We start from the raw sequence: 72,089 nt of genomic DNA, 5'->3' as shown, positions 1-72,089 counted from the left end.
ATGTATTTGCTGAACGGTGAAAGCTCACAGTAATGCACTTTTCTCCCAGCAAATACACTGTTTCTAAGGAAATGGGAACACACTGAGGAGACACTTGTGGGAGCTACTGTGACTAAAACTGAGCTTCCCTACGCACAGGGAAGCAAGAGAAATGCTGATTTCATCAAGCCCAGTTACAAACTCAGAATCTGTATTACTGCGCAAATAGGCATGTCTCTGTAGGCAAAAAACTCATTTCTGACAAAGTTGAACAAATGCATCTCAGAAGTGTGCAACCTGTTCCCTGAGTTAGAAAACGTCGAGAAACGTTCGTTTCTGCTAGCGCTGTGCTTCTACACATGTATTTTCTGAACGGTGAAAGCGCACAGTAATGGACTTTTCTCCCAGCAAATACACTGTTTCTAAAGAAATGGGAACACACTGAGGAGACACTTGTGGGAGCTACTGTGACTAAAACTGAGCTTCCCTACGCACAGGGAAGCAAGAGAAATGCTGATTTCATCAAGCCCAGTTACATACTCAGAATCTGGACTACTGCGCAAATAGGCATGTCTATTTAGGCAAAAAACTCATTTCTGACAAAGTTGCCCAAATGCATCTCAGAAGTGTGCAACTTGTTCCCTGAGTTAGAAAACGTCGAGAAACGGTCGTTTCTGCTAGCGCTGTGCTTCTACACATGTATTTGCTGAACGGTGAAAGCGCACAGAAATGCACTTTTCTCCCAGCAAATACACTGTTTCTAAGGAAATGGGAACACACTGAGGAGACACTTGTGGGAGCTACTGTGACTAAAACTGGGCTTCCCTACGCACAGGGAAGCAAGAGAAATGCTGATTTCATCAAGCCCAGTTACATACTCAGAATCTGTACTACTGCGCAAAAAGGCATGTCTCTGTAGGCAAAAAACTCATTTCTGACAAAGTTGCCCAAATGCATCTCAGAAGTGTGCAACTTGTTAACTGAGTTAGAAAACGTCGAGAAACGTTCGTTTCTTCTAGCGCTGTGCTTCTACACATGTATTTGCTGAACGGTGAAAGCGCACAGTAATGCACTTTTCTCCCAGCAAATACACTGTTTCTAAGGAAATGGGAACACACTGAGGAGACACTTGTGGGAGCTACTGTGACTAAAACTGAGCTTCCCTACGCACAGGGAAGCAAGAGAAATGCTGATTTCATCAAGCCCAGTTACATACTCAGAATCTGTACTACTGCGCAAATAGACATGTCTCTGTAGGCAAAAAACTCATTTCTGACAAAGTTGAAAAAATGCATCTCAGAAGTGTGCAACCTGTTCCCTGAGTTAGAAAACGTCGAGAAACGGTCGTTTCTGCTAGCTCTGTGCTTCTACACATGTATTTGCTGAACGGTGAAAGCGCACAGTAATGCACTTTTCTCCCAGCAAATACACTGTTTCTAAGGAACTGGGAACACACTGAGGAGACACTTGTGGGAGCTACTGTGACTAAAACTGAGCTTCCCTACGCACAGGGAAGCAAGAGAAATGCTGATTTCATCAAGCCCAGTTACATACTCAGAATCTGTACTACTGCGCAAATAGGCATGTCTCTGTAGGCAAAAAACTCATTTCTGACAAAGTTGCCCAAATGCATCTCAGAAGTGTGCAACTTGTTCCCTGAGTTAGAAAACATCGAGAAACGGTCGTTTCTGCTAGCGCTGTGCTTCTACACATGTATTTGCTGAACGGTGAAAGCTCACAGTAATGCACTTTTCTCCCAGCAAATACACTGTTTCTAAGGAAATGGGAACACACTGAGGAGACACTTGTGGGAGCTACTGTGAGTAAAACTGAGCTTCCCTACGCACAGGGAAGCAAGAGAAATGCTGATTCCATCAAGCCCAGTTACATACTCAGAATCTGTACTACTGCGCAAATAGGCATGTCTCTGTAGGCAAAAACCTCATTTCTGACAAAGTTGCCCAAATGCATCTCAGAAGTGTGCAACTTGTTCCCTGAGTTAGAAAACATCGAGAAACGTTCGTTTCTGCTAGCGCTGTGCTTCTACACATGTATTTGCTGAACGGTGAATGCGCACAGTAATGCACTTTTCTCCCAGCAAATACACTGTTTCTAAGGAAATGGGAACACACTGAGGAGACACGTGGGAGCTACTGTGACTAAAACTGAGCTTCTCTACGCACAGGGAAGCAAGAGAAATGCTGATTTCATCAACCCCAGTTACATACTCAGAATCTGTACTACTGCGCAAATAGGCATGTCTCTGTAGGCAAAAAACTCATTTCTGACAAAGTTGACCAAATGCATCTCAGAAGTGTGCAACTTGTTCCCTGAGTTAGAAAACGTCGAGAAACGGTCATATCTGCTAACGCTATGCTTCTACACATGTATTTGCTGAACGGTGAAAGCGCACAGTAATGCACTTTTCTCCCAGCAAATACACTGTTTCTAAGGAAATGGGAACACACTGAGGAGACACTTGTGGGAGCTACTGTGAGTAAAACTGAGCTTCCCTACGCACAGGGAAGCAAGAGAAATGCTGATTCCATCAAGCCCAGTTACATACTCAGAATCTGTACTACTGCGCAAATAGGCATGTCTCTGTAGGCAAAAAACTCATTTCTGACAAAGTTGCCCAAATGCATCTCAGAAGTGTGCAACTTGTTCCCTGAGTAAGAAAACATCGAGAAACGTTCGTTTCTGCTAGCGCTGTGCTTCTACACATGTATTTGCTGAACGGTGAATGCGCACAGTAATGCACTTATCTCCCAGCAAATACACTGTTTCTAAGGAAATGGGAACACACTGAGGAGACACTTGTGGGAGCTACTGTGACTAAAACTGAGCTTCCCTACGCACAGGGAAGCAAGAGAAATGCTGATTTCATCAAGCCCAGTTACATACTCAGAATCTGTACTACTGCGCAAATAGGCATGTCTCTGTAGGCAAAAAACTCATTTCTGACAAAGTTGCCCAAATGCATCTCAGAAGTGTGCAACTTGTTCCCTGAGTTAGAAAACGTCGAGAAACGGTCATATCTGCTAACGCTATGCTTCTACACATGTATTTGCTGAACGGTGAAAGCGCACAGTAATGCACTTTTCATCCAGCAAACACACTGTTTCAAAGGAAATGGGAACACACTGAGGAGACACTTGTGGGAGCTACTGTGACTAAAACTGAGCTTCCCTACGCACAGGGAAGCAAGAGAAATGCTGATTTCATCAAGCCCAGTTACATACTCAGAATCTGTACTACTGCGCAAATAGTCAGGTCTCTGTAGGCAAAAAACTCATTTCTGACAAATTGCTCAAATGCATCTCAGAAGTGTGCAACTTGTTCCCTGAGTTAGAAAACGTTGAGAAACAGTCGTTTCAGCTAGCGCTGTGCTTCTACACATGTATTTGCAGAACGGTGAAAGCGCACAGTAATGCACTTTTCTCCCAGCAAATAAACTGTTTCTAAGGAAATGGGAACACACTGAGGAGACACTTGTGGGAGCTACTGTGACTAAAACTGAGCTTCCCTATGCACAGGGAAGCAAGAGAAATGCTGATTTCATCAAGCCCAGTTACATACTCAGAATCTGTACTACTGCGCAAATAGGCATGTGTCTGGAGAGAAAAAACTCATTTCTGACAACATTGCCCAAAAGCATCTCAGCCGTGTGCAACTTGTTCCCTGAGTTAGAAAACGTCGAGAAACGTTCGTTTCTGCTAGCGCTGTGCTTCTACACATGTATTTGCTGAACGGTGAAAGCGCACAGTAATGCACTTTTCTCCCAGCAAATACACTGTTTCTAAGCAAATGGGAACACACTGAGGAGACACTTGTGGGAGCTACTGTGACTAAAACTGAGCTTCCCTACACACAGGGAAGCAAGAGAAATGCTGATTTCATCAAGCCCAGTTACATACTCAGAATCTGTACTACTGCGCAAATAGGCATGTCTCTTTAGGCAAAAAACTCATTTCTGACAAAGTTGCCCAAATGCATCTCAGAAGTGTGCAACTTGTTGCCTGAGTTAGAAAACGTCGAGAAATGGTCGTTTCTGCTAGCGCTGTGCATCTACACATGTATTTGCTGAACGGTGAAAGCGCACAGTAATGCACATTTCTCCCAGCAAATACACTGTTTCTAAGGAAATGGGAACACACTGAGGAGACACTTGTGGGAGCTACTGTGACTAAAACTGAGCTTCCCTACGCACAGGGAAGCAAGAGAAATGCTGATTTCATCAAGCCCAGTTACATACTCAGAATCTGTACTACTGCGCAAATAGGCATGTCTCTGTACGCAAAAAACTCATTTCTGACAAAGTTGCCCAAATGCATCCCAAAAGTGTGCAACTTGTTCCCTGAGTTAGAAAACGTCGAGAAACGTTCGTTTCTGCTAACGCTGTGCTTCTACACATGTATTTGCTGAACGGTGAAAGCGCACAGTAATGCACTTTTCTCCCAGCAAATACACTGTTTCTAAGGAAATGGGAACACACTGAGGAGACACTTGTGGGAGCTACTGTGACTAAAACTGAGCTTCCCTACGCACAGGGAAGCAAGAGAAATGCTGATTTCATCAAGCCCAGTTACATACTCAGAATCTGTACTACTGCGCAAATAGGCATGTCTCTGTAGGCAAAAAACTCATTTCTGACAAAGTTGCCCAAATGCATCTCGGAAGTGTGCAACTTGTTTCCTGAGTTAGAAAACGTCGAGAAACGTTCGTTTCTGCTAACGCTGTGCTTCTACACATGTATTTGCTGAACGGTGAAAGCGCACAGTAACGCACTTTTCTCCCAGCAAATACACTGTTTCTAAGGAAAAGGGAACACACTGAGGAGACACTTGTGGGAGCTACTGTGACTAAAACTGAGCTTCCCTACGCACAGGGAAGCAAGAGAAATGCTGATTTCATCAAGCCCAGTTACATACTCAGAATCTGTACTACTGCGCAAATAGGCATGTCTCTGTACGCAAAAAACTCATTTCTGACAAAGTTGCCCAAATGCATCCCAAAAGTGTGCAACTTGTTCCCTGAGTTAGAAAACGTCGAGAAACGTTCGTTTCTGCTAACGCTGTGCTTCTACACATGTATTTGCTGAACGGTGAAAGCGCACAGTAATGCACTTTTCTCCCAGCAAATACACTGTTTCTAAGGAAATGGGAACACACTGAGGAGACACTTGTGGGAGCTACTGTGACTAAAACTGAGCTTCCCTACGCACAGGGAAGCAAGAGAAATGCTGATTTCATCAAGCCCAGTTACATACTCAGAATCTGTACTACTGCGCAAATAGGCATGTCTCTGTAGGCAAAAAACTCATTTCTGACAAAGTTGCCCAAATGCATCTCGGAAGTGTGCAACTTGTTTCCTGAGTTAGAAAACGTCGAGAAACGTTCGTTTCTGCTAACGCTGTGCTTCTACACATGTATTTGCTGAACGGTGAAAGCGCACAGTAACGCACTTTTCTCCCAGCAAATACACTGTTTCTAAGGAAAAGGGAACACACTGAGGAGACACTTGTGGGAGCTACTGTGACTAAAACTGAGCTTCCCTACGCACAGGGAAGCAAGAGAAATGCTGATTTCATCAAGCCCAGTTACATACTCAGAATCTGTACTACTGCGCAAATAGGCATGTCTCTTTAGGCAAAAAACTCATTTCTGACAAAGTTGCCCAAATGCACCTCAGAAGTGTGCAACTTGTTCCCTGAGTTAGAAAACGTCGAGAAACGGTCGTTTCTGCTAGCGCTGTGCTTCTACACATGTATTTGCTGAACGGTGAAAGCGCACAGTAATGCACTTTTCTCCCAGCAAATACACTGTTTCTAAGGAACTGGGAACACACTGAGGAGACACTTGTGGGAGCTACTGTGACTAAAACTGAGCTTCGCTATGCACAGGGAAGCAAGAGAAATGCTGATTTCATCAAGCCCAGTTACATACTCAGAATCTGTACTACTGCGCAAATAGGCATGTCTCTGTAGGCAAAAAACTCATTTCTGACAAAGTTGCCCAAATGCATCTCAGAAGTGTGCGTCCTGTTCCCTGAGTTAGAAAACGTCGAGAAACGTTCGTTTCTGCTAGCGCTGTGCTTCTACACATGTATTTGCTGAACGGTTAAAGCGCACAGTAATGCACTTTTCATCCAGCAAATACACTGTTTCTATGGAAGTGGGAACACACTGAGGAGACACTTGTGGGAGCTACTGTGACTAAAACTGAGCTTCCGTACGCACAGGGAAGCAAGAGAAATGCTGATTTCATCAAGCCCAGTTTCATACTCAGAATCTGTACTACTGCGCAAATAGGCATGTCTCTGTAGGCAAAAAACTCATTTCTGACAAAGTTGCCCAAATGCATCTCAGAAGTGTGCAACTTGTTCCCTGAGTTAGAAAACGTCGAGAAACGGTCGTTTCTGCTAGCGCTGTGCTTCTACACATGTATTTGCTGAACGGTTAAAGCGCACAGTAATGCACTTTTCTCCCAGCAAATACACTGTTTCTAAGGAACTGGGAACACACTGAGGAGACACTTGTGGGAGCTACTGTGACTAAAACTGAGCTTCCCTACGCACAGGGAAGCAAGAGAAATGCTGATTTCATCAAGCCCAGTTACATACTCAGAATCTGTACTACTGCGCAAATAGGCATGTCTCTGTAGGCAAAAAACTCATTTCTGACAAAGTTGCCCAAATGCATCTCAGAAGTGTGCAACTTGTTCCCTGAGTTAGAAAACGTCGAGAAACGGTCGTTTCTGCTAGCGCTGTGCTTCTACACATGTATTTGCTGAACGGTGAAAGCGCCCATTAATGCACTTTTCTCCCAGCAAATACACTGTTTCTAAGGAACTGGGAACACACTGAGGAGACACTTGTGGGAGCTACTGTGACTAAAACTGAGCTTCCCTACGCACAGGGAAGCAAGAGAAATGCTGATTTCATCAAGCCCAGTTACATACTCAGAATCTGTACTACTGCGCAAATAGGCATGTCTCTGTAGGCAAAAAACTCATTTCTGACAAAGTTGCCCAAATGCATCTCAGAAGTGTGCAACTTGTTCCCTGAGTTAGAAAACGTCGAGAAACGGTCGTTTCTGCTAGCGCTGTGCTTCTACACATGTATTTGCTGAACGGTGAAAGCGCACAGTAATGCACTTTTCTCCCAGCAAATACACTGTTTCTAAGGAACTGGGAACACACTGAGGAGACACTTGTGGGAGCTACTGTGACTAAAACTGAGCTTCCCTACGCACAGGGAAGCAAGAGAAATGCTGATTTCATCAAGCCCAGTTACATACTCAGAATCTGTACTACTGCGCAAAGAGGCATGTGTCTGGAGAGAAAAAACTCATTTCTGACAACATTGCCCAAATGCATCTAAGACGTGTGCAACTTGTTCCCTGAGTTAGAAAACGTCGAGAAACGGTCGTTTCTGCTAGCGCTGTGCTTCTACACATGTATTTGCTGAACGGTGAAAGCGCACAGTAATGCACTTTTCTCCCAGCAAATACACTGTTTCTAAGCAAATGGGAACACACTGAGGAGACACTTGTGGGAGCTACTGTGACTAAAACTGAGCTTCCCTACGCACAGGGAAGCAAGAGAAATGCTGATTTCATCAAGCCCAGTTACATACTCAGAATCTGTACTACTGCGCAAATAGGCATGTCTCTTTAGGCAAAAAACTCATTTCTGACAAAGTTGCCCAAATGCACCTCAGAAGTGTGCAACTTGTTCCCTGAGTTAGAAAACGTCGAGAAACGGTCGTTTCTGCTAGCGCTGTGCTTCTACACATGTATTTGCTGAACGGTGAAAGCGCACAGTAATGCACTTTTCTCCCAGCAAATACACTGTTTCTAAGGAAATGGGAACACACTGAGGAGACACTTGTGGGAGCTACTGTGACTAAAACTGAGCTTCCCTACGCACAGGGAAGCAAGAGAAATGCTGATTTCATCAAGCCCAGTTACATACTCAGAATCTGTACTACTGCACAAATAGGCATGTCTCTTTAGGCAAAAAACTCATTTCTGACAAAGTTGCCCAAATGCATCTCAGAAGTGTGCCACTTGTTCCCTGAGTTAGAAAACGTCGAGAAACGTTCGTTTCTGCTAGCGCTGTGCTTCTACACATGTATTTGCTGAACGGTGAAAGCGCACAGTAAAGCACTTTTCTCCCAGCAAATACACTGTTTCTAAGGAAAAGGGAACACACTGAGGAGACACTTGTGGGAGCTACTGTGACTAAAACTGAGCTTCCCTACGCACAGGGAAGCAAGAGAAATGCTGATTTCATCAAGCCCAGTTACATACTCAGAATCTGTACTACTGCGCAAATAGGCATGTCTCTGTAGGCAAAAAACTCATTTCTGACAAAGTTGCCCAAATGCATCCTAGAAGTGTGCAACTTGTTCCATGAGTTAGAAAACGTCGAGAAACGTTCGTTTCTGCTAACGCTGTGCTTCTACACATGTATTTGCTGAACGGTGAAAGCGCACAGTAATGCACTTTTCTCCCAGCAAATACACTGTTTCTAAGGAAATGGGAACACACTGAGGAGACACTTGTGGGAGCTACTGTGACTAAAACTGAGCTTCCCTACGCACAGGGAAGCAAGAGAAATGCTGATTTCATCAAGCCCAGTTACATACTCAGAATCTGTACTATTGCGCAAATAGGCATGTCTCTGTAGGCAAAAAACTCATTTCTGACAAAGTTGCCCAAATGCATCCCAGAAGTGTGCAACTTGTTCCCTGAGTTAGAAAACGTCGAGAAACGTTCGTTTCTGCTAACGCTGTGCTTCTACACATGTATTTGCTGAACGGTGAAAGCGCACAGTAATGCACTTTTCTCCCAGCAAATACACTGTTTCTAAGGAAATGGGAACACACTGAGGAGACACTTGTGGGAGCTACTGTGACTAAAACTGAGCTTCCCTACGCACAGGGAAGCAAGAGAAATGCTGATTTCATCAAGCCCAGTTACATACTCAGAATCTGTACTACTGCGCAAATAGGCATGTCTCTTTAGGCAAAAAACTCATTTCTGACAAAGTTGCCCAAATGCACCTCAGAAGTGTGCAACTTGTTCCCTGAGTTAGAAAACGTCGAGAAACGGTCGTTTCTGCTAGCGCTGTGCTTCTACACATGTATTTGCTGAACGGTGAAAGCCCACAGTAACACACTCTTCTCCCAGCAAATACACTGTTTCTAAGGAAATGGGAACACACTGAGGAGACACTTGTGGGAGCTACTGTGACTAAAACTGAGCTTCCCTACGCACAGGGAAGCAAGAGAAATGCTGATTTCATCAAGCCCATTTACATACTCAGAATCTGTACTACTGCGCAAATAGGCATGTCTCTGTAGGCAAAGAACTCATTTCTGACAAAGTTGCCCAAATGCATCCCAGAAGTGTGCAACTTGTTCCATGAGTTAGAAAACGTCGAGAAACGTTCATTTCTGCTAACGCTGTGCTTCTACACATGTATTTGCTGAACGGTGAAAGCGCACAGTAATGCACTTTTCTCCCAGCAAATACACTGTTTCTAAGGAAATGGGAACACACTGAGGAGACACTTGTGGGAGCTACTGTGACTAAAACTGAGCTTCCCTACGCACAGGGAAGCAAGAGAAATGCTGATTTCATCAAGCCCAGTTACATACTCAGAATCTGTACTACTGCGCAAATAGGCATGTCTCTGTAGGCAAAAAACTCATTTCTGACAAAGTTGCCCAAATGCATCCCAGAAGTGTGCAACTTGTTCCCTGAGTTAGAAAACGTCGAGAAACGTTCGTTTCTGCTAACGCTGTGCTTCTACACATGTATTTGCTGAACGGTGAAAGCGCACAGTAATGCACTTTTCTCCCAGCAAATACACTGTTTCTAAGGAAATGGGAACACACTGAGGAGACACTTGTGGGAGCTACTGTGACTAAAACTGAGCTTCCCTACGCACAGGGAAGCAAGAGAAATGCTGATTTCATCAAGCCCAGTTACATACTCAGAATCTGTACTACTGCACAAATAGGCATGTCTCTTTAGGCAAAAAACTCATTTCTGACAAAGTTGCCCAAATGCATCTCAGAAGTGTGCCACTTGTTCCCTGAGTTAGAAAACGTCGAGAAACGTTCGTTTCTGCTAGCGCTGTGCTTCTACACATGTATTTGCTGAACGGTGAAAGCGCACAGTAAAGCACTTTTCTCCCAGCAAATACACTGTTTCTAAGGAAAAGGGAACACACTGAGGAGACACTTGTGGGAGCTACTGTGACTAAAACTGAGCTTCCCTACGCACAGGGAAGCAAGAGAAATGCTGATTTCATCAAGCCCAGTTACATACTCAGAATCTGTACTACTGCGCAAATAGGCATGTCTCTGTAGGCAAAAAACTCATTTCTGACAAAGTTGCCCAAATGCATCCTAGAAGTGTGCAACTTGTTCCATGAGTTAGAAAACGTCGAGAAACGTTCGTTTCTGCTAACGCTGTGCTTCTACACATGTATTTGCTGAACGGTGAAAGCGCACAGTAATGCACTTTTCTCCCAGCAAATACACTGTTTCTAAGGAAATGGGAACACACTGAGGAGACACTTGTGGGAGCTACTGTGACTAAAACTGAGCTTCCCTACGCACAGGGAAGCAAGAGAAATGCTGATTTCATCAAGCCCAGTTACATACTCAGAATCTGTACTACTGCGCAAATAGGCATGTCTCTGTAGGCAAAAAACTCATTTCTGACAAAGTTGCCCAAATGCATCCCAGAAGTGTGCAACTTGTTCCCTGAGTTAGAAAACGTCGAGAAACGTTCGTTTCTGCTAACGCTGTGCTTCTACACATGTATTTGCTGAACGGTGAAAGCGCACAGTAATGCACTTTTCTCCCAGCAAATACACTGTTTCTAAGGAAATGGGAACACACTGAGGAGACACTTGTGGGAGCTACTGTGACTAAAACTGAGCTTCCCTACGCACAGGGAAGCAAGAGAAATGCTGATTTCATCAAGCCCAGTTACATACTCAGAATCTGTACTACTGCGCAAATAGGCATGTCTCTTTAGGCAAAAAACTCATTTCTGACAAAGTTGCCCAAATGCACCTCAGAAGTGTGCAACTTGTTCCCTGAGTTAGAAAACGTCGAGAAACGGTCGTTTCTGCTAGCGCTGTGCTTCTACACATGTATTTGCTGAACGGTGAAAGCGCACAGTAACGCACTTTTCTCCCAGCAAATACACTGTTTCTAAGGAAATGGGAACACACTGAGGAGACACTTGTGGGAGCTACTGTGACTAAAACTGAGCTTCCCTACGCACAGGGAAGCAAGAGAAATGCTGATTTCATCAAGCCCAGTTACATACTCAGAATCTGTACTACTGCGCAAATAGTCAGGTCTCTGTAGGCAAAAAACTCATTTCTGACAAAGTTGCTCAAATGCATCTCAGAAGTGTGCAACATGTTCCCTGAGTTAGAAAACATCGAGAAACGGTCGTTTCAGCTTGCGCTGTGCTTCTACACATGTATTTGCAGAACGGTGAAAGCGCACAGTAATGCACTTTTCTCCCAGCAAATAAACTGTTTCTAAGGAAATGGGAACACACTGAGGAGACACTTGTGGGAGCTACTGTGACTAAAACTGAGCTTCCCTATGCACAGGGAAGCAAGAGAAATGCTGATTTCATCAAGCCCAGTTACATACTCAGAATCTGTACTACTGCGCAAATAGGCATGTGTCTGGAGGGAAAAAACTCATTTCTGACAACATTGCCCAAATGCATCTCAGACGTGTGCAACTTGTTCCCTGAGTTAGAAAACGTCGAGAAACGTTCGTTTCTGCTAGCGCTGTGCTTCTACACATGTATTTGCTGAACGGTGAAAGCGCACAGTAATGCACTTTTCTCCCAGCAAATACACTGTTTCTAAGGAAATGCGAACACACTGAGGAGACACTTGTGGGAGCTACTGTGACTAAAACTGAGCTTCCCTACGCACAGGGAAGCAAGAGAAATGCTGATTTCATCAAGCCCAGTTACATTCTCAGAATCTGTACTACTGCGCAAATAGGCATGTCTCTTTAGGCAAAAAACTCATTTCTGACAAAGTTGCCCAAATGCATCTCAGAAGTGTGCCACTTGTTCCCTGAGTTAGAAAAGTTCGAGATACGGTCGTTTCTGTTAGCGCTGTGCTTCTACACATGTATTTGCTGAACGGTGAAAGCGCACAGTAATGCACTTTTCTCCCAGCAAATACACTGTTTCTAAGGAAATGGGAACACACTGAGGAGACACTTGTGGGAGCTACTGTGACTAAAACTGAGCTTCCCTTCGCACAGGGAAGCAAGAGTAATGCTGATTTCATCAAGCCCAGTTACATACTCAGAATCTGTACTACTGCGCAAATAGGCACGTCTCTTTAGGCAAAAAACTCATTTCTGACAAAGTTGCCCAAATGCATCCCAGAAGTGTGCAACTTGTTCCCTGAGTTAGAAAACGTCGAGAAACGTTCGTTTCTGCTAACGCTGTGCTTCTACACATGTATTTGCTGAACGGTGAAAGCGCACAGTAATGCACTTTTCTCCCAGCAAATACACTGTTTCTAAGGAAATGGGAACACACTGAGGAGACTCTTGTGGGAGCTACTGTGACTAAAACTGAGCTTCCCTACGCACAGGGAAGCAAGAGAAATGTTGATTTCATCAAGCCCAGTTACATACTCAGAATCTGTACTACTGCGCAAATAGGCACGTCTCTTTAGGCAAAAAACTCATTTCTGACAAAGTTGCCCAAATGCATCTCAGAAGTGTGCAAATTGTTCCCTGAGTTAGAAAACATCGAGAAACGGTCGTTTCTGCTAGCGCTGTGCTTCTACACATGTATTTGCTGAACGGTGAAAGCGCACAGTAACGCACTTTTCTCCCAGCAAATACACTGTTTCTAAGGAAAAGGGAACACACTGAGGAGACACTTGTGGGAGCTACTGTGACTAAAACTGAGCTTCCCTACACACAGGGAAGCAAGAGAAATGCTGATTTCATCAAGCCCAGTTACATATTCATAATCTGTACTACTGCGCAAATAGGCATGTCTCTGTAGGCAAAAAACTCATTTCTGACAAAGTTGCCCAAATGCACCTCAGAAGTGTGCAACTTGTTCCCTGAGTTAGAAAACGTCGAGAAACGGTCGTTTCTGCTAGCGCTGTGCTTCTACACATGTATTTGCAGAACGGTGAAAGCGCACAGTAATGCACTTTTCTCCCACCAAATACACTGTTTCTATGGAAATGGGAACACACTGAGGAGACACTTGTGGGAGCTACTGTGACTAAAACTGAGCTTCTCTACGCACAGGGAAGCAAGAGAAATGCTGATTTCATCAAGCCCAGTTACATACTCAGAATCTGTACTACTGCGCAAATAGGCATGTCTCTTTAGGCAAAAAACTCATTTCTGACAAAGTTGCCCAAATGCATCTCAGAAGTGTGCCACTTGTTCCCTGAGTTAGAAAACGTCGAGAAACGTTCGTTTCTGCTAGCGCTGTGCTTCTACACATGTATTTGCTGAACGGTGAAAGCGCACAGTAACGCACTTTTCTCCCAGCAAATACACTGTTTCTAAGGAAAAGGGAACACACTGAGGAGACACTTGTGGGAGCTACTGTGACTAAAACTGAGCTTCCCTACACACAGGGAAGCAAGAGAAATGCTGATTTCATCAAGCCCAGTTACATATTCAGAATCTGTACTACTGCGCAAATAGGCATGTCTCTGTAGGCAAAAAACTCATTTCTGACAAAGTTGCCCAAATGCACCTCAGAAGTGTGCAACTTGTTCCCTGAGTTAGAAAACGTCGAGAAACGGTCGTTTCTGCTAGCGCTGTGCTTCTACACATGTATTTGCAGAACGGTGAAAGCGCACAGTAATGCACTTTTCTCCCACCAAATACACTGTTTCTAAGGAAATGGGAACACACTGAGGAGACACTTGAGGGAGCTACTGTGACTAAAACTGAGCTTCCCTACGCACAGGGAAGCAAGAGAAATGCTGATTTCATCAAGCCCAGTTACATACTCAGAATCTGTACTACTGCGCAAATAGGCATGTCTCTGTAGGCAAAAAACTCATTTCTGACAAAGTTGCCCAAATGCAACTCAGAAGTGTGCAACTTGTTCCCTGAGTTAGAAAACGTCGAGAAACGGTCATTTCTGCTAGCGCTGTGCTTCTACACATGTATTTGCAGAACGGTGAAAGCGCACAGTAATGCACTTTTCTCCCAGCAAATACACTGTTTCTAAGGAACTGGGAACACACTGAGGAGACACTTGTGGGAGCTACTGTGACTAAAACTGAGCTTCCCTACGCACAGGGAAGCAAGAGAAATGCTGATTTCATCAAGCCCAGTTACATACTCAGAATCTGTACTACTGCGCAAATAGGCATGTCTCTGTAGGCAAAAAACTCATTTCTGACAAAGTTGCCCAAATGCATCTCAGAAGTGTGCAACTTGTTTCCTGAGTTAGAAAACGTCGAGAAACGTTCGTTTCTGCTAGCGCTGTGCTTCTACACATGTATTTGCTGAACGGTGAAAGCGCACAGTAACGCACTTTTCTCCCAGCAAATACACTGTTTCTAAGGAAAAGGGAACACACTGAGGAGACACTTGTGGGAGCTACTGTGACTAAAACTGAGCTTCCCTACGCACAGGGAAGCAAGAGAAATGCTGATTTCATCAAGCCCAGTTACATACTCAGAATCTGTACTACTGCGCAAATAAGCCTGTCTCTGTAGGTAAAAAACTCATTTCTGACAAAGGTACCCAAATGCACCTCAGAAGTGGGCAACTTGTTCCCTGAGTTAGAAAACGTCGAGAAACGGTCGTTTCTGATAGCGCTGTGCTTCTACACATGTATTTGCTGAACGGTGAAAGCGCACAGTAACGCACTTTTCTCCCAGCAAATACATAGTTTCTAAGGAAATGGGAACACACTGAGGAGACACTTGTGGGAGCTACTGTGACTAAAACTGAGCTTCCCTACGCACAGGGAAGCAAGAGAAATGCTGATTTCATCAAGCCCAGTTACATACTCAGAATCTGTACTACTGCGCAAATAGGCATGTCTCTTTAGGCAAAAAACTCATTTCTGACAAAGTTGGCCAAATGCATCTCAGAGGTGTGCAACTTCTTCCCTGAGTTAGAAAACATCGAGAAACGGTCGTTTCTGCTAGCGCTGTACTTCTACACATGTATTTGCTGAACGGTGAAAGCGCACAGTAATGCACTTTTCTCCCAGCAATTACACTGTTTCTAAGGAAATGGGAACACACTGAGGAGACACTTGTGGGAGCTACTGTGACTAAAACTGAGCTTCCCTACGCACAGGGAAGCAAGAGAAATGCTGATTTCATCAAGCCCAGTTACATACTCAGAATCTGTACTACTGCGCAAATAGGCATGTCTCTGTAGGCAAAAAACTCATTTCTGACAAAGTTGCCCAAATGCAACTCAGAAGTGTGCAACTTGTTCCCTGAGTTAGAAAACGTCGAGAAACGGTCATTTCTGCTAGCGCTGTGCTTCTACACATGTATTTGCAGAACGGTGAAAGCGCACAGTAATGCACTTTTCTCCCAGCAAATACACTGTTTCTAAGGAACTGGGAACACACTGAGGAGACACTTGTGGGAGCTACTGTGACTAAAACTGAGCTTCCCTAAGCACAGGGAAGCAAGAGAAATGCTGATTTCATCAAGCCCAGTTACATACTCAGAATCTGTACTACTGCGCAAATAGGCATGTCTCTGTAGGCAAAAAACTCATTTCTGACAAAGTTGCCCAAATGCATCTCAGAAGTGTGCAACTTGTTTCCTGAGTTAGAAAACATCGAGAAACGTTCGTTTCTGCTAGCGCTGTGCTTCTACACATGTATTTGCTGAACGGTGAAAGCGCACAGTAACGCACTTTTCTCCCAGCAAATACACTGTTTCTAAGGAAAAGGGAACACACTGAGGAGACACTTGTGGGAGCTACTGTGACTAAAACTGAGCTTCCCTACGCACAGGGAAGCAAGAGAAATGCTGATTTCATCAAGCCCAGTTACATACTCAGAATCTGTACTACTGCGCAAATAAGCCTGTCTCTGTAGGTAAAAAACTCATTTCTGACAAAGGTACCCAAATGCACCTCAGAAGTGGGCAACTTGTTCCCTGAGTTAGAAAACGTCGAGAAACGGTCGTTTCTGCTAGCGCTGTGCTTCTACACATGTATTTGCTGAACGGTGAAAGCGCACAGTAACGCACTTTTCTCCCAGCAAATACACAGTTTCTAAGGAAATGGGAACACACTGAGGAGACACTTGTGGGAGCTACTGTGACTAAAACTGAGCTTCCCTACGCACAGGGAAGCAAGAGAAATGCTGATTTCATCAAGCCCAGTTACATACTCAGAATCTGTACTACTGCGCAAATAGGCATGTCTCTTTAGGCAAAAAACTCATTTCTGACAAAGTTGCCCAAATGCATCTCAGAGGTGTGCAACTTCTTCCCTGAGTTAGAAAACATCGAGAAACGGTCGTTTCTGCTAGCGCTGTACTTCTACACATGTATTTGCTGAACGGTGAAAGCGCACAGTAATGCACTTTTCTCCCAGCAATTACACTGTTTCTAAGGAAATGGGAACACACTGAGGAGACACTTGTGGGAGCTACTGTGACTAAAACTGAGCTTCCCTACGCACAGGGAAGCAAGAGAAATGCTGATTTCATCAAGCCCAGTTACATACTCAGAATCTGTACTACTGCGCAAATAGGCATGTCTCTTTAGGCAAAAAACTCATTTCTGACAAAGTTGCCCAAATGCATCTCAGAAGTGTGCAACTTGTTCCCTGAGTTAGAAAACGTCGAGAAACGGTCGTTTTTGCTAGCACTGTGCTTCTACACATGTATTTGCTGAACGGTGAAAGCGCACAGTAATGCACTTTTCTCCCAGCAAATACACTGTTTCTAAGGAACTGGGAACACACTGAGGAGACACTTGTGGGAGCTACTGTGACTAAAACTGAGCTTCCCTACGCACAGGGAAGCAAGAGAAATGCTGATTTCATCAAGCCCAGTTACATACTCAGAATCTGTACTACTGCGCAAATAGGCACGTCTCTTTAGGCAAAAAACTCATTTCTGACAAAGTTGCTCAAATGCATCTCAGAAGTGTGCAACTTGTTCCCTGAGATAGAAAACATCGAGAAACGGTCGTTTCTGCTAGCGCTGTGCTTCTACACATGTATTTGCTGAACGGTGAAAGCGCACAGTAATGCACTTTTCTCCCAGCAAATACACTGTTTCTAAGGAAATGCGAACACACTGAGGAGACACTTGTGGGAGCTACTGTGACTAAAACTGAGCTTCCCTACGCACAGGGAAGCAAGAGAAATGCTGATTTCATCAAGCCCAGTTACATACTCAGAATCTGTACTACTGCGCAAATAGGCATGTCTCTGTAGGCAAAAAACTCATTTCTGACAAAGTTGCCCAAATGCATCTCAGAAGTGTGCGACTTGTTCACTGAGTTAGAAAACGTCGAGAAACGGTCGTTTCTGTTAGCGCTGTGCTTCTACACATGTATTTGCTGAACGGTGAAAGCGCACAGTAACGCACTTTTCTCCCAGCAAATACACTGTTTCTAAGGAAAAGGGAACACACTGAGGAGTCACTTGTGGGAGCTACAGTGACTAAAACTGAGCTTCCCTACGCACAGGGAAGCAAGAAAAATGCTGATTTCATCAAGCCCAGTTACATACTCAGAATCTGTACTACTGCGCAAATAGGCGTGTCTCTGTAGGCAAAAAACTCATTTCTGACCAAGTTGCCCAAATGCACCTCAGAAGTGTGCAACTTGTTCCCTGAGTTAGAAAACGTCGAGAAACGGTCGTTTCTGCTAGCGCTGTGCTTCTACACATGTATTTGCTGAACGGTGAAAGCGCACAGTAACGCACTTTTCTCCCAGCAAATACACAGTTTCTAAGGAAATGGGAACACACTGAGGAGACACTTGTGGGAGCTACTGTGACTAAAACTGAGCTTCCCTACGCACAGGGAAGCAAGAGAAATGCTGATTTCATCAAGCCCAGTTACATACTCAGAATCTGTACTACTGCGCAAATAGGCATGTCTCTTTAGGCAAAAAACTCATTTCTGACAAAGTTGCCCAAATGCATCTCAGAGGTGTGCAACTTCTTCCCTGAGTTAGAAAACATCGAGAAACGGTCGTTTCTGCTAGCGCTGTACTTCTACACATGTATTTGCTGAACGGTGAAAGCGCACAGTAATGCACTTTTCTCCCAGCAATTACACTGTTTCTAAGGAAATGGGAACACACTGAGGAGACACTTGTGGGAGCTACTGTGACTAAAACTGAGCTTCCCTACGCACAGGGAAGCAAGAGAAATGCTGATTTCATCAAGCCCAGTTACATACTCAGAATCTGTACTACTGCGCAAATAGGCATGTCTCTGTAGGCAAAAAACTCATTTCTGACAAAGTTGCCCAAATGCACCTCAGAAGTGTGCAACTTGTTCCCTGAGTTAGAAAACGTCGAGAAACGGTCGTTTCTGCTAGCGCTGTGCTTCTACACATGTATTTGCAGAACGGTGAAAGCGCACAGTAATGCACTTTTCTCCCACCAAATACACTGTTTCTAAGGAAATGGGAACACACTGAGGAGACACTTGAGGGAGCTACTGTGACTAAAACTGAGCTTCCCTACGCACAGGGAAGCAAGAGAAATGCTGATTTCATCAAGCCCAGTTACATACTCAGAATCTGTACTACTGCGCAAATAGGCATGTCTCTGTAGGCAAAAAACTCATTTCTGACAAAGTTGCCCAAATGCAACTCAGAAGTGTGCAACTTGTTCCCTGAGTTAGAAAACGTCGAGAAACGGTCATTTCTGCTAGCGCTGTGCTTCTACACATGTATTTGCAGAACGGTGAAAGCGCACAGTAATGCACTTTTCTCCCAGCAAATACACTGTTTCTAAGGAACTGGGAACACACTGAGGAGACACTTGTGGGAGCTACTGTGACTAAAACTGAGCTTCCCTAAGCACAGGGAAGCAAGAGAAATGCTGATTTCATCAAGCCCAGTTACATACTCAGAATCTGTACTACTGCGCAAATAGGCATGTCTCTGTAGGCAAAAAACTCATTTCTGACAAAGTTGCCCAAATGCATCTCAGAAGTGTGCAACTTGTTTCCTGAGTTAGAAAACGTCGAGAAACGTTCGTTTCTGCTAGCGCTGTGCTTCTACACATGTATTTGCTGAACGGTGAAAGCGCACAGTAACGCACTTTTCTCCCAGCAAATACACTGTTTCTAAGGAAAAGGGAACACACTGAGGAGACACTTGTGGGAGCTACTGTGACTAAAACTGAGCTTCCCTACGCACAGGGAAGCAAGAGAAATGCTGATTTCATCAAGCCCAGTTACATACTCAGAATCTGTACTACTGCGCAAATAAGCCTGTCTCTGTAGGTAAAAAACTCATTTCTGACAAAGGTACCCAAATGCACCTCAGAAGTGGGCAACTTGTTCCCTGAGTTAGAAAAAGTCGAGAAACGGTCGTTTCTGCTAGCGCTGTGCTTCTACACATGTATTTGCTGAACGGTGAAAGCGCACAGTAACGCACTTTTCTCCCAGCAAATACACAGTTTCTAAGGAAATGGGAACACACTGAGGAGACACTTGTGGGAGCTACTGTGACTAAAACTGAGCTTCCCTACGCACAGGGAAGCAAGAGAAATGCTGATTTCATCAAGCCCAGTTACATACTCAGAATCTGTACTACTGCGCAAATAGGCATGTCTCTTTAGGCAAAAAACTCATTTCTGACAAAGATGCCCAAATGCATCTCAGAGGTGTGCAACTTCTTCCCTGAGTTAGAAAACATCGAGAAACGGTCGTTTCTGCTAGCGCTGTACTTCTACACATGTATTTGCTGAACGGTGAAAGCGCACAGTAATGCACTTTTCTCCCAGCAATTACACTGTTTCTAAGGAAATGGGAACACACTGAGGAGACACTTGTGGGAGCTACTGTGACTAAAACTGAGCTTCCCTACGCACAGGGAAGCAAGAGAAATGCTGATTTCATCAAGCCCAGTTACATACTCAGAATCTGTACTACTGCGCAAATAGGCATGTCTCTTTAGGCAAAAAACTCATTTCTGACAAAGTTGCCCAAATGCATCTCAGAAGTGTGCAACTTGTTCCCTGAGTTAGAAAACGTCGAGAAACGGTCGTTTTTGCTAGCACTGTGCTTCTACACATGTATTTGCTGAACGGTGAAAGCGCACAGTAATGCACTTTTCTCCCAGCAAATACACTGTTTCTAAGGAACTGGGAACACACTGAGGAGACACTTGTGGGAGCTACTGTGACTAAAACTGAGCTTCCCTACGCACAGGGAAGCAAGAGAAATGCTGATTTCATCAAGCCCAGTTACATACTCAGAATCTGTACTACTGCGCAAATAGGCACGTCTCTTTAGGCAAAAAACTCATTTCTGACAAAGTTGCTCAAATGCATCTCAGAAGTGTGCAACTTGTTCCCTGAGATAGAAAACATCGAGAAACGGTCGTTTCTGCTAGCGCTGTGCTTCTACACATGTATTTGCTGAACGGTGAAAGCGCACAGTAATGCACTTTTCTCCCAGCAAATACACTGTTTCTAAGGAAATGCGAACACACTGAGGAGACACTTGTGGGAGCTACTGTGACTAAAACTGAGCTTCCCTACGCACAGGGAAGCAAGAGAAATGCTGATTTCATCAAGCCCAGTTACATACTCAGAATCTGTACTACTGCGCAAATAGGCATGTCTCTGTAGGCAAAAAACTCATTTCTGACAAAGTTGCCCAAATGCATCTCAGAAGTGTGCCACTTGTTCACTGAGTTAGAAAACGTCGAGAAACGGTCGTTTCTGTTAGCGCTGTGCTTCTACACATGTATTTGCTGAACGGTGAAAGCGCACAGTAACGCACTTTTCTCCCAGCAAATACACTGTTTCTAAGGAAAAGTGAACACACTGAGGAGTCACTTGTGGGAGCTACAGTGACTAAAACTGAGCTTCCCTACGCACAGGGAAGCAAGAAAAATGCTGATTTCATCAAGCCCAGTTACATACTCAGAATCTGTACTACTGCGCAAATAGGCGTGTCTCTGTAGGCAAAAAACTCATTTCTGACCAAGTTGCCCAAATGCACCTCAGAAGTGTGCAACTTGTTCCCTGAGTTAGAAAACGTCGAGAAACGGTCGTTTCTGCTAGCGCTGTGCTTCTACACATGTATTTGCTGAACGGTGAAAGCGCACAGTAACGCACTTTTCTCCCAGCAAATACACAGTTTCTAAGGAAATGGGAACACACTGAGGAGACACTTGTGGGAGCTACTGTGACTAAAACTGAGCTTCCCTACGCACAGGGAAGCAAGAGAAATGCTGATTTCATCAAGCCCAGTTACATACTCAGAATCTGTACTACTGCGCAAATAGGCATGTCTCTTTAGGCAAAAAACTCATTTCTGACAAAGTTGCCCAAATGCATCTCAGAGGTGTGCAACTTCTTCCCTGAGTTAGAAAACATCGAGAAACGGTCGTTTCTGCTAGCGCTGTACTTCTACACATGTATTTGCTGAACGGTGAAAGCGCACAGTAATGCACTTTTCTCCCAGCAATTACACTGTTTCTAAGGAAATGGGAACACACTGAGGAGACACTTGTGGGAGCTACTGTGACTAAAACTGAGCTTCCCTACGCACAGGGAAGCAAGAGAAATGCTGATTTCATCAAGCCCAGTTACATACTCAGAATCTGTACTACTGCGCAAATAGGCATGTCTCTTTAGGCAAAAAACTCATTTCTGACAAAGTTGCCCAAATGCATCTCAGAAGTGTGCAACTTGTTCCCTGAGTTAGAAAACGTCGAGAAACGGTCGTTTTTGCTAGCACTGTGCTTCTACACATGTATTTGCTGAACGGTGAAAGCGCACAGTAATGCACTTTTCTCCCAGCAAATACACTGTTTCTAAGGAACTGGGAACACACTGAGGAGACACTTGTGGGAGCTACTGTGACTAAAACTGAGCTTCCCTACGCACAGGGAAGCAAGAGAAATGCTGATTTCATCAAGCCCAGTTACATACTCAGAATCTGTACTACTGCGCAAATAGGCACGTCTCTTTAGGCAAAAAACTCATTTCTGACAAAGTTGCTCAAATGCATCTCAGAAGTGTGCAACTTGTTCCCTGAGATAGAAAACATCGAGAAACGGTCGTTTCTGCTAGCGCTGTGCTTCTACACATGTATTTGCTGAACGGTGAAAGCGCACAGTAATGCACTTTTCTCCCAGCAAATACACTGTTTCTAAGGAAATGCGAACACACTGAGGAGACACTTGTGGGAGCTACTGTGACTAAAACTGAGCTTCCCTACGCACAGGGAAGCAAGAGAAATGCTGATTTCATCAAGCCCAGTTACATACTCAGAATCTGTACTACTGCGCAAATAGGCATGTCTCTGTAGGCAAAAAACTCATTTCTGACAAAGTTGCCCAAATGCATCTCAGAAGTGTGCCACTTGTTCACTGAGTTAGAAAACGTCGAGAAACGGTCGTTTCTGTTAGCGCTGTGCTTCTACACATGTATTTGCTGAACGGTGAAAGCGCACAGTAACGCACTTTTCTCCCAGCAAATACACTGTTTCTAAGGAAAAGGGAACACACTGAGGAGTCACTTGTGGGAGCTACAGTGACTAAAACTGAGCTTCCCTACGCACAGGGAAGCAAGAAAAATGCTGATTTCATCAAGCCCAGTTACATACTCAGAATCTGTACTACTGCGCAAATAGGCGTGTCTCTGTAGGCAAAAAACTCATTTCTGACCAAGTTGCCCAAATGCACCTCAGAAGTGTGCAACTTGTTCCCTGAGTTAGAAAACGTCGAGAAACGGTCGTTTCTGCTAGCGCTGTGCTTCTACACATGTATTTGCTGAACGGTGAAAGCCCACAGTAACACACTTTTCTCCCAGCAAATACACAGTTTCTAAGGAAATGGGAACACACTGAGGAGACACTTGAGGGAGCTACTGTGACTTAAACTGAGCTTCCCTACGCACAGGGAAGCAAGAGAAAGGCTGATTTCATCAAGCCCAGTTACATACTCAGAATCTGTACTACTGCGCAAATAGGCATGTCTCTGTAGGCAAAAAACTCATTTCTGACAAAGTTGCCCAAATGCATCTCAGGAGTGTGCAACTTGTTCCCTGAGTTAGAAAACGTCGAGAAACGGTCGTTTCTGCTAGCGCTGTGCTTCTACACATGTATTTGCAGAACGGTGAAAGCGCACAGTAATGCACTTTTCTCCCAGCAAATACACTGTTTCTAAGGAAATGGGAACACACTGAGGAGACACTTGTGGGAGCTACTGTGACTAAAACTGAGCTTCCCTACGTACAGGGAAGCAAGAGAAATGCTGATTTCATCAAGCCCAGTTACATACTCAGAATCTGTACTACTGCGCAAATAGGCACGTCTCTGTAGGCAAAAAACTCATTTCTGACAAAGTTGCCCAAATGCATCTCAGAAGTGTGCCACTTGTTCCCTGAGTTAGAAAACGTCGAGAAACGGTCGTTTCTGCTAGCGCTGTGCTTCTACACATGTATTTGCTGAACGGTGAAAGCGCACAGTAATGCACTTTTCTCCCAGCAAATACACTGTTTCTAAGGAAATGGGAACACACTGAGGAGACACTTGTGGGAGCTACTGTGACTAAAACTGAGCTTCCCTACGCACAGGGAAGCAAGAGAAATGCTGATTTCATCAAGCCCAGTTACATACTCAGAATCTGTACTACTGCGCAAATAGGCACGTCTCTGTAGGCAAAAAACTCATTTCTGACAATGTTGCCCAAATGCATCTCAGAAGTGTGCAACTTGTTCCCTGAGTTAGAAAACGTCGAGAAACGGTCGTTTCTGCTAGCGCTGTGCTTCTACACATGTATTTGCTGAACGGTGAAAGCGCACAGTAATGCACTTTTCTCCCAGCAAATACACTGTTTCTAAGGAAATGGGAACACACTGAGGAGACACTTGTGGGAGCTACTGTGACTAAAACTGAGCTTCCCTACGCACAGGGAAGCAAGAGAAATGCTGATTTCATCAAGCCCAGTTACATACTCAGAATCTGTACTACTGCGCAAATAGGCACGTCTCTTTAGGCAAAAAACTCATTTCTGACAAAGTTCCCCAAATGCATCTCAGAGGTGTGCAACTTGTTCCCTGAGTTAGAAAACGTCGAGAAACGGTCGTTTCTGCTAGCGCTGTGCTTCTACACATGTATTTTCTGAACGGTGAATGCGCACAGTATTGCACTTTTCTCCCAGCAAATACACTATTTCTAAGGAAATGGGAACACACTGAAGAGACACTTGTGGGAGCTACTGTGACTAAAACTGAGCTTCCCTACGCACAGGGAAGCAAGAGAAATGCTGATTTCATCAAGCCCAGTTACATACTCAGAATCTGTACTACTGCGCAAATAGGCACGTCTCTTTAGGCAAAAAACTCATTTCTGACAAAGTTGCCCAAATGCATCTCAGAAGTGTGCAAATTGTTCCCTGAGTTAGAAAACATCGAGAAACGGTCGTTTCTGCTAGCGCTGTGCTTCTACACATGTATTTGCTGAACGGTGAAAGCACACAGTAATGCACTTTTCTCCCAGCAAATACACTGTTTCTAAGGAAATGGGAACACACTGAGGAGACACTTGTGGGAGCTACTGTGACTAAAACTGAGCTTCCCTACGCACAGGGAAGCAAGAGAAATGCTGATTTCATCAAGCCCAGTTACATACTCAGAATCTGTACTACTGCACAAATAGGCAAAACTAGTGCGTTCTAAAGCACGTCTCTTTAGGCAAAAAACTCATTTCTGACTAAGTTGCCCAAATGCATCTCAGAAGTGTGCAACTTGTTCCCTGAGTTAGAAAAGGTCGAGAAACGGTCGTTTCTGCTAGCGCTGTGCTTCTACACATGTATTTGCTGAACGGTGAAAGCGCACAGTAATGCACTTTTCTCCCAGCAAATACACTGTTTCTAAGGAAATGGGAACACACTGAGGAGACACTTGTGGGAGCTACTGGGACTAAAACTGAGCTTCCCTACGCACAGGGAAGCAAGAGAAATGCTGATTTCATCAAGCCCAGTTACATACTCAGAATCTCTACTACTGCGCAAATAGGCACGTCTCTTTAGGCAAAAAACTCATTTCTGACAAAGTTGCCCAAATGCATCTCAGAAGTGTGCAACTTGTTCCCTGAGTTAGAAAACGTCGAGAAACGGTTGTTTCTGCTAGCGCTGTGCTTCTACACATGTATTTGCTGAACGGTGAAAGCGCACAGTAATGCACTTTTCTCCCACAAATACACTGTTTCTAAGGAAATGGGAACACACTGAGGAGAGAGCTACTGTGACTATAACTGAGCTTCCCTACGCACAGGGAAGCAAGAAAAATGCTGATTTCATCAAGCCCAGTTACATACTCAGAATCTGTACTACTGCACAAATAGGCAAAACTAGTGCTTTCTAAAGCACGTCTCTTTAGGCAAAAAACTCATTTCTGACAAAGTTGCCCAAATGCATCTCAGAAGTGTGCAATTCGTTCCCTGAGTTAGAAAACGTCGAGAAACGGTAGTTTCTGCTAGCGCTGTGCTTCTACACATGTATTTGCTGAACGGTGAAAGCGCACAGTAATGCACTTTTCTCCCACAAATACACTGTTTCTAAGGAAATGGGAACACACTGAGGAGACACTTGTGGGAGCTACTGTGACTAAAACTGAGCTTCCCTACGCACAGGGAAGCAAGAGAAATGCTGATTTCATCAAGCCCAGTTACATACTCAGAATCTGTACTACTGCGCAAATAGGCAAAACTAGTGCGTTCTAAAGCACGTCTCTTTAGGCAAAAAACTCATTTCTGACAAAGTTGCCCAAATGCATCTCAGAAGTGTGCAACTTGTTCCCTGAGTCAGAAAACGTCGAGAAACGGTCGTTTCTGCTAGCGCTGTGCTTCTACACATGTATTTGCTGAACGGTGAAAGCGCACAGTAATGCACTTTTCTCCCAGCAAATACACTGTTTCTAAGGAAATGGAAACACACTGAGAGGACACTTGTGGGAGCTACTGTGACTAAAACTGTGCTTCCCAACGCACAGTGAAGCAAGAGAAATGCTGATTTCATCAAGCCCAGTTACATACTCAGAATCTGTACTACTGCGCAAATAGGAAAACTATTGCGTTCTAAAGCACGTCTCTTTAGGCAAAAATCTCATTTCTGACAAAGTTGCCCAAATGCATCTGCGAAGTGTGCAACTTGTTCCCTGAGTTAGAAAACGTCGAGAAACGATCATTTCTGCTAGCAAGGTGCTTCTACACATGTATTGGCTGAACGGGGAAAACGCACAGTAATGCACCTTTCTCCCAGCAAATGCACTGTTTCTAAGGAAATGGTGACACTCTGAGGAGACATTTTGGGAGCTACAGTGACTAAAACTGAGCTTCCCAACGCACAGTGAAGCAAGAGAAATGCTGATTTCATCAAGCCCAGTTACATAATCAGAATCTGTACTGCTGCGCAAATAGGCAAAACTAGTGCGTTCTAAAGCACGTCTCTCTAGGCAAAAATCTCATTTCTGACATAGTTGCCCATATGCATCTCAGAAGTGTCTTTAGGCAAAAAACTCATTTCTGACAACGTTGCCCAAATGCATCTCAGAAGTGTGCAACTTGTTCCCAGAGTTAGAAAATGTCGAGAAACGGTCGTGTCTGCTAGCGCTGTGCTTCTACACATGTATTTGCTGAACGATGAATGCGCACAGTAATGTACTTTTCTCCCAGCAAATACACTGTTTCTAAAGAAATGGGAACACACTGAGGAGACACTTGTGGGAGCTACTGTGACTAAAACTGAGCTTCCCTACGCACAGGGAAGCAAGAGAAATGCTGATTTCATCAAGCCCAGTTACATACTCAGAATCTGTACTCCTGCGCAAATAGGCAAAACTAGTGCGTTCTAAAGCACGTCTCTTTAGGCAAAAAACTCATTTCTGACAAAGTTGCCCAAATGCATCTCAGAAGTGTGCAACTTGGTCCCTGGGTTAGAAAACGTCGAGAAACGGTCGTTTCTGCTAGCGCTGTGCTTCTACACATGTATTTGCTGAACGGTGAAAGCGCACAGTAATGCACTTTTCTCCCAGCAAATACACTGTTTCTAAGGAAATGGGAATACACTGAGGAGACACTTGTGGGAGCTACTGTGACTAAAACTGAGCTTCCCTACGCACAGGGAAGCAAGAGAAATGCTCATTTCATCAAGCCCAGTTACATACTCAGAATCTGTACTACTGTGCAAATAGGCAAAACTAGTGCGTTCTAAAGCACGTCTCTTTAGGCAAAAAACTCATTTCTCACAAAGTTGCCCAAATGCATCTCAGAAGTGTGCAACTTGTTCCCTGAGTTAGAAAACGTCGAGAAACAGTCATTTCTGCTAGCGCTGTGCTTCTACACATGTCTTTGCTGAACGGTGAAACCTCATAGTAAACCTAACCCTAACCATAATTTTTACCGTAACCCTAACACAAAACACTAACCCCTATCCCTAACCCTAACCCTATCCCTAACCGTAACCCTAACCCAAAACCCTAAACCCGAACACTATCCCTCAATCCTAAACCCTAACCATAACCCTAACCCAACCTTAACCCTAACCCTTACACCTATCCCTAACCCTAACCCGTGCCCTAACCCCAACCTCAACCGTAGCCCTAACCCTAACCCTAACTCTAACCCTAACTATAACACTAACCGTAATTCTAATCCTAACACTAACCCTAACCCCAACCCTGACCCTGACCCTAACCCTAACCCTAACCCTAACCATAGCCCTAACCCTAATCCTACCCCTAATCTTAACCCTATCTCTAACCCTAATCCTAGCCCTAACCATAAACCTAACCCTAACCCTAATAATAACACTAACTCTAACTCTAACCCTAACCCTTACTTTAACCCCAACACTAACACTAACACTAACCCTAACCCTGAGTCCTAAACATACCACTAATCCTAACCTTACCCTTAGCCTAAAACCTTACCCTTACCCTAACCCTAAACATAACCCTAACCCTTACCCTAACCTAACACTAACACTAAAAGTAATCGAAAGACTAACACTAACCCTGAGTTCTAAACCTAACACTAACCCTAACCCTAACCCTAACAGTAACCCTTATCCTAACCCTAACCCTGAGTCCTAACCCTGAGTCCTAACCGTAACCCTAACACTAACACTAAACCAAACCTCAACCCTAACCCTTACACTAACCCTAACTCCAACCCTAACCCCAACCTCAACCCCAACCGTAGCCCTAACCCTAACCCTAACCCTAACTCTAACCCTAACTATAACACTAACCATAATTCTAATCCTAACACTAACCCTAACCCCAAACCTGACCCTGACCCTAACACTAACCCTAACCCTAACCCTAACCATGGCTGTAACCCTAATCCTAACCCTAACCATAAACCTAACCATAACACTAACACTAACTCTAACCCTAACCCTAACCCTAACCCTTACCCTAACCCTAACACTAACACTAACCCTAACCCTGAGTCCTAAACATACCCCTAATCCTAACCTTACCCTTAGACTAAAACCTAACTCTTACCCTAACCCTAAACATAACCCTAACCCTTACCCTAACCTAACCCTAACACTAAAAGTAATCGAAAGACTAACACTAACCCTGAGTTCTAACCCTAACCCTAACCCTAACAGTAACCCTTATCCTAACCCTAACCCTGAGTCCTAACCCTAACCCTAACACTAACACTAAACCAAACCTCAACCATAACCCTTACACTAACCCTAACCCCAACCCTAACCCTAACCCTAACCCTAACAGTAACCCTAAGCCTAACCCTAACCCTAAACATAAGCCTAAGCCTAACCCTAACCCTTACCCTAACCATAACACTAACCCTAACCTTAACCCTTACCCTAACCATAACACTAACCCTAACCCTAACCCTAATCCTAACCGTAAACCTAATCCTTACCATAACCCTAACACTAACCCCAACCCTAACCCTAACCCTAAACATAAGGCTAACAATAACCCTAACACTAACACTAAACCTAACCCTACCCCTAACCCTAACCCTTACCCTAAACCTAACCCTGACACTTACACAAACCCTAACCCTAACACTAACCCTAATCCTAAACCTAACCATGAACAAAACCATAACCCTAACCCTAACCCTAAGAGTAACCCTAAGCCTAACCCTAATTCTAAGTCCTAAACCTAACCCTTACCCTAACCCTAACCCTAACCCTAACACAAACACTAATCATGACCCAAACCCTCAGTCCTAACCCTAACCCTAATCCTAACCCTTACCCTAAGCCTAACCCTAACAATAACCCTCACCAATATTCTAACCATAACCCTAACCCTAACCTTAACCCTAACCCTAACACTAACCCTAACCCCAAACCCAACCCTAACTCTAACCCTAACCCCAACAGTAACCCTAAGCCTAACCCTAAACCTGAGTCCTAAACCTAACCCTAAACATAACCCAAACCCTAACCCTAACCCAAAACCTATCCCTAGCCCTAACCCTAACACTAAACCTAAACCTGACCATAACCCTGAATCCCAACCTTTGCCCTAATCCTAACACTAACCCTAACCCTAACCCTAACGCTAAACCCTAACCCCTAACCCTAACTCTAACCCTATCCCTAACCCTAACCCTAACCCTAAACCCTAAACCCGAACACTATCCGTAAATCCTAAACCCTAACCAAAACCCTAACCCAACCTTAACCCTAACCCTTACACCTAACCCTAACCCTAACCCGTTCCCTAACCCCAACCTCAACCCCAACCATAGCCCTAACCCTAACCCTAACTCTAACCCTAACTATAACACTAATCATAATTCTAATCCTAACACTAACCTTAACCCCAACCCTGACCCTGACCCTAACCTTAACCCTAACCCTAACCATGGCCCTAACCCTAATCCTAACCCTAACCATAAACCTAACCCTAACCCTAACCCTAACACTAATAATAACTCTCACCCTTACCCTAACCCTAACCCTTACCCTAACTCTAACACTAACACTAACACTAACCCTGAGTCCTATACATACCCCTAATCCTAACCTTACCCTTAGCCTAAAACCTAAACCTTACCCTAACCCTAAACATAACCCTAACCCTTACCCTAACCTAACACTAACACTAAAAGTAATCGAAAGACTAACACTAACCCTGAGTTCTAACCCTAACACTAACCCTAAACCTAACCCTAACAGTAACCCTTATCCTAACCCTAACCCTGAGTCCTAACCCCGAGTCCTAACCCTAACCCTAACACTGTCACTAAACCAAACCTCAACCCTAACCCTTACACTAACCCTAACCGCAACCCTAACCCTAACCCTAACCCTAACCGTAACCCTAAGCCTAACCCTAACCCTAACCCTAAGCCTAACCCTAACCCTAACCGTTACTCTAACCAAAACACTAACCCTAACCCTAACCCTTACCCTAACCATAACACTAACCCTAACCCTACCCCTATTCCTAACCGTAAACCTAATCCTTACCCTAACCCTAACACTAACCCCAACCCTAACCCTAACCCTAAACATAAGGCTAACAATAACCCTAACACTAACACTAACCCTAACCCTTACCCTAACCCTAAACCTAACCCTAACCCTAACACTAACACTAACCCTAAGAATAACCTTAAGCCTTAGCCTAAACCTAACCCTATCCCTAACCCTAACCCTTACCCTAAACCTAACCCTGACCCTTATACAAACCCTAACACTAACACTAACCCTAATCCTAAACCTAACCATAAACAAAACCATAACCCTAACCCTAATCCTAAGAGTAACCCTAAGCCTAACCCTAATTCTGAGTCCTAACCCTAACCCTTACCCTAACCCTAACCCTAACACTAACACTAACCATGACCCAAACCCTCAGTCCTAACCCTAACCCTAATCCTAACCCTTACCCTAAGCCTAACCCTAACAATAACCCTCACCAATATTCTAACCATAACTCTAACCCTAACCTTAACCCTAACCCTAACCCTAACCCCTAACCCAACCCTAACTCTAACCCTAACCCCAACAGTAACCCTAACCCTAACCCTAAACCTGAGTCCTAAACCTAATCCTAACCATAACCCAAACCCTAACCCTAACCCTAACCCAAAACCTATCCTTAGCACTATCCCTAACACTAAACCTAAACTTGACCATAACCCTGAATCCCAACCTTTGCCCTAACCCTAACGCTAAACCCTAACCCCTAACCCTACCTCTAAGCCTATCCCTAACCCTAACCCTAACCCTAAACCCTAACCCGAACATTATCATTAAATCCTAAACCCTAACTATAACCCTATCCCAACCTTAACCCTAACCCTTACACCTAACCCTAACCCGTTCCCTAACCCCAATCTCAACCCCAACCGTAGCCCTAACCCTAACCCTAACTCTAACCCTAACTATAACACTAACCATAATTCTAATCCTAACACTAACCCAAACCCCAACCCTGACCCTCACCCTAACCCTAACCCTAACCCTAACCATAGCCCTAACCCTAATCCTAACCCTAACCATAAACCTAACCCTAACCCTAACACTAACCCTAACTCTAACCCTAACCCTAACCCTAACCCTTACCCTAACCCTAACACTAACACTAACACTAACCCTGAGTCCTAAACATATCCCTAATCCTAACCTTACCCTTAGCCTAAAACCTAACCCTTACCCTAACCCTAAACATAACCCTAACCCTTACCCTAACCTAACACTAACACTAAAAGTAATCGAAAGACTAACACTAACCCTGAGTTCTAACCCTAACACTAACCCTAACCCTAACCCTAACAGTAACCCTTATCATAACCCTAACCCTGAGTCCTAACCCCGAGTCCTAACCCTAACCCTAACACTAACACTAAACCAATCCTCAACCCTAACCCTTACACTAACCCTAACCCCAACCCTAACCCTAACCCTAACCCTAACCCTAACAGTAACCCTAAGCCTAACCCTAACCCTAAACCTAAGCCTAAGCCTAACCCTAACCCTTACCCTAACCATAACACTAACCCTAACCCTAACCATAACCATAACACTAACCCTAACCCTACCCCTAATCCTAACCGTAAACCTAATCCTTACCCTAACCCTAACACTAACCCCAACCCTAACCCTAACCCTAAACATAAGGCTAACAATAACCCTAACACTAACACTAACCCTAACCCTTACCCTAACCCTAAACCTAACCCTAACCCTAACACTAACCCTAACCCTAAGAATAACCTTAAGCCTTAGCCTAAACCTAACCCTACCCCTAACCCTAACCCTTACCCTAAACCTAACCCTGACCCTTACACAAACCCTAACACTAACCCTAATCCTAAACCTAACCATAAACAAAACCATAACCCTAACCCTAACCCTAAGAGTAACCCTAAGCCTAACCCTAATTCTGAGTCCTAACCCTAACCCTTACCCTAACCCTAACCCTAACACTAACCATGATCCAAACCCTCAGTCCTAACCCTAACCCTAATCCTAACCCTTACCCTAAGCCTAACCCTAACAATAAACCTCACCAATATTCTAACCATAACCCTAACCCTAACCTTAACCCTAACCCTAACTCTAACCCTAACCCCAACGGTAACCCTAAGCCTAACCCTAAACCTGAGTCCTAAACCTAACCCTAACCATAACCCAAACCCTAACCCTAACCCTAACCCTAACCCAAAACCTATCCCTAGCCCTGACCCTAACCCTAACAGTAACCCTAAGCCTAACCCTAACCCTGAATCCCAACCTTTGCCCTAATCCTAACCCTAACCCTAACCCTCAACCTAACCCTAACCCTAACCCTAACGCTAAACCCTAACCCCTAACCCTAACTCTAACCCTATCCCTAACCCTAACCCTAAACCCGAACACTATCCCTAAATCCTAAACCATAACCATAACCATAACCCAACCTTAACCCTAACCCTTACACCTAACCCTAACCCGTTCCCTAACCCCAACCTCAACCCCAACCGTAGCCCTAACCCTAACCCTAACTCTAACCCTAACTATAACACTAACCATAATTCTAATCCTAACACTAACCCAAACCCCAACCCTGACCCTCACCCTAACCCTAACCCTAACCATAGCCCTAACCCTAATCCTAACCCTAACAATAAACCTAACCCTAACACTAACACTAACTCTAACCCTAACCCTTACCCTAACCCTAACACTAACACTAACCCTAACCCTGAGTCCTAAACATACCACTAATCCTAACCTTACCCTTAGCCTAAAACCTAACCCTTACCCTAACCCTAAACATAACCCTAACCCTTACCCTAACCTAACACTAACACTAAAAGTAATCGAAAGACTAACACTAACCCTGAGTTCTAAACCTAACACTAACCCTAACCCTAACCCTAACAGTAACCCTTATCCTAACCCTAACCCTGAGTCCTAACCCTGAGTCCTAACCGTAACCCTAACACTAACACTAAACCAAACCTCAACCCTAACCCTTACACTAACCCTAACCCCAACCCTAACCCTAACTCTAACCCTGACAGTAACCCTAAGCCTAACCCTAGCCCTAAACCTAAGCCTAAGCCTAACCCTTACCCTAACCATAACACTAACTTTAACCCTAACCCTTACCCTAACCATAACACTAACCCTAACCCTACCCCTAATCCTAACCGTAAACCTAATCCTTACCCTAACCCTAACACTAACCCCAACCCTAACCCTAAACCTAAACATAAGGCTAACAATAACCCTAACACTAACACTAACCCTAACCCTTACCCTAAACCTAACCCTAACCCTAACACTAACCCTAAGAATAACCTTAAGCCTTAGCCTAAACCTAACCCTACCCCTAACCCTAACCCTTACCCTAAACCTAACCCTGACCCTTACACAAACCCTAACCCTAACACTAACCCTAATCCTAAACCTAACCATAATCAAAACCCTAACCCTAACCCTAACCCTAAGAGTAACCCTATGCCTAACCCTAATTCTGAATCCTAACCCTAACGCTTACCCTAACCCTAACCCTAACACTAACCATGACCCAAACCCTCAGTCCTAACCCTAACCTTAATCCTAACCCTTACCCTAAGCCTAACCCTAACAATAACCCTCACCAATATTCTAACCATAACCCTAACCCTAACCTTAACTGTAACCCTAACACTAACCCTAACCCCAAACCCAACCCTAACTCTAACCCTAACCCCAACAGTAACCCTAAGCCTAACCCTAAACCTGAGTCCTAAACCTAACCCTAACCATAACCCAAACCCTAACCCAAAACCTATCCCTAGCCCTAACCCTAACACTAAACCTAAACCTGACCATAACCCTGAATCCCAACCGTTGCCCTAATCCTAACACTAACCCTAACCCTAACCCTAACGCTAAACCCTAACCCCTAACCCTAACTCTAACCCTATCCCTAACCCTAAACCCTAAACCCGAACATTATCCCTAAATCCTAAACCCTAACCATAACCCTATCCCAACCAGTGGAATCGCTCCGAAGAACTGAGTCTAAAAAGGTCTACTTCTCCTGTTCACATTAACCTCTTTTCTCTCCTATCTAGAGTAGGTAGGTTGGAAGGGAGGTAAAGCATTAAAGAACCCCAAATAAAGTAGGTTTGAAAAAGTTCAAAGCCTACATGCTCTGGCAAGGAATAACATCCAAAGGCCTTCCAGGTCTGGGTGATCTGGCTGGAATGATACACTTTTAATCCCTCTGACTGGAATACAGACATGCCCTTGGTACACACCTTTCATCTCAACAACACCATCTAATTGAAGGGCAAACAAAGTGACAAATCAGAGAAAATACTTGACAGAATGAGTCAGAGATAGGATATGCCCAACTCTCACAGGAACAGACAAAAAATAGAGGCTACTTAAGAGCAGTGCAGAAAGAGTAGAGAGAAGGAGAGGGAAGCTCAGTGAGCTCAGTTCAATTGAGTTCAGGCAACGCAGTGGAGTTCAGCTGAGTTCATTTTGGTGCAGTTCAGCTAAGTGCAGTTTAATTCAGTTGAGTTCGTGTGGCTCCAATTCACTTCATTGCAGTCAGTGCAATCTGTTAAGGTAGTCTTTTACTCTCCTGAAGAAACTGATGTCTCCAAAGCTTATTGCCTCTGTCTGCTAATGTAGGCCTAGTGTTTGAAGCTTCTAGCCTCTGTACAATTTTATCTACATCTAGAATGTTTTCAGCCTCTGAGATTTACCGTTGAACAAACTCACCCACTATTGGTCTTTCTGAACTCTTGCTGGCAGGTTCAACTCAGCTGTTGTTGCTCAACTTTCTCTCCAAGATGACTTATTCAGCCTGGCTTCTCACTCAGCCTCTGACTGAATTGCTCTGCTTGGCCTCAAGCTAACTCTAGCAATCTGTCCTAATGTTCTGGCTCCTCCTCATTCTCTGGCTCATTCTGTCTTCACCTGTGTCTAGCTTGTTCTATCTTCAAGCCCTGTCTGTAAATCTCTCCTAGTAAAACAATTTCTGAATTCCACAAACTGAACTGCCACGAACTCAACTCCACTGCCTCTCAACTCATAACTCAACTGAATTGACTAGAACTCAGAGATCTACATATGTAGCTTTGGCTCTCCTGGACTCACTCTGTGGTCCAGGCTGGCATCAAAATCACGGAAATCCAACTGCCTCTGCCTCCTAAAGTGTTAGGTTCACAGGCATGTCTGCCACCATGCCCAGCTGCTGCCCTGAGTTCTTAGGTTTCAGAATTCTATCACTGGTTTACACCTTCAGATTATGGGTCTTACTTATCTTGTGAACCACATCCAATAAATCTTTTCCTACTGTTTTTGTTTTGCTGGAAAAGTATTGGTAATAACTGTTTTTTAATAAAAATAGATAGCATATCAGCACATTTTAGAAACTGATTCTACTGCTTTCTTTATGGAATTATTTAAAATCTGAATTAATTTATCTAAAGGCTAATTCTAAAATTGATTTCATTCTTGAATGTGTTTTCTTTATTTTTAATGTTTGAGCTTTAACTTTTTATATATTTACAAAGTTGTTCATCCTGCTAATTTATGCTGTATGTACAGCTGTATTAGTTACTTTTCTCATAGCTGTGATAAAATACTTGAAAGAAGTAATTGGATTTTCTTAAAAAATTGGTTTCAGAGGGTTTAGTGCAACATGACTGGGGAAGGTGCTGAGGCAGAGGTGGGTATAGGGCAACTGGTCACATTGCACTGGCAGTGAGGGAGCAGAGAGCCCAGGTGGTGTGAAACATGTAAGTCCTGATCCTAAGGCTCTGTTTCATCCAGCTAGGGACCATGTCCAACCAAATATTAGAACTTCTCTAAAGAGCACTACCAGCTGAGGAATAATTAATATACGAACCTGTGAGGGACTTTTCTCACATATTCCTTTTTCCCTTTCTCCTTCCTCTACTCTTCTGCCTTTGTATGCTCGGTTTTCATAATATAAATTCTAAGAACTAATGTAATCCAAATCCTCTAGCACTTCATTCCTACTAAAAAAAATTTTTTTTCATCAAAGTCAGTGACTAACACAGGGACCGACTTACAAGTGTATTGTTTTCATAAACGTGTCGTAATAAAGTATGAAGGATGCTACAAACATTTTATACTAAGGATTTCGGTCTACAGATAATCAGGAAACAGTAAAAAACATAACCAAGAAGATATTATAATTAACTTCCTTTTTTTAAATTTCAGAAGAAGCAATTCTCTTTTTATTCTTTCACATTTTAAAAAGTATGATGAACTTGGATCAGTGTGTGCGTGCGTGCGTGCGTGCGTCCATGTGTGTGTGTGTGTGTGTGTGTGTGTGTGTGTGTGTGTGTGTGTGTAAAATGCACTGAGTTTCACTGCCGCTGCTTACATAAGCATAACAACCTGCCACTTAAGAAAATGACACATACAACACTGGAGCAACCATTAACTGTTCATTGTTCTCCCATCCATAATGGCATAGTAATTAACCTATTTATAGGATTCTAAATAAGTATTTACACAAAGGGTGTCCGAGCTCAGCAATCTAGCCCTCTATTTTAAAGCACGATTTCCACCTATCAGTGTAACATCTCGGTGTACAAGTGAGTTCACTGGACTTAGTAGCAAGTTTAAAACATGAGACAAAACTCAAGCTTACAGTGCATGTTGGACCCTACCTCACCTACAGCATTAAGTTCACCCGACAATGCCGTATGTACATTCTGAGGAGAGTCCCATGGCACACTCGCACCGTCACAGGAAGAAGCCCACGCCTAGACCCACGCTCTTCAGAGCTCTGAGGGAGAAAAGGCTCCGTGGGAACTCGAATGCGCCTGCGCCTGCGTCGCGCCCTGCGCCTGCGTCGCGCCCTGCGCCTGCGTCGCGCCCTGCGCCTGCGTCGCGCCCTGCGCCTGCGTCGCGTCCTGCGCATGCTCAGCGGCTAAGACCTCCGGACTACCGGGACCCTGAAGGGTACCAGCCCGCCCCGCCCCGCCCCGCCCCGCCCCTCCCCGCCCCGCCCCGCCCCGCCCCGCCCCGGCGTTGTCTACCGCCCAGGTCTTCCTTGCTTTCTTTTCCGGGCAGGCGGGCCTTGGCTCCGGGGTTTGTATGTCTCCGGGCGCGCTCATCGCGGGGTCCACGCCACGCTCCATGGCGAGTGCTGCGGAGCGCAGGAGCTGGGCCGCCCTCTGGCTCTGCGCAGTGGGTGAGGAGCGCGCGGGGCGGTGGGGAACGGTGGGAGGTTGGGCCGGGTCGGGGTCGCGCCGCGGGGTGCTTAGAGTATTCATCCGACCTCCTCTGTGGGTCGGGCTTCCTCAGCGGGACTCTGCGCTCGCAGACGCCCCGAGAGTACGGCTACCTTCTCTGCGACCAGGAAGTTTCCGTGACTCCATTGGTAGACGGACAAGGAATGTCGAGCCCCAATTAGCCATAGGTTACAGGGTCTTGTTACAGTAAAAGGCTTTCCTTGCCCAAGCTAAAGAAGAGGATGATGCCTAAGGGCAGATCCTAGTCAGATATCCAGAACTGTGGTATAAAGAGAAACCATGCGTCTTTTAAGCTCTCAGCCCTCTGCTGTCACGGATATTTGGGTTCTCTGTGGTTCACCCCTTGATTCAGCCACCTACTTAAGGTGTGAGTCTTTTTCCTACCTATTTTGGTGAATTGTATTTGGACTTTATATCGAAGGGATAAATGCTACTAGAGAAAGGGGAAATTATTTTAATGTCTAGGGCAGAAAAATAGCGAAAAGGAAAAATAAAACGAGAGTGGAAATATGTAGAACAAACAACTATTATTATATGTACTTTCATAGTGCTTGTCCCTTGCAATATGATTGCATGCAGAGTAAATTTTTACTGATTGGATGAACTAATTATGCTTTTGTGTCACTTAAATCTTGTAATGGATCATTGGTGAGGTTTGGTTTTTTTTTTTGATAGATAGTAAAAAAAAAATTCAAACATTGAATAGGCAATTTAGACTAAAGGTAAAAACAAAGTAATGAATCATTTATCTTCTACATTTTGTCCTTTCCAGTTATTTTACTTGACCTGGCTGTCTGTAAAGGATTTGTAGAAGATCTAAATGAATCGTGAGTATACATATATGTGTAAAATACTGTTAAATACTGTTTAACTTTGCCTAACTCAGATGCCTTCTAAATATCCACACATGAATCTAATCTTTTAATAATAGGTGCTGTGGTGACTGATATTAACATTGTCAGTTTTGTTTCAGGAGTTGTATAGAGTGCCTGCCATTTACATGCAAAATGGAAGAGTGCTGCAGAGAGTTCTGCTAATAGTTATAAGGTGAAAACCCAACAAAAGTCTCCTTATTGTTTTTTTTTTTTTTTTTTTTTTTTGGTTTAATCATACAAAGTTAGCGCTGGAATTCGGTGCTTAATCTATAGTATAACAGGTTTATTCGTGAGATCTTGCTCACAATAGGTGGGAAAACTAGCTTCATTGCAAAATTCAAGGTCAGTATTTCTGCCTTCACGGCAACTGACAACAATCTCTTCCTTGGCAGGCCACATGGGTGCCTCTCCCATACCAGATTTGGTGTGCAATCAGTCTCTGGAGGGACTTGTAGCCAAGGACTCAAGCTTCCCATGCCAACCAGGCTCAGAAGTATACCAGCATTCCTAGCCTACTTGTTGGTACATTTTTTTTTGGCATTTTTTTCATATACTTTGCTACTAAAATGTTCTTTTTGAAGTCTTTAACTTAGTTACTTTTCTACTTATAGAGAGGCAGAAATCTTTTCTTCTGTGTTCTTCATCAGTGAGATAGATTTCCCTGTCTGTACTTCATCTGCATGATACTTGTATGGTACTATTTCATGATGGAAACAAACACCACCTACCAAGGAGCTACTATCTTTTTTATCTTATATCTTTCATTGTTAACAGTAGATGAATCAGTACTTATTACTTCCAGTTTTGCTTTTCTGTGTGAAATGGTGTGGGCGTGTGTTTGTAGTTTGTATATGTGAGCACAGCCTTTGTATGCTTGTGCAGAGGACAGACGAATACTCTGGTAGTCCTGCTCTACTGCTTTATGTCTTTGAGACGGGGTCTTTCCATTAACCTGGTTCTGGCCAGTATCTAGTAGGCCCCAACACTCTTCCTGTCCCTACCCTGTAACACTGAGGATCCAGGCATGGTGTTAGCTTTTTTTGTGGGTGCTAGAATCTAAACCCTGATCCTGCTTGCACAATAAACTTTCTTACTCACAGAACAATTTCTTCAGACAATTTCAGTTTGTTCCTTGTCCGCATTATCCACCTTGGCACCCAACTGTGTGATAGAATGGCTGTAGTAAGTAGTATGGTCATTTGAATACAGGTACTTATGGATTACAAAGAAGTATGAACATCCCATGGGTTCTAGTCCTAGTGATGGGCATTGAAGTTGTGTTTGAAGATTATTTATAGAAACTATATGTTTTCCCAACAAGGAAAAAAAAAAAGAAACTATATGTTTAAGGAAAATTCTTTGATAGCAAGAACTCAATGGTATCTTGTGGGGTATTTCACTTTCAACCACTTTTTCATACTTCTCTCTTTTTTTTTTTTTCTTTTTTTGCTTTTTGAGACAGGGTTTCTCTGTGTAACAGTGCTGGCTGACCTGGACTCTCTTTGTAGACTAGGCTAGCCTCAAACTCACAGTAATCTGCCTGCCTCTGCCTCCCGAATGTTAAGATTACAGGTGTGTACCACCACACCTGGCTTCACACTGCTCTTATAATGGTAACTGCCTGAGCAGGGGAGGTTTCACTTTTGGTAATCATTTTGCTCCTGAAGTGGATGCTCACCTGAAGGCTCTTTCATTACAAAATAGAGTACCTTGCTTGATGCCTGAATGTGAAAACTGAACTGTATCTTGTCATAGTGCCAGCCAGTGTTTTCACTCAGATATACAAGACAGTGCTCCATGAAAAGGGAATCCAACTGTGAAAAGACACCAAAACAGTATGGGGGGGGAGCCCCATTTGTCACATCCTGGTGAAAGCTAAATATCCTGTGCAGGGAGACTTCCGAAGCCTAAAGGCATGCCATCCTCACCAGATGAAACATGTTGAACCCCTTATATTGTCTGTAATATTACTATAGACCTAAATGCAGTAATGTGTCTCTGGATGTGCATTGACATCCTCATGCTTTGTGCCGCCTTGCTAGGTGCTCTGCTGTATTTGCGTCCTGCTCAGACTTTCTGAGAGCATTGCATCTGATGGTGGCCCTAGAGTTTTGAGCTAACTAACTGATGGAATTTTACAAGTTCATTATAGCCTGGAATGTGAATCTCAGACATTGACCCCAATGCAGCAATTCTGGATTTGTTGCTTTTCACCAATATTTTATGAGAGCTGCATCCTTTACCAAAAAATGATGGGATTCCTCCTAAAATCCAAGTTCTTAATAAAAATAATGGGCCAATCTTTTTTAAAAATATATTTTATTAATTTATTCATATTACATCTCAATTGTTATCCCATCCCTTGTATCCTCCTATTCCTCCTTCCCTCCCACTTTCCCCCTACTCCCCTCCCCTATGACTGTGACTGAGGGGGATTTCCTCCCCCTGTATATGCTCATAGGGTATCAAGTCTCTTCTTGGTAGCCTGCTATCCTTCCTCTGAGTGCCACCAGGCCTCCCCATCCAGGGGACGTGGTCAAATATGGGGCACCAGAATTTGTGTGAAAGTCAGTCCCCACTCTCCACTCAGCTGTGGAGAATGTCCTGTGAAGGGGCCAATCTTATAAGCAGTGTTTTCTAAGTATAACCTTAGGCCACTGCGTTAAATTTCCTGCACAGGCTCAAAATAGAAGAGTGAAGAGCTTACACAAACATTGTCATCCCTCAAGACTCCTGGAGATTAGTTCCGGGATTTTAACAAAGTCTGGATGTTCAAGTACATTATATAAATTTATGATATGCTATATATGATAACTTATTTACATGTGTCTTTACACATATTACATATATATAACTTATTTGCATGTCTCTTGCACACATCTTCCTTTGTATTTTAACTCATTCCTAGAGTTCATGTAAAACCTAACAAAGTATAATGTAAATAGTTTTGCTGTATTGTTAATGGAATAAAGACAAGAAGCAAAAACTAATACTTGTTCAGTTTAGAGGAGCCCCTTGTTCCAAATGGAATACCAGATTAAGGAAACAGACTGCATTTGTGGTTTTCCCAAAAAGTTCTTTCTTTTTTATAGTTTTTCGATTTTTTATTTTTTTGGTCAATTTTCAATTTTAATTCTTAAAATGTTTACTGGATAGGATAAGATTTAACAGTCACTGAGTAAAATTTTTATGTAAAACTTTTATTCAAAGATTTTGTTCTGTAATGATTAGTTCAATATTTTTACTTAAGTGGCAGATTTATAAATTATACTAATTGTAGGGGGTCTGGAGAGATGGCTCAGAGGCTAAGGGTACTGACTGCTCTTCCAAAGGTCCTGAGTACAATTCCCAGCAACCACATTGTGACTCACAACCATCCATAGTGTGATCTGATGCCCTCTTCTGGCCTGTAGGTATACATGCAGGCAGAGCACTGTATATATAATCAATAAATCTTTAAAAAATAAATAAACAAATTATACAATTGCAATAATAAATATTATTGGCAGGGACAGTGTAAACAGAAATATAAAATCAGATTTATTTTTCCTTTTGTTTTTAGATTTAAAGATAATCGAAAAGATGACATATGGCTTGTTGATGTGAGTATGTAAATTTAAGTATCAATTTTGCTCTCTGCAAAGAGAACAAATTTGTTTTCTCAGATACTGATACTTGTATTCCCCCCATATGTATGTGGGTGTACATGTATGCATGCATATTTGTTAAGTGTGCATTCACTTGTGTGTGTTAGTGTACGTAGTGTATGTCTGTGCCTATGAAGGGCAGAGGTTGACACTGTGACTTCTTCAGTTGCTCAGCATCTTATATAATGTAAGACAGACTCTTTCACTGATGGAACTCAAGATTTTTTTCTATTTTGGTTAAGTATCTCCCCATCTTTCTCCTGTGTACTTAGACTTTTGTATTTAAATGACCCTGAGAATTTTCTAGTGCCTGGCACAGAAATTTATTTTGGATGAAATGCTGAGAATAGGGTTATTCTGTGGGAAGCTGTAACCTTTTCTTATAATGAGGTGTTGTAGATTATATTTTAAGGAGATTATGTTATGATTTCAGTGTAGACTTAATTCATCTCTTAATTATTTTGAGAACTTGAGTTATATTAATATAACAATAATATCAAACGTACTTTCATCCCAATACTGAGCAAAGCTAAATTTGGGGGTTTGCTCTAACAAATATCGGGGGGGGGGAGTTCGATCCATGAAATAGAACAAGATAGCAGAGTTGGTGACTGTTAAGGTAGAAGATAGGACCTGAGAATCTACTGCTTAAATCTTTCTTCTTTTATTTCAGTGTGAACGTTCCATACTATCAACTTTAAAAATAAGCCTTATTTCATGAAAATAAATAAATACTGTGTTAATATCATATAACCCAGGGATCTAATTAAATCTGATGGTTCTGTGATATGAAGGGCTATGGTTCTGATCAACCTGACTTGTCCCTGTGTCACATTTCTCAATGATCACCTCTACTCTGCTAGTGAAAACAATAGAACTAAGGAAATTCACCTACCTCTTAACTTTTTGTACTAAGAACATATTTTTTTATGAACACAGATTGTATGTGGTATGGTACATGCTTGTTTACTTAGTGTTTTTATATAAACATGGACACATTTGCACAGAATTAGAGACTTTGAGTCAATCACATTTCTATTCTAAATAGATATTGATAGTCAATTAAAATAAAGTTAAAATACTAGTTTTGAGGTATCTATCTATATTTATCTGTTTTGTTATATTGCTTGGATAAATTCTTTGAATATTATGACTGATCCTCATAGTGATGCAGCTTCTTAGTGTGTTTTCTTTCTTTCTGTATAGTTTTATGCACCCTGGTGTGGCCATTGTAAAAAACTAGAACCGATTTGGAATGAAGTTGGGCTTGAAATGAAAAGCATTGGTTCTCCAGTTAATGTTGGAAAGATGGATGCTACTTCCTATTCTAGTAAGCTCATAGTTAATTATTTTATGGTTCTAATAATAGAAATATTTTAATTGAAACTGTTTTCAGGGTGAGTAGAAGAGATGTTTGTTTTATCATGTAAAATTATCATAATAACTTTAATAACTTAATACTTTAAGGTTATATACTTTGAGTTAAATGAATTAGCTATTAAAATTTTAATAAATAATGTGAGCTAATCTTATATTTTGGTTGTGAGCTTAGCCTTTAATGGCTGAGCCATCTCTCCAGCCCATGTGAGCTAATCTTAATCATAGTGTAGACATGCAAGCCATTGTTTGTTCCTAATTGAGTCCACATTGATCATAATATATTATAGGAGACTACTATAGAAAAGTTGATTTTGTAAGTGCAAGCTGAGGAAAAAAGATAGGGAAATAAGTAGAAGTTTAAAAGGTGGACTGAGTTAGAAAAAATAAGTGAGGGTTAGGAAGGTATTGAAAGTAGAAAATGAGATTAATAAATGGATGCAGAAACTGAATGAAGCTGAGACAAGTATAAGTACAATAAGCCAAATCTGCCCTGCTGCCTATTTTTATAAATAGAATTATTCGATGCCACAGTCATTTGTGTATTGTTATGTAGATTATTTTCATGCTTCTTTGTCAAAACTGAGTTGTGACAGAAACTACATGCCCCATAACATAATCTTCATTAAGAAGTGTCTTAAGGGAAATAATAAAAGAAGAAATTAAGCTTAGAGAAGTGTGAGGTATCAGAGCAATTTGGAAAGAGCTTCAGAGACAGTAAGGTTGGTACTGCCTATTGCTCTTGTGTGTGAAACTGGGAAGGCTTCTGAAGATCCTAAGCTTTGGCTTTATCAGTAAACATTTAATTGTGATATTTCTTTACTGGCTGTTTTGAAGTTTGAATGATGTGATACATGTAAAATCCTTTGTGTTCAATAAAATTAGTTTCCTTCTCTTTTACTTAGGAAAGAATTGTGTTATGTGGCAATATGTATGCTTGCTCTCTTTAAAATAAAACAAAAATGAGACAGGCTCTTTCCCTGTAGTTCAGACTGGCCTGGAACATTCTATTATGTCCCTGGACTCATATCACTCTTCTTCCTCAGTCTCCCAAGTACTAGCATTACAAGTATGAAGCAACACACCCAGCTACTTACTGTCCTTTTTTTTTTTCTTTAGGACAGTAAGTTTATGTTCTAGATTGTACTTTGGGTCAAGACAGGCCCATGTTTTTAATCTCAACTCTTACATCCTATTTTGTGGCTATGAAAGAAGCACTTAACCTAATTTTAGTTTTTTGATCGATCAGGGAGCAGTAATCTTTAGGGTGGTGAACATTGCATAATGTTTCATACTTAAAACCCATTGGTGTAGTAGATAGTGCATCTGATGATACAGAAGGAGCCATATTAAGAGTTTCCTACGTCAGGCAAAGTTTTACATTTTATCATTTGTCAATAGGGAGAGAACTCATTTGAGGAAAAGCAAATGACTTGATAAAAGAAATGTTTTGGGCAGAAACTTGTAAGATGAAGGAAAAGATCAATACATACAGAAGGATAATCTATATGAAATGTTATAGGTATTCTGTGTAGGGGCCTGGAAGCTTAGGCTTGAATGGAAACAGCAGAGCAGTAAAAATAATGTTCATAGTAATTTGCAAGGCTGAAGGTATAGATGGGATAAACTGTAATCCTAGATGTACTGCTGTATTGCAAGCAGGACATTTTGCTTTTTGTTATGTTCAAGCTGTCAGCTAGTTTCAGTTGGCAGTTTTTAGTTTACTGATGTTAGTGAATTAGTGATCTAGAATGTAGATGAGTTGTCAGAGCTGGAATTACTAAACCAAATAAATGAACTTTTGAATACTAGAAGGAGATAAAATGACTGGCAGACCCTTGTTGTAGAGAGGAAGGATTATATGCTTGGATTGGTATGTTTGAATTAGTTTTTGACCGTATTAGAAGAGTCTGGCAAGATGGCTCTGTGGTTAAGAGCACTTTACTGTTGGAGAGGACCTACCTAGGTTTGGTTCCAAGCATCCAGTGGGTGGCTCATAACCACATTTAATTTCAGCTTCAGAGGAGCTCACACACATATTTACTTATGGTGCAATCATTCACTTGTCCACTCAATCAGATTATACTTCTTAACTATTTATGAGCCTCCATTCCAATCTTTAGAGATTGTTTAAAGGTCAAACAAGTTCCATTAGGCCAAGAAATGCTTAATAACCTATTAGAGAATGAGAAATAAACTAGTAAGTGCCAAAAAGTCTGGAAAATGGCAGATTAATTGATCATTTGAATCACTTATTGGAAAATACAATGGACATATAAAGAAAAGTCATTAGAAAAAATACATATAATACATGTAATGCATTTAAATTGTAAATATCTTAAAGATAAACTGTGTGATGCCTCAGAGATATTACATTAACTCAAAACACTTATATTATCTGATATTTTAAATTTAGTATTCATTAACTGACCCTTTTAAAGGGGTTCTGTGATTAGGAAAATTAGCCAAGTGAGAGATAGAATTCCTTGATGGTAGAACACTCCCTTGCATGTATAAAGCTAGTAAATTTTGTTTGGTAGTTCAGGTGAGAAAGTGTTTTACATGCTATGAATTCGTTTATAATTTTCTTTTTAGCCACTCTAATTGGGACTTCCCCCCCCCCCACTTTGTTGTTTTGTTTTGTTTTGCTTTGTTGTTTTTCGAGACAGGGTTTCTCTATGTAATATCCCAGGCTATCCTGGAACTCTTTTTGTAGACCAGGCTGGCCTTGAACTCACAATGATCCACCTGCCTCTGCCTCTCAAGTACTGGAATTAAAGATGTATGCCTCCATGCCCATTGGTACATTTTAATTTCATAGGTGTGATTATTACAGCTTATATTTCTCGTTCACAAAACATTGTTATATAGAGCTGACCACACAGAAAATATGCATTTAACACATCTTGTGTAAACTGCATATCTTTGGGAAAGGGGAAAGAGAAACTCATACATATGGAACACTGTCACCTGCCAAGTATTTTACCTTGTGTGATACACTCTGTGGATATAGACCAGTGAAACTCTTCTACTTCCCCTTCCAACTTACAGCCCAACCAGAGCAGTAATACATTCTTTCTTCTTGTTGTTAAGATGTTTTTAATAATTATTTACTGTTAACAGTATTTTGTATCCTTTCGGCCTACAAAGCAAATAACTGACACAGGGAGACTGAAACTTTAAAGCTGCCAGCACTTTGCTGGGCAGAATCTGAACTGATTCTAATCTGCTCATAAACTAATCAAACTATTCTAAGCCTTGTAACATACATATATTCCAAGCACTTGCCACTATGACCCATTCCTCCTCCAACTGTCAAAAAACCTCTCCTCACTCCAGCCTTCAAACTGTCCCCTCCCCTCCAGGAAGTCCCGCCTCTCACTTACTGTTTTTCTGCCTAGCTGATTGGCTAAGCAGCGCTTTATTGATGGTTGATACAATTACTCACTCAGCATTCCTCCACAATGTACACAATGTTTTGTCTGCATGTACACCAGAAGAGGGCACTAGATCTCATTACAGATGGTTGTGAGGCACCATGTGGTTGTTAGGAATTGAATTCAGGACCTTTGGAAGAGCAAGCAGTGCTCTTAGCTCTTAGGAATCTTGTCACTAATTTAATAGGCCAAACATGGTCTATTACAAAAGTCATTCTTTCATAGAAAAGCTGTAAAGTCAGCATTCATTTACCTAGAAGATAACTTAATGAGTGTTCCTTCTATGATGGTATGTACCAGTTGCAGAATCATTTCCCTATAAGCCAGCACATGCCAGACACATTCTAGACATTGGTAATACACCATTGAACAAAGGGAAACTGGGCTATTCCGGTACATAAACTAGAAAAGAAACAATATCCAATAAACATAAATAAGTTATTTTATCATTGAATATACCGTCTCCAATGTACTGTACAGAAAAAGAATGTACTTTTTAGTATGTTGATAAACATTGATAAGTATTCATAAACTGCTGTCTAGAGATCACATAGTTTTGTTCTTATAATTCTCAATGCTTCCTTAAATACCGCAAAACTTTAAATACAGACATTTTGATGCAATTGAGAGTTAAATTGATAAAGGACTGATTTTTTTTTTAAGCCACCTGTCCTTGTTATTCTTTGTTGTCTGTACAGTTATAAACTTTTGACTATTTCATAGATACCTCTCCTGTGCATTTTGGACATTGTGTTTCTCAATATTTGGTCTGTCTACCTGTGTTAAGATTACCTGAGTACTCACTGTTAGTTTAGAATCCAGACACCCACACTGCCATATCATTTGAAAATATTTCAGAGTAGGTTATGAGAATAGTTTTGAAGGCATTTTGAATACTTCTACTGCAGAACTTAAGTTGAAGAACCATAAAGTAGAATATTGGTATGTAGTTACATGATTTGGGTTTGGTTTGAAAGAGGGCTATTCAAAGCAGTCATGTAGAAATAAGATTATTTGACAGTAGCTTATTCTCAGTTGTATAACTGTGACTGAAACAAATAGACACAATGAAACAAATCCCAGTGTATAGAACTTTTGAACTGGAACTTTGAATTAGTATGATTTATTTTTCTTTGTTTCAAATAGTGACAAATTTTTTATCCAGTTTTAATTAGTAATTAATCTAGCATGTCTTAAAACATCTACACATACACAAATATCTACTCTTCCAGGAATCAGTGCTAAAAGTATTTCTCATATAGACGTTAAATTGTATAGTTTCCTCAAATGTTTCTTTCTATTGTGGAGCCCCTAAAACCCTGCTTACTCTCCAGCCTACATACAGGCTTTACAGTAAGGATTATGTCAGCCTCACTTGCACTGGTACCATTCCTATTCCTTGTTCTTGTTAAAGGATTATGTTTGCAAATTTCCTTTCTAGACTGCAAAACATTTTAGTCTACGACTATAATTATAAGATAATGAATGCCATGGTTTTCTTCTTTGTGAGATTTAATACTTAAAAACAATCAAGTTTATATAGATATACTTTTTTCTGAATAAAAGGCTCATATTACTTAGTTTTCTCAGTTTAAAAGGAACTTAGAAATATTTATTCTTTTTCTTATCAAGGCATTGCTTCAGAGTTTGGAGTTCGAGGTTATCCAACAATTAAGCTGTAAGTTGAGTGTTGTATGTTTGTCTGTATGGTTTTAATAGTTCACTCTGCTTATATTTTACTTATTCTAGTACTTTCTTTGGAGGGCAAAGGTTTGGGTTCAGCCATTGTTTTTAAGCCAAGAGTACGATCAAAGGTGAGAAAGTTCACCTCTATACATCTTCATATTTAAGTGTGTGGTATACAGCTAATTCAGTAAATGTGTTCTGGATGTTTACTGTGTAACATGCACTTACACTTACACTTAAGGTGTACATCATAAATTATGAAAGGTCTCTTGAGGAGCCCCAGTATGTTTCTGCTTTGCCACTGCAAATCACATCTAAGAGATTTCATTCTTGTATAATTAATGACACTAACTTTATTAGAGAAAAATGATAAATATTCATTTTAATCTATGTGTACTAGAGAAATTAAGTTGGAAAACAATGTGGTGAGTTGGGAAAAAATGTTTTAAAATGATTTTGTTAAATTTTCCTGTTTTTTACATTAATCTTATTTTCGTGCTGTGAGCAGCTAAGCCATTTTTTTTTTCAGTTTTTTTATTTTAGGTAAACTAACTTTACCCCAATATTTTAAAACCCCCAATTTTTTATATTAGTCTGGGTTTTTTTAATTGACATTTTTCCTTTGTTTTTAGTTTTGTTTTGTTGAAAATGTTATTCTATTACAGTGTATGTTAATGGTCCTTTCTCTTTGTTATTAAGAGCTCTGTTTTTGCCTATTAATTGCTCTTTTGTATCTGTACAGTTGGTTAAATATAAATTTATTCATTGACATGTCTTTTGGAAGATAATCTGTGTTTTAGGAAAACTATTTTTATGCCTAATTCATGATGCATGTTGGGGGTTTTGCTACCACCAAAATAATCTAGTCCCTAGTCCTTTTATTTTCCGCTTGATGGAGAATAATTAAAATTACTCTGATTTAAGCTCTTGACTGTAAATGTACAAATTACTCACTTTTCTGAAGGTTCATACTATAACTCTACACTACAGATTAAAATGTATCTCTGATGTGTATGTGGCACATTGCCTTTTCCTGTGCATTGTAAGTTGCTGGTTCTCAGGGGACTCTGCACACTCTGCTTTACACAAGTGCGCTGCTCTTAAAGCTTCTTCTTATTTAGTGTTTTATGCATTTTAAGCTTATACTTTAGTAGAGGAGGATTGAGAGTAAATATGAGGACGATTAATTTCCAATTCTTATCTTTTATTTTTAAGATTAAAGGGAGACTTGGCATATAATTATAGAGGACCACGGACTAAAGATGATATAATTGAGTTTGCTCACAGAGTATCTGGGTAAGTTGAAAAAGCCTTTACTATATGATTCTAGTATTTGAAAGAAATGTATTTTAGTAGATTATATTGAACATACATATTTTAGATATTAAATGTGTTGAATACATTTATGAAAATATAAGGTTATATAGCATATGCAGTGAAGTTCTGTAAAGATAGATGATATAGTTTATGTTAATTTTTTTCTCCAATGAATTTTAATATATTTTCAAAATTTTTATTATAGATATAACAGTCTGTCCTATATATTAAGGACATCCTAAGCCCCTACCTCAACTCCTCCCAGAGATGCTTGAAACTGCCTAGTACCAGATCATATGAATGTTTTTTTTTCCTTTCTTTCAAAATATCTTGTACTTCTCGCTTTTCACTTAAAGGAAGCACTTGATTTCCTTTCTTTAGTATCTGGATTTCCAATGTCACTAACTTCTGCACTTTGTTCCATTGATAAACAAACTAAGGATTACTTGCTCACAGCCCTGAGTAATTTACTGGCTGTCTCTGTACTCTTTGAAGGAAAGCAGTGTACAGTGGGGCTTCCTGTTATTCAGAACAGTGCACAGTTTAACTTATGGACTGGTTCCTGTGGAAGTTTCTACTTAGTATTATCAGACCATAGTTGTTATGAGTAATTGGAAACATGGTAAAAGAAATTAGGAGTATCTGTTAGCAATTTCATGAATCTTATTTTTTAGAAATAGTTCTTATGTTGTAATGCCGTGTATCAACTTACATAGCGTCTTCTCTAATTTCAGAGTCTTAAAAGAAGCCCAGATGTTATTGCTCTTAGAGACTTGGGGTTTCATTTCTAGTTTGTGGTGATGAAAATATTTTTTTAAATACATCTAAATTAATTTTCTTTGCCATCACATTTTTTTTCAATGCTACCTGCAAAGTATTCTGGCAGTATTGGCTTAGCTAGTGACATAGTTAAAACCCAGTGAGCCATTTGCACTGAATTACCAATCTTTGACTTATTGCTGATCAGGAAGTAGATCCTTCACAAGCAGTTCTTGCTGATTTGAATGTGATTTTTAAAAAACAAGATATCTACATCTTGCTAATGTGTAAAGAATATCAGTGTTTATAATTATATTTGTAATATGCTTATGTGTATCTTTGTGAAGAGCACTTGTCAAGATCAATTTATATTGGCTTTAAAGTTCTACACACTTTATTAGCTTAATAGGATATATTGGTAATTATAAATAGCTTGAGGTTGAAACAGGATAGGTTCGTGGTGTAAAATTAAGCCTCAAAATATTTGTGTAAATGCACAGATTTAGGAATGATCTTTGTTATAGTTTGTGACTCTTATATGTAATTTCAACTGTATTTTCTCATTTTGATTGTATATTTCTCTTCATTTACTGTGTGAATAAATAAATTTTGAAACACGTTTATTTGAGGTAAATGACGCTAGTGGTATATACACTTGACTCTCCTGTGGCTTCAGGTAGTTTTATGTTTGGCAGTTATTGATTGCGTTTTTCTTTAACTGTAAGAAGAGATTCTCCTGATGTGAGAGTGCCTCTGGAGTAGGGGAGATTTCATGACTCAGTTTAGAGTTGCATCACTTGCTGGTTAATTATGAAGGGTTGAAGCAGAGGCTCGGGAGAATGATGCAATGACCTTAAAAACTGTGTGTTTTGAAAGTGTTCACTTCGCAAAATAGGTTCTGTTTATTTTATAAGTTTTGTCGACTAAAAGTATGATAATCTATACCATATTTTTAAAAAGAAAGCATTTATTTTATCTCTTAACTTTATAAGTGATATGTTTTATAGTAACCTTTATTGTCATTCATTTATCCATTTGTTTTAAAAATGACTGTTTATTAAATTTTGTAGGAAAGCTTTCTCTTTGTGCTTCCATTTTATTTTTCTGAAAATAAATAGTAATATAAATTAGAAGCTTGGGACTTTGACCTCTATAGGGTACTTAAGAAGTATGTAGTATTTAAATTGACACATATTATATAAATATTAACTCTTGTTGACTCCTGGGATACTATTTCTGTAAGTATGCTTTTGAAAAGGAAAGAATTCTCAGGTGAATTGTCTTGCTTTTAGCCAAGGACTATAAATGGATGATCATTCTATATCTCACTAATTTAAAATAGTGTCGATGATGTCTAAAATGATTTGAAGCTGTCAGATTTAATTTTGCATACTACATAGAATTTTACTATGTAGTACACAAGTACCATAGGCTGAAATTTTACTTGAGTGGGTTTGGTGATATACATAAGTGCAGATAATACATTGCTAAAACATGTCCCATAAGAATGAATTGTGCTCTATCTTTAGTTCACTACCATTTGTTTTGTTTTCACACAGGGCTCTGATTCGACCTCTTCCAAGTCAACAAATGTTCGACCATGTACGGAAGAGGCACCATGTATTTTTTGTTTATATTGGTGGAGAATCACCCTTAAAAGTATGACATTATCTTTTTTTTCCACATGAACAGACATGTTGTAATTTTATGTTTGCTATGCAGCTATGATTCTTCCAAAACTTTGAAGCAAAATATTTTAGCTTATCTATTTTTCACAATGAAAACACTTTCTTTAGTCTCTCTTACTAAATTTACAATTATGAAATTATCAAATTGAAATTAAGTGAAATTTGGATAAAGCTTGCCTGCCTTAGTTTTTTTTTGCATCACTTTTTCGTACTTTAAGTGAAAGACTGAAAACTGTTGTTCAGATGTTACCTTTTTAAAGCAAAGCACTGTGCTTAAGTTTACTTAATGTATATGTGTATTTGTGTATACTTTTCTTATTGTCACCACCATCATCATTAATCATCATTGCTAATCTCTATTAATAAACCTGAGTCGACTTTGTGTTATAATTCATCAACTCTTTTTGAAGGGGAGGGTAGGATCACTTAGTTGCAATGGTGGTTTGCCTTCACAACAGTACATTTGTTTTAGTTATAGTGTCTTATTTCACTGAAAGGTAACATGGTAGGAAATCTTTATAGTATATTATAGTTAATTGGATTATTAAATAAGGAATAAATTTTTTATCTTTAATGTTTAAGATATCCTTTTTCTGTTCAAATTATAGGAGAAATACATAGATGCTGCTTCAGAGTTAATTGTGTATACATACTTCTTTTCTGCCTCAGAAGATGTGGTTCCTGAGGTAATATTTAATATTTGATTTAATGAATTTTGATTTGGTTCTACATGTCAGATTTATTTGTAATGTTGTATGAAAAGTTTTTTACTACTGATGTCGACTGTTTATAATTCATGAACCAATGCTTCCACAATCATGGCACTTAGAGATTGTGGTTACATTACATTGGTGACCTTCTTTCTTTATGAAATAATATTGGTAAGCAGTGATATATATCAAACCCCAAAGGTGCTTTTAAGTAATAAATTATGTATTGTTGCAAATGCAGTCTACTCCTGGCCCCTCACACCCAGTAGTAAATAAATACTACAAAAACAAGACTCCAGAGATGCTACCAAAAGTAAGTGGACATTGTGAGAGTTGGGATATGTAGGGATGGACAGCTGTTTAATTTTTTTGATCCAAAAAGGTAAGGAAAGAGGGAGGTGTGAGCAGAAAATATTTGAACTGAAGCCTGCTTGATGTGAAAGAGCCTCACACAGGTCTATGGATAGAATATCAGAAAAGAGGAGATAATTCAAATGCCCAAGACAAGAGCATAACTTGCATATTTGAACAGCAGCACAGTAGCCAGTCTTCCTATATCACTGTGAGAAGGGGATAGAAGCAAGCAGAAGACAATTCTTGTTGTATATTTTACAGCATGTATAATGAAGGTGAAGTTCATAAGGAACTCAAGTCGGTTCATTTGAAAGTGCTAAGAGCACAATATTGTGAAAGTAGATTCACAGATCACTTAACCTTTGAACTTGGGAGTCAATAAGCAGGTGAATATGAAATAACTTAGAGTGTACTCTAGCACACTGGTTCTCAACCATCCTAATGCTACGATGCTTTAATACAGTTTCTCATGTTTTGGTAACCCAACCATAAAATGATTTTCATTGCTATTTCATAACTATAATTTTTGCTATTGTTATGAACCTTAAAATGTAAATGTCTGATATTCAGAATGTGTGATATTCAATCCCTGTGAAGTGGTAGTTTGACCCCAAAAGGGTCACGACCACAGCTTGAGAACCATTGCTTTAGTACATAGGTTTTTATGTTACAATGGAAATTCTGAAATGTTTTCAACATGTTAAAGAACCTCTACTTTTGCCAATCTAAATCCACTCCAGTTTACCTATTTTGGTAGAAGACATATTATTTTTTCAGAGCACATAATGTTCATACCCTTAATTTGTCATTTCTCCTTTTTTTAGATCTAAGTATTAATTTTTATATTTTACAGTCAGATCCTTCCATTTTGGTGTACAGATGTGTTATTTTTGGCACATGCAAATAGTTGTGTAACCACTATCTCTTTGAAGCTAAAGAATTAGCTGTACATGATATTTATTATACAACTGGAAATAGAGGCAGGAGCTCAAGGCTAGCCTGGGCTACAGTGAGACTTTATATTTTAAAAACAAAGAAAAAACTAAAACAATAGAGAGCAGACCAGCACCTCCTGTAATGTAAACGCCATGGAATGTAAGGAAGAGATAGATATGGAAATGGATTATCTGCTGTAAGTCCTTCCAAGAAAGGCCACTTCATTGCTTTGGAAGGGAGCAATGCCTCATGCTAACACAGAAACTTCCTAACATTTTTGTGGGTGAGTGGCCAAGAAAAGGCAAATCTAGTCATGATTGAGAGCTTTTTTACTACCCGATATTATGATAGTATTATGTAATTTTTAGTTACAATGTAGCAAGATCATTTATCATATTGCCTCTGTGCTGAGATGTACCTGAATCTATTCACTGTTACTTTTGGGTTACATATACTCATGGGTAATTGCCTAGCCTAATTTTTCATAATTTTACCTGTTTGAAATACATACAAAATAGAAGGAGGTACTTTTAGATGATTCCTTATGAATGCCAATAGTATTTAAAAAGTAGTTTGGAGAGTACTTGTTGCCTAATGTCATCCATAATTATCCTGGGAGGTAGATGTTGTCATTGGCTTTAAGTTTCTAGGCTGAGGCAGTTGAATCTAGATGAAGTAACTGAGTATCACAAAGCTGATGAGTACTGGGGAGTGATATCCTTAGGTAGACTGTTAAAGCATTGGTCCTACTGCTCTGTGCTCCAGAATTCCTCCATCTTTTCCTACTCAAAATATTATCCATGGTCTTATAGAAACTCTTAAGAGTGGTCCTTGTCTTTTCTTATGTCAGGCAGCATGCTTCCAGGGAGGTATCTGAAAACATAAAATTTAGCTGAATTTAAGATTGTACTCTTTCTAGTCTTCAGTAGTGTGGGTGAGGGGTTATTTCCTAGTTTTTTTCAATGCTTTTGAAATTAATTGTAGGTACTTAATGTAGAAAATAAAAATGGTTAATAATGTTTATTATTAAAAGCCTGTAATTGTTATGGTGGTATTATTCTCTAACCTGCTACCAAATCAATAAGTACACAGACACCTGATAGATTTTAGATAAGCCTTATTTTACCTGGGGCTGAGCAAATATTTCCCCTCTCAACTACCCTTCATCTCCCAGTCCCATATCCTATGCCAATTGCTCTAATAATTCCTATCTGGGCTACTTCCCCCCCATCCATAAATCATAAATACTTGCACGTGTTTCTCACCTGGGCTGCTTTGCTCCATCCATCATTAGAGCTGCTCCTCCAAGCCATTTGCTTCTTTTCCTATCTCCTCCCCATGAACCTTAGCTCCACCTCTCACTTCTGCCCTGCCCAGGCTTCAGCATTTTGTTTTGGTTTTTGATTTTTGGTTTGTTTGCTTTGTTTGTTTGGTTTTGGTTTTTTTGTTTTTTGGTTTGGTTTGGTTTTTGTTTGTTTGTTTGGTTGGTTTGGTTTTTCAAGACAAGATTTCTCTGTGTAGTCTTAGCTGTCCTGGACTTACTTTGTAGACTAGGCTGGCCTTGAACTCACAGTGATCCAATCTGCCTGCCTCTGCCTCCCAAGTGCTGGGATTAAATGTGTGTGCCACCACACCTGGCTTCAGCGGTTTTTTTTAACCAATCACCTTTAAATTAGGTAGAGCAAGATTTACACAGTAAGGGAAGATGTACCGGAGAATGTGCTTGTAAGAGAAAGCAAGCAGATCTCTGGAACAAAATAATTCGCAATCAAATACAAAGCACCAGATCATGCTATTACAGGTACTAATTGAATTATTGGCGTTAAAATTTCAAACTTCTGATGTTTTTCTGCAGTATGTGACACTGAAAGAGATTCCTGCTGTGCTTGTTTTCAAGGACAACACTTACTTTGTTTATGATGGTAAGTTCCAAAGCTTTAACTCACATAAGGCCTTTCATAATTAAAACATTGTTATAAGCAGGCATTTATAAAATATTGTGTAAGTGCTGCCACTTACAAAGTATCACATTTGATAGAATCATCTTTTAATCCTTCAGTAGATTTCCAACAATGTACTTCATTCTTAGTTGCTTCCATTGAGGGTGTGTGTGTGTGTGTGTGTGTGTGTGTGTGTGTGTGTGTGTGTGTAATTATTTGCCACTTTAAGAAATAATCTGTATTCAATTTCTATACATTAAAATGTTCAGACTTAATTTTAGGAGGATAGTTAGCTTTCATCACACACCGATAAAATAAAATATCCTCAGCAGAATGAAACTCTTTACCTTCTTTAGGTATTTCTCCCCCTCTGTCAGAAAATACTTTATTTAAATTTTATTTTTATATCATCCATACATCATAAAAAGAAAGATATAATAAAACCCTCATACTCATAAATGGTTAACAGGACCTTACTGTAGTTGTTTCAGTTTTATTGTTTTTCTTTTGAAGTAATTCAAAGCAAATCCTAATGAAATTTTTTCACTGTGTTTCACTATCCTTCTTTTTAAAAATGGGGGTTATATTTTTTTTAGATAACCACTTGATTGTTGGACCACTGAAGAAAAAAATTATTTTCCTTGCTTTAGTAAAGGAACATGTTTTGATATTTTCTTATATTTTATGTCTTGATAACTGCAGAGAAAACTACACATCTCTAATTTTTGTCATTGTGTTCAATTGAACTAACTTGATACATAATTATCACTAGTGCTATACATTAGATGTCCTGCGTTACCCACCTAATGTTGCATAGTTATTTCTGTCCTTTAATTTATACAGGGGATAGTGTGGCAGATACATGACTGTCCTACATCATTAGAGTATTAGATAAAGTGATCTATACAGTGAAACATCAAAGTACATTCATTCAGGAGATAGTTTTTGAATGTTTATAGTCATCACCAGTCAAATGAACTTGAGAAGAACTTGCATACATGAAAAGAGGAGAAAGGAAAGAACCCATATATTTGTCTGTACCTACCTTCTTTTTGGTTAAGAAAATGCTACTAGAAGTGTTCAATGTATACTTGACCATTGTTACTATTTTATGTATTTTTAAAGAAGAGTGTTTTCTTTTTTCTCCCAAGTTAAAATGTCTAGCAGTATCTAGACTCAGCCTTCAAATCTCTTATTCTAAACCTGCTAAGAGGCCCTTAATTCAGGCAACTATAAACTACCTAAGAACCAGCTTAAGGTTTTATAATTATAATACTGTTTTAGATACGTTATCACTTTGCTGAATTGAGACATTACAGCTGCCTTGTACGCTGATGTATTTCCTTTGCTTTGTTTCAAGAGTATGAAGATGGCGATCTGTCCACATGGATCAGCAGGGAGAGATTTCAGAACTACCTTACTATGGATGGCTTCCTTTTGTATGAACTTGGTGACACAGGTAACAAGCATATGGCCATTCCGCTTCATTACAGAATTTTTCTTTGAGTGCTTATTTACTGGTTCTTTTAAAGCTGCATTTCCTAATTAAAGTACACTTATGTTTGCTAGTTCTGCTTTCTAAGAGTTGAGACTTAGAGTACCACGGATATATACTTTCATATGAGGATCAGTGTAGCCAAAGAGGTTTACTAACACCTGATGGTGATGAGGAAGACAAGGGCCTGAATGATTCAAGAATAAGGGAATAAAAAACCAAAACCAAAACCAAACAAACAAAAACCATGAAGCTACAAGTTAAAGTGAAGCCTTCTCACTGTCTCCTAAGGTCTGCTGTTACTTGTGAGTGGGAATCAGTCATACTGTTCATTTCTTAAGGTCATATGATAGAAAATGACAAAGAAAGAAAAATAAATAGAAATATAAGAGTTAGCCAACATAGAAAGTTTAAAAATTATAAGAAGCTTACTTTATTAGGAGAGTATTGTATAGGCTTAGACCCCACTAAAGGTGGGACATCTATATGTTGTTACCACATGTGTTCCCTCTCACAGTTTCATGATCATGAAATGGAAATACAGCGATAGGGAAGAAACATTTGAAAATTAGACACAATTCAAATTAAGCACTGAAGCCAGGTGCTGTAGCACACGTCTGTAATGCCAGCATTCAGAAGGCAGAGAGGTAGATGGATATTTGTGAGTTCGAGCCAGCCTGATCTACAGAGAGAGGCCAGGACAGCCAGGACTCTATTACACAGGGAAACCCTGTCTTGGGGGGAAAGAAGAATAAGAAAAAAACAAAATGAAAAATTAAGCACTGAATAGTACATGAAATATTTCAAGAAATGAAATAATTCTTATAGATGATGTTTTCAACAAAAAGCTAACAGTGAATCAAGATTATGTAGATGTATTAGAGATGTATTATGCAGGGTGAGATTAGGAAAAGCATGAAAATAATGTAAATGATGCTAATTTTTTGGTTTTGGGATTTTGGGGGGGGGGGATTTTGGTTTGGTTAGTTTGGTTTGGTTTGGTTTTTAACTTATTCCTACATTTGTGTTTCTACCTCGAGTGAAACTATACTCAAGTATGTTTATGTATATAAATTCATTTAATTTTTCCTTATAAGTCAGAAAAACTTGCTTTCCTAAAATAAATGGGAGTTTGCTTATGTTCAGTTACATAAGTATTAGAGAGTGGTATCTCACTTTTATTCTCCCTGCTTGGTACAGTGCTGAGAACATAACCCACGTCAGCACCCCGAACACTACTGTTATTACATTGTTCTACCCTCCCGAACATTGTCAGTAGGCATATAACTTACTGTTTTACTTATACTTCAAAAGTAGTGTCACTCAATTTGATTCTATATGCCATCACTGGTGAAATTGTAACAGAGGAAATGGCTATGCAAAAATAATTTCCTTAGTGTTATAAACTACTAGGGCTTATTAGCAATTTTTAGTAAATGTTTTTAAATCAATGTCTTTGTTGTTGTTGTTGTTGTTGTTGTTGTTGTTGTTGTTGTTGTTGTTGTTGCTGCTGCTGCTGCTTTTTCAAAACAGTGTTTCCCTGTGTAGCCGTAGCTATCCTGGATTCACATTGTAGACCAGGCTGGCCTCTAACTTTGATCCATTTGCCTCTGCCTTCCTGAGTGCTGGGATAAAGGCATGTACCACCACATCTGGCAATGTCTTCTTTATGGTGTAGCTTTTGACAAAATATTTCATTACGTTGTTGGTTTGCATAAAATAATTTTAGAGAAATTAAAATAAAATTATTAATATTTACCTCCTAGAGGTAGAAGAAATGTATCATTTGAAGTTGACTAATTTACTGGTCTGGGCTGCAAATATGTTGGCTTAATTTTATGTAATGTGTAAATAATGATTGGCAAGTGAGAATTCTACCACTGAACCACCAATGCGTAAATGATGATTGGAATCTAGAAACATAGTCTGGTATCAGAAGTAATATTTGACAAGTATGGGTTATGTGAGTTATGTCTTTCTCAATTCAAGGAAATGAAAGATACTATTCTTAATTTCAGGAAAGCTTGTGGCTATTGTAGTCATTGATGAGAAAAACACATCATTTGAGCATACCAAGTATAATTGCTTTGAAACAGATTTAAGCTTCAAATGCCATGCCAGCTTTGTGTAGTCTACATAGAGTGTCTTGCAACAGATGTTGTAATGGGATAGTTAAACCTTTTAATTGAAGAGGTGACATATTTATGTATTTATTCTTCTACAGATTAAAGTCAATTGTTCAAGAAGTTGCTAGAGATTTCAGAGACCACTTCCATAGGTATGTGCATGTTTTCTGAAAAGTTGACTTTGTTTGAAAGTTTGTCACTGTTTAATTCGGTTTATCAGTGAAGTAAATTAAAAGTAGTTAAGATCCCTAATCTCAAAAATTTAAGGCTGGCATCTTAGATGCTCTAAGGTCTAAATGCATGGGCTCTGACACAGCACTAAGTGGAAAATTCCACACCTGCCTTCCCATGATAGTGGTCAGAACACAAAGTCATGTTAAAGAATTGTGATACTTCCTTCATGGTATGTGTATAAGGTGTATATGAGGAGGGAAAAATGAGTTCTGTATTTTTTTTAATTCACTTTATATCCTGTCATAGCCCCATCCCTCCTCTCCTCACAGGCCCACGCTCCCTCTCCCTCCTCCCTCCCCCATCCCCTCTTCCTCAAAAAAGGGGAACCTCCTTCCCTTCTATCCCAGCTCATCAAATCACATCAGGACTAAGTGTGTCTTCTTCCCCTGTGGCCTGCTAAGGTTGTCCCACCAGGGGGAAATGATCAAACAACAGCCAACAGAGTCCATGTCAGAGAGAGCCCCCACTCCTCTTACTAGTGGACCCACAGAAAGCCTGAGCTGCCCATCAGCTACGTCTGTGTAGGGAGAGATGTGCAGGGATAAAGTTAGAGCAGAGATTGAAGGAATGTCCAACCAGTGCTTGGCTCAACCTAAGACCCACCCATGGGAGAGAGCCAGCCCTGACACTATTAAAGATATTCTTATCTAAAGATTTGCTTGCAGGCAGGAGCCTAGCATAGTTGTCTTCTGAGAGGCTCCACCCAGTAGCAGTTAGAAACAGTCGCAGCCAAACACAAGGCAATGTACAGGAATTCTTGTGGAAAAGGGGGAAGGGGAAAAGGACCTGGAGGTGACAGGAGCACCCCAAGAAGACCAACAGAGCCAACTGACAGCGCCAGCCTGGAGACTGAAGCACCAACCAAAGACTCTGCATGAGTTCTGTACTGAACATTTGGGTCCCTGCCCTAGGGAGCTTATTGTACGCAAATCCAAACCATGAAAACTCAGAAATGTCAAACACTTCTGGGCCCCAGCATTTCAGATAAGAGAGATCATATCTCATACTTTGAAAGGTAAATCAAGAATTAATTGACCTGGAGCTTCCAGTCAGCATGAGGACATATCTATGCCACATCTTAAAAGTTGGAGAAGCTGCTGCACCCAGTCATTTATAATTCATCCCATTCCTACTTCTTGAGAGTGTTTGACACATGTTTTATGGTAGAAGAATATTCACATAAATTTGCAAATTTGAAACAATTTAAATGAACACTCACATGCCAGGAAAGTGATTGTAAAAAAAAAAACTCAAAATACTAATGAAATGTAAAAAGTTACTTAGGAATAAGAATTTTTGCTGTATTTCATTTTTTTATGTTTGTTGCTGCTACCAAAACAGCAAGAGAAACCTCGAGGATTCATTATTTTCTTTGTATAAAATCTACTAAAAGTTCATTGTGCAATTCTCATGGTACATGGTAGCTGACCTCTTCTGAGTGATCCTATTTCACAGTAAATCCACTTTTTTTTTATTTTCTTTTTTGGTTTTTTGAGACAAGGTTTCTCTGTGTAATGGTCCTCGCTATGTGCAACTCTCCTTGTAGACCAGGCTTGCCTTGAACTCACAGAGATCCACCTGCCTCTGCCTCCCTGAGTGCTAGGATTAAAGGCGTGTGCCACCACACCTGGCTCACTTTCTTTAAATGTATTTTACTTGCAGCACATTTCATTCCCTGTCTTTTAAACATGTATAGTGAGGTGAAATGTCCAGTTTGTTGGTTGTGTATTTGCTTATCAAAACTGAGTAGAAAACACTCTGGTGTAAATGTCAGGGGTTCCATGTTCAGTGTTGGAAGTTTATGTGCTTACAAGTTCTAGTTTGTGGTGTGTACCTTTTTTCTCTTAATCCAATAGTGTGCTCTTTCTCTTCTTTCTCTTTGTTGTTGCTTGTGTCTTACAGAGATTTTCAGTTTGGCCATATGGATGGAAATGACTATATAAACACCTTGCTGATGGAGTAAGTAAAGTATTGATGGTTTTTCCACTTTGATATTACTAATTTTGAGAGATGGAGAGCGACTTAATTAGCTGGAAAAAACATACCAAAAAGCACTTTCTGTCATTTTCTGATGCTGACATCCCCCCAATAAATGTCTGATTTTATTTTATAAATCCTGTATTTTGAATTTATTAAGATTTAATTTTATTCTTTACTATAAAGATTGTCTCCCACTTCAACATAATAACATTTTCAAATCATTCTATAATAGGTAAATTTATAGTTTTTATAATACATATTTTAATAAGTTATTGTGGGCTGGTAAGGTTGTTCACTGAGTAGAGCCACTTCCTCATAGGCCTGACAACTTGAGTTTGATCCCCATATGCCACAAGGTGTCAGAAGAGGCCCAATCCTGAGAGTTGTCTGACTTCCACATGCAATAATCGAAGATGCTTGAAGTAATTGACAGTATTTTTTCTTTGTTCTTTTTTTTTTTTTCTTAATTTTCTTTACATCCCATTTCAATCCACTGCTCAGTGGAGCCTCTCAGAGGACACCTATGCTAGGCTTCTGTCTGCAAACATAGCAGAATATTGTTAATAGTGTCAGGGGTTGGCTCTCTCCCATGGGGTGGTACGAGGCTGTAGTTGGACTTTCCTTCAGTGTCTGCTCTGTCTTTATCCCTGCACATCTTGTAGGCAGGGTAAATTTGGGGTCGAAGTTTTTATGGGTGGGCTGGTGTTCCCATCCCTCCACTATGAGTCCTATCTAGTTAGAGGATATTCTTTAAATTTTAAAATTTCACGCCAGGTGTGGTAGTCGGAGGCAGAGGCAGGTGGATTGCTGTGAGTTCAAAGCCCATCTGGTCTACAAAGTAAGTCCAAGCTACATAGAGAAACCATCTTGAGAAAATAAATAAATAAATAAATAAATAAAATTTCACTGACAGATTCATGCAAGTGTAGAATAAATTTTAGATATTTTTTAACCATCTTTCCCTCCCTTTCTCCCCCACATCTTTCTCTGAAACACTTCTGCCCAATAAGTCTGAGTTGTTTGCATAAGTGTGTGATAGGTTATTGGTAACTTCACTGAAGAAAATTATAACCTCCTGACCCGAAAGCTACTAACTACCAGTAATCACACAGGAAGAGACAGGACCTCGTAGGCCCCTTCCTTGTGCATGATGAAATGCTGACAGACCCAGTCTCATGCAGGGCTTACACAGAGAACCACATGTTCAGTGAGTTCATAGTTGCAGCAGCTGTGTTATGTACAGCACTCATCTTTTTGCAGCACAACTCCCCATTCTTTAGAGTTTATGTTTTTTTCCCATTTCCACTTCCATCCCTCTTCCACATTGTTTCCCAAATGGCACTAAAGTTTTAATAATGTTTAAAAAAAAAAGAAAAAGAAAAAGAAAAGAAAGGAAAACAATTGTTTATAAATTTCCTATTGCTCATAGAACAATTATTGTGTATAGAAGTTGTAAAGTTGATCTTGTATAAACCTAAGAGGAAAGATATTCTGTATAACCCTATAATGGAAATTCATTTTTTTTTCAGTATATGATAGGGACTTTGATAAGACCATTTAAGTTGATAGATTCATTTTTTAAATGTTTGCAGCATTCCGCAGCACTTTTGCTCCAATAACTAACATCATAATCCACGATGATAGTATCTAGCAGTAGGTAAGCATTTAATTCGTAGTTTAGTCAGTTGTAAGATCTTAGCTCAAATTACAGTCACAACATCATAGTCAGCTTAAGTTGTTAGGTTTGAAGGGTGTGTTTTAGTTTTTTTGTCTTTGACAAATACCTGAGGGAAACGGTTTAAAGGAGGTAAAATTTATTTTGGTATGTAAGTCTCAGTCAGTGTTGGTGGGTTCTGCTGCTTTCAGTCTGAATGAGGCAGATCATCGTGGCAGCAGGAATTGTATGGCTGATACTCCTCACCTTAGGTGACTAAGAAGTAAAAGTAGAGGAAGAGAAAAGGAAGCAGGAGAAACCTTCAGTGTCATGTTACCAGTGACTTGATAGATCTAGCCAGCTTAACTGTAGAAGACTCCTCTGCCTACAAAGATGATGTCACCAGCTGGGGGCCTTCACACACGAGCCTTTCCAGGCCATTTCATATTCAAGCCATGACAGCAGGGCTTAAGTGCCAAGGTGTGACCTGCCTGGTGAATGTTTAAGTACATTGGAAAATATATGTGTCCTCTTGTTGGGTAGAGTGACAGGAGACTACAGAGAATTCACAATAGTGTTTATTTAACATGTATGTTTACTCAGTGTATACAAGGAACCATTCTGAAGGGTTAGCTTGAATTTTCTCATGTAATTGTGTAGCAAGTTAGGTACTATTGGTTTCCATATTTTATAAGAAAAAAGCTTTACATGTAAGAAGCTAAAGTTCTTGACTAACATGCTGCAGTGTTAAGAGAAAGCTCCAGATTCAAACAGTGTGGTTCCAGAGACCACTCTCTTGCCTGTTGGGGTTTCTGAGTACCATCTGAGGTAGAGTTAAACGTTATTAGTATTCTGTATAGTACTGTGCAGAATTGTATACTTTGCACAGCACTTTTAATCACTTAGGTGTTGGTTTTTAGAATATTTTCATGCAATCTTGATTAATGGTAAAGTTTATACAAACTTTGAAAGCTTCCTGTAAACCACAGAGGTAAAGATATTAAAAATCTCTTTTCTTCTCTAACTATAGCTACTTAGATGTAATTGAGCGCTAGAGTATTTATTATTGCTGTGCTTAATATAAATTTTTATTTTTTTTTCTAGTGAGTTGACAGTCCCAACCATAGTTGTACTGAATACTTCTAACCAACAGTACTTTTTGCTAGATCGACATATTAAGGATGCCAGTGACATGGTCCAGTTCATTAACAGCATTTTGGATGGTACAGTACCAGTAAGTGTTTCAGATCCATTTCAGAGGGATGAAGGGAAAGAGGCACAAGAGAAACTAGCAGTTCTTTACCTTAGATCCTGAAAAGAGTAGGTATTCATTGCTTGGAGGGAAGAGGGAATCAGCTTCCACCCACTGCTTTCTCCTGCCTCATTCAGTCAGCCTATTAGAGCCTCACAGGGGCAAATGTCCCTCAAAGAGTTATTTGGGACACTGTTGCCTATCACAGTGATGGGGAAAGTATTCTTGGCCTCTAGAGCTGGTAGAGATATTAGGAGGTTTGTGACCCGGAATAATGCTTTTTTAGAGAATTTTCCTGGCATGACCCTTTGGAGTCAGTTGAATTAAGGACAACTGAATTAAGTTAGCCAGACTATGAAAACCAGTTTTTTAAACCATCAAGAAATGTATTGAGGGGCTGGAGAGATGGCTCAGTGGGTAAGAGCACCACCTGCTCTTCCAAAGGTCCTGAGTTCAATTCCCAGCAATCACATGGTGGCTCACAGCCATCCATAATGTAGTGTGATGTGATGCCCTCTTCTGGCCTGAAGGTGTACATGCAGACAGAACACTGTATACATAATAAATAAATAAATCTTAAAAAAAAAAAAAAAAAAAAGAAAGAAAGAAAAAAAAGAAATGTATTGAGAACCAGAGCTCCAGCAAAGAGTTCTAAAAATAATCATGTGAAAGAATTGTCATAAAGACTATGTGATCTTATTTTTTCCTTTTTCTATTCTTTTTGTTACTGTAATTCTTATTGTAGTATTTCTCAAACTAGGCTGCAACTCATTGAACAGTCGTGAAAACATATCTTAATTCAGTAATTTAAAAAAAAGTCAGAATGAGTCTTTGTTGCTTCAGTGATAATTTAATTATTGTTTTGTTTTTTACATGTTTTTTTCAGTTTTACACAGACTTTGGGAAGCTCCCTGAGTCACATAGTAGCAATATGTTACTGTGTTGAAGTGTTGTTTTGATTGAAAGAAACTGAGTTATAGTAGTGAGAGCCCTTTTGTTTGTGAGTTAGTGAAACCTGACCAGACTCTTGTAACAGATATGTCATTGGTCCTATAGCTTAGCAATTCAAAGAATGGTCCAGACTTCTGGGGTAGCTAGATGCCAAGGTTTGATATCCCCAGGAACTTTTCTCTGCACTCATCTCAGCACTATCTGTTGAGCTCCATCTGCATGAAGATGTTCCTACTTAGTAAGAAAGTCTTTGGCCACACTGTAGCTAAGCAGCCAGAGAAACTCAGAGCTTGTGCAAGCCTAGGGAGGGTGGGCCACCTTCCAGCAAGCCACAAGGATTATAAGTAAAGGAAGAATGAATTGTTTAGAGTACGTTAACATGATAAGTAGGAATATATATATTTAACGTGAATATATAAGTGGTATAAATATTTAACATGATTTTTGGGGACTAGGGTATAATATTTTTTGAATCAATATTTTTACTTCTAGCTATATTTTTATGTACGTAACATAACGAACTACTAATATGTGTATAACTTGTCTTATTCTTATTAAATTAAAGGCCCAAGGAGGTGATAGCATTTTGCAGAGATTAAAAAGAATAGTATTTGATGCCAAATCTACAATTGTGGTAAGTTCTGGCAGTTAATTTAGTGTCTTCAATAACTGAAAATTTTGGCATTGTCAGTCTGCTCTCTGTTTCTTTCAACTTGCCTTCTTTCTTTAATACTTTATTTCTTTATATGGCAGGCTTAAATTGTAGAATTAAAATGTGAATTAATTCTCTAACAGTTCATTTGTTCATCCCAACTGTCTTGCTCCATGCCACTTTTCATTTGTTGAGGCAAAGGCAACCATGAAAATGTGGCCTTATTGGTAAGGAATAAATTTGGGTAATCTGAATTATCCATACATAACATCCTTCTGTTTATCACTATCCTGTTTCCACCTAAATGGTTTGTCCTCTTTGTATTTTGTCTGACAGCTGCCCTCACTTTCACTCAGGACCACACATCCTCTCAACAGTCTTCAGTCCACTACACAGTGTCACAACAGCCATCAGTTCTGAGCACTTCCTTTCCCTTTTCCAGTGATACTCACCAGAAGACCTCACCCATCTGAAGTACTTTCCTTACTGGCTTTTAAATATTGCTGAGGCTTTCTAGGGCTAGAGTCAGTAGTCATACATTGTCGTGTTCTGCTTCTTTCTCACTCATCCTCAAATTTCCACCTCTTATTCTGTGAATCAACCAAAATTACCTTTTGTTCTCTGTATTCTTTTAGAGTAACAGACCCAACCCATGAAATAAATCTTAGTGGTAAAACCAATTCACGTAACTGAGGAAATAGCACATAACATAAGAGGAAGTAGTAAATTAATAAAGCTTTACTAACAACCAGATGACTCAGATATTAGAATGTCATGTGAAGAGAGTATGTATAGGGCTGTAAATAGATGGCTCTGTAGTTAAGAGCTGGTACTTTTTACAAAGGACCTAAGTTCAGTTCCCAGCTCATAACCTCCCATGACTCCAGCTACAGGAGATCTGATACCTCTGGCCTCCAGGCACCTACACACACAGACATACACACATAAATCTTTAAGTATGTGTGTGTGTGTATGAGCATGAATATTAACTCTTTACCAGAAAGAACCCACAAGCAACTTCCTAGAGTTTAACACATAGATAATAATCATCTAAGAGATATTTATAGGCAATAAGAGAAAAAGAAGGGTCTTGATAATCAGACTATTTGATTGCTTATCCTGTTGCCTGTAGCCATTTCTGCACACATGCACACTTACATGTGCATATATGAGCATAGAATTTTTGTTTATGGAGTCTTTTTGTTTGTTTTTATTTTTCGAGTCAAGATTTCACTTGTAGTCCTCGCTGTCCTGGACTCCTCTTTGTAGACCTGGCTGGCCTCGAACTCACAGAGATCCACCTGCCTCTGACTCCTGAGTGTTGGGATTAAAGATGTGAACCACCACATCGGGCTTTATTTATTGAGCCTTTAACATGGTAGATACTGCTCAGGTATTGACAGTTATTCATTGCAACTGAGTTCAGTAACAGTGAGAGAAAAGTTGTGTGGCTTTAAATTTACATCATGTTTTTTATGTCAGAATTCCATTGAAGTGCAACTGAATTCTCTCCCCACAGTCTATATTCAAGAGCTCTCCACTTATGGGCTGCTTTCTCTTTGGCCTGCCGCTGGGTGTCATCAGTATCATGTGCTGTGGAATCTATACAGCTGACACAGATGGAGGCTATATAGAAGAGCGATATGAAGTGTCCAAAAGCGAAATGGAAAACCAAGAACAGATAGAAGAGAACAAAGAGCAGGAGTCCAGCAGTGGAGGGTCTCTAGTGCCTGCGGTGCAAGAGCCCAAGGATGTATTAGAAAAGAAGAAAGATTGAGACTTCACAGAAAGAAAATATTTGATAAGATTTCAAATTATTAAAGAGTATTTATTGAATTTAGATATTTAATCATGATCTATTTACAGAAGAGAACATGTTCTTTGTATTTTGCTAACAACTGCATGAATTAAAGTAATCCTTCCATAAATGGAAGCTGTTTGGAGCAAAGAGATGAAGAGTTTGTCCAGAACAAAGTCAAATCGTTCTGTCAACTATTGTTCAGATGCCCAGTGTCTGTACACCTGTCTATGTGTGTGTTCTATGGCAAAGTTAAGAAACTTTGGCAGAATTTTAACTTGACCATTAAGGTGGAAGATGTGTGTTTTGCAAAGAGAAATAATACTTTCACCTACTATACCAATTCTCCTATATTTTGGATAAAGTTTATATAAACAGATGAAATCTTTAAAATTTAGACATTTTAAGAGAAACTGGTAATTTTTCCATCTATCAAATTTAAAGTTCTAAGTTTAAAAGTAGTGATTTTATATATAGCATAATGATTTTATTTTACTAGTTGTTTTTAAAGGAGAAATGTTACTTTTTTACTTAAACTCCACTGCATTATTGCGATACGGGCATATGGTACCATGAAGTAGGAGAAGGATCTTGTAATTGACCTTTACAAAATGACCAAGATATGTGTGGAGTGGGGGCTGAAGCTGTGCTGTTTAGCAGAGCACACTGTCCACTACTGCAGGAAAGAGAGGCCATCTCACTTTTAGCCAAAGCAGCCTGGTATTTTGTTTTGTTTCATTTTTATTTTATAGCTTGATATTACTTACAATATTTCTATTAATTAAGAATGTTTTCATAAGAAATACAAATTACATTTTATGATATGTAAACTAATAATTTAAAATTTACTGCCACACCTCTATTGTGGGAGACTATAATATATCAGTGATACAATCAACATGTTAAACTCAGATATCATGGATAGAGAGAGTTCTCTTCTCTAGCCCCTCACCTTTGCCTCCATGACAGTCACGACCTCTCATGTTTTATCAGAATGCAGTCATGCCTAACAGTAGGTATTTTGTGATAATATGTTTACTACAGATCAGTTTGTTAATTTTGAGGCCTTCGTTTTAGCTAATTTCTGATTTTTTATTAGGTAATGTTTAGATTCTGTTCTTTGACTACTTTAGGGTTTGTTAAAAGGATCCACTGTGCATTTACAGACATCGTGTGTAGTTCCAACAGTGACATTTCTTGGGGCTTCTGCTTTGGTTGCCAGGGGAGCTTCTGATCTCAGATGCAATACTAATCAGCACTGAACTTAAACACGTGTGTCTGGAGCTAGGGAATTGCTAATCATAGTCTGTGTCCAAGTGTTCCTTTTCATAGTCAAAAGCATCCATTTTTAACATTTAATCATCATTAACTTTATTGATAATGTTATAAATATGTAGTCACAGGGAATTTTTAGGAAATAAAAGAATATTCTCTAATGGAAACTGGAGATACGCACTGTTAAAAGTTATTGTGAGCTGTGCATAGTGGCGCACGCCCTTAATCCCAGCACTTGGGTGGCAGAGGGAGGAGGATCGCTGAGTTCGGAGCCAGCCTGGTCTACAAAGGAGTCCAGCACAGCCAAGGCTACACAGAGAAACCCTGGCTCAAAAAAAAGTTACTGTGAAAAGTAAGCTCCTCCAAAGAATAAAGATGATTCTTTAGGAAGGTTCATGGTAGTGGGCCCAATGGTCAAGCCTTTTTATAGGAGAAAAGACCTGAAGTGCATAGAGATTCCTCATTTATGATCCTGTATGGTAAGGAGAGAGACAAGGGAAGTCCCACCAGTATATTTTAGTATTGTTCATCACTGTCAACTATGTATGTATTTTGTCTTGTCAATCATCCCTTGTAAATAAGTTCTTAGTAAGAAAAAAAGAATAACTAAAGCACAGCTTTGCATCAATGAACAGAAGTGCAAAGATAATTCTTTGTTTTCGGCAATATTTTTCTTTACGAATGAGTCCTTTGGTTCTCTGCTGCAAAACAACTTTATACTGATCCTCATAGTCTATTTATACTTTTAAAATGTGCATCGGATAAAACAAAATGTGTATGTGGATTGTAAGTAAAGTTTTTTGTATTGAACTCTTTTTTACTTGTTTATTCTTAAGGACATTTTTATTTGCATTGTCAGGTTGCTCACATAAAAACAAAACAAAACTAAAATTTGTTCATTCATGTGCTTTTCTCTTGAGTGTGTTATCATTCTGAATACTGTATGCTTATCAGGAGAACATACTTTAGAATCAAGGCACCCCTCTTCATAATGTAGTAAATGATTGATACTCTAATTCCCATGGCTAAAAACCAACAACAGAATCCTTTCAGGAAAGTGGGATTCTGCTTTTTTTTTTTTTTTTTCATGTGTAAAGATCTGATTTCTGAAATTCAAAATCGTAGCTCATTGGTGCTCAACAACATTTAAGAGTATTTCAGAGAATGTGCATGTTTAGCCCAGCAACCCCAGCACCTCTGCCCTGAAATTCCTCTTTGTTGTGTTTACCAATATTTTGTAGTTTCTATTGTTTGAAATTTGTTTGAGATTTACTAGGTCTAGAGGTTTTGATTTCTTCCTTACTCAGAGGACTTTTGGAACCTGGTTTAGAACTCATGTAAAAGATGCCAAATGAGTAAAAGTAATGGAAAAGTCTCTTGAAGAGCTGAAGCAATTGTGTGTGTTGTTTGTTTTTACCCAGTTTTATTGCTCATGATGTTTCTAATATTTTGACTTGGTAGCTCTTTATTTTAAGAAAATAATATTTTCCAGCACTCGGAGGCAGAGTCCGGCCAATACATGTAAGTTCAAGGTCAGCCTGATCTTCAGAGTGAGGCTACACAGAGAAACCCTATTTTGAGGGAGAAAAGAAAAGTAATAATATTTTCATCAGTGTTTCATGATGAGATGAACGGGGGTAGGGGAGAAACCACTCACCTATTCTTACACAGAAATTGTTAAGTGTGGACTGTTTAGACTTAAGTGGCAGGACTGAATTTGCCATTTTCTTTTTATAAATATATATTTTTTCTGAATGTGCCTGAGCCCCAAGAATGAGAAAAAACAATAATTAATTGTAGAAATAATACATTTTCTAGTTTGGACTAAGCTATAAAGGTTTTTGAAAGTGTATTACTGTTAACTTGTCGAATTGTGATACTCTGCCTTATGACATCAATTGGAAACCTTTGTTTTTCTAAAATAAAGTAACTAAAAACATCATTGCATAACTGCTACCTTTAATACGTGTTTTTCAGAAGTTTGCCATTTGACTAGTTGTCT

General features: G+C 40.3%; 1 protein-coding gene across 1 annotated transcript; it reads left to right on the top strand.

The window, feature by feature from the left end:
• Positions 1 to 37,695: 37,695 nt before the first annotated feature.
• Positions 37,696 to 71,477, top strand: LOC311591755 (protein disulfide-isomerase TMX3-like). Its single transcript, XM_084803405.1, has 16 exons — positions 37,696 to 37,883; positions 38,717 to 38,771; positions 42,382 to 42,421; positions 43,673 to 43,796; positions 48,913 to 48,958; positions 50,182 to 50,262; positions 52,602 to 52,701; positions 53,339 to 53,416; positions 56,586 to 56,652; positions 58,031 to 58,129; positions 60,184 to 60,241; positions 60,390 to 60,443; positions 62,428 to 62,484; positions 65,264 to 65,393; positions 66,928 to 66,996; positions 68,534 to 71,477. The coding sequence occupies exons 1-16, from the start codon at positions 37,787 to 37,789 to the stop codon at positions 68,789 to 68,791; spliced, it is 1,413 nt and encodes a 470-aa protein (XP_084659531.1). The 5' UTR covers positions 37,696 to 37,786; the 3' UTR covers positions 68,792 to 71,477.
• The last annotated feature ends 612 nt before the right edge of the window (positions 71,478 to 72,089 follow it).

The sequence above is a fragment of the Acomys minous genome (genome assembly GCF_964271855.1).
Source record: "Acomys minous genome assembly, contig: scaffold_27, whole genome shotgun sequence".
NCBI classification, from domain to species: Eukaryota; Metazoa; Chordata; class Mammalia; order Rodentia; family Muridae; genus Acomys; species Acomys minous.
This window is presented reverse-complemented; position numbering and strand designations above follow the sequence as displayed.

Bases quoted from the DNA above. Each gene is read 5' to 3' on its own strand.
- LOC311591755 (XM_084803405.1), top strand. From the start codon at position 37,787: ATGTCTCCGGGCGCGCTCATCGCGGGGTCCACGCCACGCTCCATGGCG. The intron at 38,772-42,381 runs GTGAGTATACAT...TTTTGTTTTTAG, and splicing joins GTAGAAGATCTAAATGAATC to ATTTAAAGATAATCGAAAAG. The intron at 52,702-53,338 runs GTATGACATTAT...TTCAAATTATAG, and splicing joins GTGGAGAATCACCCTTAAAA to GAGAAATACATAGATGCTGC.